Below are 55680 nucleotides of genomic sequence, written 5' to 3' on the forward strand. Positions count from 1 at the left end.
GGTGATCATAGAGTGATTTTACTAATTCGAGGGTCTTTATTTGTGATTTCCCCTAATAATAATCAACGAGGCCTGCGGTTAAAATGATTAGCGGTTTCATCCTGTACCGGCCTCAAGCCAAAAGTAATCTTGAATGATGTTTTTTTAAGCAACCGTAGTTGTTTGACTTTAATATAAACTTTTGTTCAACTGTTATTTTAATTTTAAATATAAGATCTTAATTTATTTTGTCTCTTATATTTATTTATTTTTTTATGGTAGTCCTTCTAAAAATGTTAGTTCTAACTAATACACTTGATTAACAAAAATATTTTAGAAAAGACAATATCTATTTATTACAATAACTAATTTAACTTTTTTTTTAATTTACTCAAATTAGCTAACTAATTCTTATATTTAAGACAAGAGGTTGTATAGTAATATTTGAGAATATTTTATTAACATTCAAATTCTCAATATCATCATTTTTTAATTATTTTAGACTTAAAAGACTAGAAATGTACTTTTTAAAATTTAGAGACTAAATTAAAATATTGTATAAAGTTAAAAGACTAAAAAATGCTTTAGTAAAATCAAATGTTTAGTACGGGTGATTTTTATATTTTTTTATTCAACATCAAATTTTCATTATATAAATATGAAATAAAAATTTCTGTTTGAATATTTTTATTTTTATTTTTCTAACAAACTTTAGCTGGATTTGCTTATATTCATTATGTACATTTTTCCCAATCAAATCTTGCCACGTGTCATTTTTAGCATCAATGATAGTTTAACATAATTTTAAAATGTTATTCATGTGAATTTTTATTATTAAAAGAATTCATATACTGGAGTTTAATTGAAAGAATATATTGTACGTAAGTAAATAGACCAAAGTTTTTTTTTATCTAAACCTTATCCTTATCATCAGTGTTAGACTAGTCCAATTTTTTGAAATATTAATATTTAATAATATTTAATCATAAATTCACATAAAACAAAAAAAAAATATATGATCATTCGTGATTGAAAAACTTAATATAATAGATAAAATAACTTGAGTTACGTTTTTTTAAAATAATTTAATTTTTTTATCATTTCGTTGATCAATACTAGGTTAAATAATTTAATTTTTTTTGTCATTTCGTTGATCAATACTAAGTTACTAACTATTGGTGGAAAAATAATACTCTTTTATCCTATTTATAAGACACTTCTAACATATTTTGTACAGACTAAGAAAAATCTTAAAATATATTAACTCTTCATTAAAATATAACAATTTTCTAACTTTACCCATATTTAATATATGCACATTTCAAAAGAATAACCACCTACACTATAATAAATGAAGGACAAATAATACATTCACATTGAAAATTTAATGAAGTGACTTATAAATAGGACCAAAAAAACTTCTCTCTCTGCCCCATAAATAAGACCTGAGGAGTAATTATTATTGGGACAAATTAATTTTTCTTTTAAACTCGGGAGAAAAAGAGAAGATGAGAGCCGTTATCCATTATACCGTCTTCCCAATTCAGGAGTGATTCAGCGTTTACAATTCATCGTTATCACCCCCTTGAAGTCCTGGGAATGTCCAGAACGCAACTTTGACATAGAAGTCGACAAAGACCATGTCCTAATCACTCATTTGAACAATCGTATAGTATTTTTTTTTTGGGGACTTCAAGAGGATTTATTAAAGAATATGTCGATTAAATCCACTCCAAGTGTTCATTTTTTTTAATTAAGTTTTGTCTTTTAATCCATATATTGTTTTGTGCTCCTTTTAAATATGAAAGGAATTAAATTTTGTCTCTTTCTCATTTAATTTTCTTTTCATTTGTTTCCTTTTAGTAATTTATAATTCTTTTTTTCTCTTCTCATTAACGAAGAGCAATGTAATTTCCATACATAGCAAATTTTTTTTTAATATTATATTTTTTTGTGGTAGTGCCATCATGTCAAACTTTACAAAACTTGAGTTTGTGGCTCTTGACATTTCTGGGAAGAACTACTTATCTTGGGTACTAGATGCGGAAATTCACCTAAATGCCAATGGTCTGGGAGACACAATTAAGGCAGAAAATAAGGCATCTAATCAAAAAAATGCTAAAGCTATAATCTTTTTACGCCATCATTTACATGAAGGACTAAAAATGAAATATTTGACCATTAAAGACCCACTCATTCTTTGGAACAATTTGAAAGAAAGGTATGACCACCATAAAATGTCATTCTCCCAAAAGCTCATTATGAATGGATGCACTTGCGCTTACAAGATTTTAAATCCGTTAGTGAGTATAATTCTGCGATATTTAGAATCAATTCTCAACTGAAATTATGTGGAGAAAAAGTCACTGATGAAGACATGTTAGAGAAAACATTCTCCACATTTCATGCATCCAATGTGCTCCTGCAGCAGCAATATCGTGAAAAAGGCTTCAAAAAGTATTCTGAACTAATTTCTTGCCTTCTTGTAGCCGAGCAAAATAATGAGTTTTTAATGAAAAATCATGAATCTCGTCCAACCGGCTCCACTCCATTCCCAGAAGCGAATGTAGCAGTAAATGGACCAACACGTGGTCGTGGACAAGGACATGGACGTGCACGAGGCCGTCACATTGACCGTGGACGTGGTCGTGGTCATAACCGAAGTGGCTCAAATTCCTACTCAGAGGGTAAAGAATGATGAAAATCGCAAAGAAAAACTAGTGGAAGTAATAACCACTCTGAAGACTCGTGTTATCATTGTGGTGGGAATGGTCATTGGTCACGTACCTGTTGTACACCGAAACATTTGGTTGACCTTTATCAAGAATCACTTAAAAATAAAAGTAAAGGCAACGGCACAATGCCAAAGGCAAAAACCAATTTTGTTGATGAAGAGGGCGATTCTAATTATGGCAACATGGATGTCACTCATTTGGATATTGCTGATTTCTTTGCTGATCCTAATAGAAGATCGATCACCTGATTGGTTATGGGAATGTTCAACAATAAATTGCTTTAGTGAAGTTAAATTTCTATGATTTTTTTTCATCTTCTTTTATAAAGTTTCTCTTTCAATGTTGTTATCTTTCCAAATTAATAAAATTATGAGTATTTTCCTTTTATTAATTTTGTTTCTTCCCCCCTTTCTTGACTATGTTCCTTGTAACGAAGAATGGCTCCTATTGACGTCAATCATGAAGATTTATGTTTTGTTGACAGTGCAACAACTCATACAATACTTAGAAATAAAAAGTATTTCTCTTCTTTGGTAATGCAAGAAGCCAACGTTCAGATTATATCTGGAATTGCAAAACTGATTGAAGGCTCCGGAAGAGCCAATATATTGTTACCTGAAGGAAAATATTATACATTGATAGTGCATTTTACTCAACTAAGTCTAAAAGAAATTTGTTGAGTTTTAAGGATATCCGCAAGAATGGATACCATATTGAAACAACAATTGAGGAAAATCAAGAATATCTTGCTATTACAAAGTCAACCTCAGGTAAAAAATACACATTAGAAAGATTGCCAACATTTTCTTCTGGCTTGTACTACACAATTATTAGTACAATTGAAGTACACATCATTATAAACCAGCAGTTTATAAATGATAACAAATTTAATGTTTGGCATGACTGGTTAGGCCATCCCGAGACAATTATGATACGAAAAATAATTGAGAATTCATGTGGACATTCATTGAAAAGTCAACAAATACCATAATCCAATGTTTTCTCATGTAATGCATGTTCCAAGAGAAAGTTAATTGTTCGGCCATCACCAGGAAAACTAAAAAGTGAGCCTCTCACTTTTTTAGAACGCATACAGGGAGATATTTGTGGACCGATACAACCACCATGCGGACCATTTCGATATTTTATGGTTCTAATTGATGCATCAACAAGATGGTCGCATGTCTGTTTATTATCTTCGCGTAACCTGGCATTCGCAAGATTATTGGCTCAATTAATTAAATTAAGAGCACATTTCCCTGATTTTCCTATCAAGAAAATACATCTTGATAATGCTGGTGAATTTACTTCACAAGCTTTCAGTGATTATTTATGTCTCTTGGGATTGATGTTGAACATCCTGTGGCTCATGTGCACACACAAAATGGACTTGCAGAATCATCGATCAAACGTTTACAATTAATTGTGAGACCATTACTTATGAGATCAAATCTCCCAATTTCTGCTTGGGGACATGCAATTTTGCATGCAGCAATGTTAATTCACATCAGGCCAACAAGTTATCTCAAGTCCTCCCCTTTACAAGTGGTTTTTGGTCAGGAACCCAATATTTCCTATCTAAGAACCTTTGGATGTGCTATATATGTTCCAATTGCTACCCACAACGTACCAAGATGGGGCCTCAAAGAAGGATGGGAATATATATTGGATATGAATCTCCGCTATAATAAAATATATAGAACCTTCAACAGGAGATTTGTTCACAGCTCGATTTGCTGATTTCATTTTGATGAGTTAGTTTTTCCAACAATGAGAGGAGAAAATAATAAGTTGGAAAAGGACATTAGCTGGAAAGAATTATCACTGTCTCATCTTGATCCTCACCCAAAAGAATATGAATTGGAAGTTCAAAAGATAGTCAATTTACAAAGTTTAGCAAATCAATTACCAGATGCATTTACTGACCCGAAGAGAGTAACAAAATCACATATTCTAACTGTTAATGCTCCTATTAAAATTGATGTCCCTGATGGACAACCAATTGTGAATGATTCTAAAGCATGCATGAAGCGTGGCAGGCCCATCGGCTCCAAAGATAAAAATCCTCCTAAGAAAAAAGGAGCTAAAAGTATAGATGGCCTAGTCGAGAATAATTTAGAAAAGTTAGCAACTCCAGAAGAGTCATTAGACAACGCTAACGTCCCAATTCTCAGTGAAAGTCAGGTACCTGAAATATGTGAAAATGATGAGATCTCAATTAATTATGTTATGAATGGGATACGATGGGACTGAAGTGAAGTCGACGTCGATGATATTTTCTCTTATAATGTAGCGCTCGATGTGATGAATATAATGAGGATCATGAGCCAAAGTCAATTAGTGAATGTAAACAAAGAAAGGATTGGCCAAAATGAAAGATGCAATTGAGACAGAATTAAAATCGCTAGAACAGCGAAAAGTTTTTGGACCAGTAGTCCTTACACCTGAAGATGTAAAACCGGTTGGATATAAATGGGTTTTTGTGTGAAAGAGAAATGAAAAGGGTGAAATCATAAGATACAAGGCATGACTTGTTGCCCAAGGATTTACACAAAGACCTGGTATCGATTTTGAAGAAACTTATTCACCAGCAACTACTTTTCGATACTTGATTAGCCTCGCAGTAAATAAAGGGCTCAATTTACATCTAATGGATGTTGTTACAGCCTTCTGTATGGCTCACTTGACAATGACATTTATATGAGACTCCCTGAAGGGCTGAAATTGCCAAAAGCATATAATTCAAACTCTCAAGAACAATACTCAATTAAGTTAAACAATTCCCTATATGGATTAAAGCAATCAGGCGAATGTGGTATAACAGGCTTAGTGAGTATCTATTGAGGGAAGGATATAAAAATGATGCAATATGCCCATGCATTTTTATGAAAAGATCAGGAAATGAGTTCATTATAATCGCTGTGTATGTTGATGATATATAATATTATTGGAACTCTTGAAGAGCTTAAAAAGGCAGTGAATTGCCTAAAGAAAGAATTTGAAATGAAAGATCAAGGAAGAACAAAATTTTGCCTTGGATTAAAAATTGAGTATTTGAAAAATGGAATTTTTGTATATTAAGAAACTTATAAAACAAAGATCCTAGAATGTTTTTATATGGATAAATCACATCTATTATGTACTCCAATGGTTGTAAGATTTTTGGAGGTGGATAAGGACCCTTTTAGACCTCGAGAAATCAGGAAAAAAGGTGATGAAGTGCTACTTGGTCCAAAAGCACCATATCTTAGTGCAATTGGAGCACTAATGTATCTTGCTAATCATACGCGACCTGATATATCATTTGCAGTCAACTTACTAGCAAGATATAATTCTTCACCAACACGAAGGCATTGGAATAAAGTTAAACACATCTTTCGTTATCTTAAGGGTACAATGGACATGGGATTATTTTATTCGAATGCATCCAACCGATCTTGTTGGCTATGCAGATGCTGGATTTCAGTCTGACCCACATGTCGGTAAATCACAAACTGGCTATCTATTCACATGTGTTGGTACAGCCATTTCATGACGATCTATAAAACAAACTATATCAGCCACATCATCTAACCATGCGGAGATTCTAGCAATGCATGAAGCAAGTCGGGAATGTGTATGGTTAAGATCCTTAATACATCACATACGAACTACTTGTGGCTTGTCTTCTGGTAAAATTATCCCAACAATACTATACGAAGATAATACTGCATGTATTACCCAACTAAAAGAAGGGTACATCAAAGGAGATAGAATAAAGCATATCTCTCCAAAATTCTTCTTCACTCGTGACCTTCAAAAGGATGGTGAAGTCAATATCCAACAAATTCGTTCCAGTGAAAATTTAGCAGACTTATTCACCAAATCACTTCCAGCCACCACGTTCGAGAGACTTGTTCATGACATTGGGCTTCGCCGACTCAGAGATATCAACTGACATTGTCAAGAGGGGGAGTAGATGTATGATGTACTCTTTTTTCCTTGTCTATGGTTTTTCCCATTGGGTTTTCCTAGCAAGGTTTTTAACGAAGCAGCACTATGAAATTTATATCAATAAATGTTGCACTCTTTTTCTTCTACTAGGTTTTGTTCCATAGGGTTTTCTTAGTAGAAGTTTTTTAATGAGGCACATATTTAGTTATGGACATCCAAGGGGAGTGTTATGAATATAATATCTTTATGGATGTCCAGGTATCTATCATTATCTCCTTTATCTCCCAGTATCTTTAATATCTTCCATTATCCCCATTATCTGAAATTACCTTTTATTATTATATCTGTAGATTCTATCAAAGATATAAAGCCATGCCTATAAATAGAGGCCGTGTATACTGTATTAAGCACCCCCTTGAATAGAAAGAGAAATACTCTCTCTTGTTGATCCCCTCTTCCTCTGTATGATTCTTCTCTATATTTCCTTTTTATTTATAATACTTTTTATAATTTAAAATAATATTATTTTGAAAAAAATTTAAACCATGAAAACTTGACATTATATAGTATTTATTTATACAAAATGTTTTACATAAACAAATTTGAAAATACTAAGAGCCAAAAATTGACAATGCATAATATAATATTGCATACTAATTCTTATATATTGATAAGAAATTTATGGGAACAGGGACTCTTTTTTGGGTAATAGGAATAGGACCTTTTAATTATTTGATTCCAACACCATTAAATTAATAATTTTTTAAAGGAAAGTTTTTTTCCTTATAGTTGAAAAATTAGAATCTTAATGTATTAGTATATTTCAGCATCAAATTTGTCATTTTCTTAAGTACTTTGTTATATCTGCCATATAGATATTCTTATCATGTTATATCTTGTAATCTTATTGCTAAAATTCTTACTAATAATTAATATGAGTTTGTATTAGAAATCTAAATAATTTTTCTAACATTTCATGGGATGGATAGAGTAATATGAACTTCTTAATATAAATGCATACCAAAAAAAAAACCTATACATTTTACTCTTTTAATAACATATGGAATAAGATTTTTATTATTTAATAAAAGTCATATTCATTTTTGTAATTTGACAAACTAAAATTACTTATTCAATCATAATCCAAACAACTTACTTTCACAAACTAACTTATTTATAAAAATCATTCCAAACATAAATCACATTACACAATCTAATTTTTACCCAATCTCACTTTTCTAAAAATCACATTGCAAATAAGTTATTTTTTCTACTACTAATCTAAACGAGCCTTAGACTTGTTGTACAGCCATGTTTGATGAAAAAAAAAACAGCACAAAGATTATGGAAATCAAGTTTAACAACTTGATATTAAAATAAGAAAATACGGGATTAATTTTATAAAGTAAAGCCGATTTTGATTCTTCAAAAGAAAGCTTGAAATCAATTTTTTCAGGGTGAAATATATTTTCATGGAGTATAATTCGAATATCAACTTCTAGTCAACATAACATTCACAATTTAAATTTAAATTGGGCAAACAACATATTACTACATTCGGTCCTAATTATAAGATCCAGTTTATAATCTATAAACAAGGTCTTATAATTAAAACCGAAGGTAGTATTATAAAAACTTTTTGTTTTGATCATATATTTTAAAATACAAAAAAATTTTGACTGAGTTTAATAAACAAGACTTTGCTCATGATAAATAATTTATCCAATTTAAAGTTAATTAAATCGAGAAAGCTATTTCCTCCGCTAGTTGAAATTTAAATTGTCTTCTATGGAAAACGATTTTGTCCCGCCAAATAGATTTAAGGAGAATTACAATCAAATCTCCAAAAAAAATTACTAAAAAGTTCCAATAATAATTTAAGCAGCCTGTAACGACAAGCTCTAGAATGAAAAATAAAAACTTTGGGATTTATTTTGTAATTTTTTTTCTTTTCTTAGGCCTCTTCGTAATTCTCCCATATATTTATGATAAATCAAAATCGATTTTGTACAATCTCATGTCATAATCCAGCTATTCAAAATTGATTTTCGCAGTATGTTTTGCTCATTTTTTTTCCCCAATCAAACATGATTGCACAGCCACATGTCCTCATACATTCACCAGGAAAAGATCAAATCAAAGAAACACTTTAATGATAAATTATTAATTTAACTGATTTTTCTAATATTCTCAAATTAGTTATATAACTCTTATATTAAATATTAAAAGTAGAATTAATTTCTATTTATTATTAATATTACTGTTGTTTTATTTTTTATACAAGATTTTGTTACTTTACTTAACATTGAGAAAATCGGTGCATAATTTTAAAACTTACACAAATATATCCACACATACATATATATTTTGAAAATTAATATCCGTGCATCCTTCTATTTATACTCTTTAATGAAAAGGGATTTGCAATGTACTACCTCCAGTTCCTAATATAAGATTTTATTTAACTTTTATTTTGGTTCTAAATATAAGACTTCAATCCACTTTATCTCTTATATTTATACATTTTTCTCAATATAGTCTTTTTAATAATGGTAGTTCTGACTATATACTTGATTAGCAAGGATATTTTAGGAAAGACAATACTTATTTATTACAAATAACTAACTTAACTTCTTTGTTTAATCTCCTCAAATTAGTCAACTAGCTCTTATAATTAGAATTGGAGGTAGTATAAAATATGATTTATAGATCTACTCTAACCCTATGCTTGATATAAGAGAATTGGAAGGGAGAAAGAGGAAAAAAATTTTAATGAACTCGATTTAAAAAGTTTTTAAAAATGAGATTATAAAATTTTGATGAAAGGAATATGTAAAGTAAAGGAGTAAACAAAATTAGTTAAAAAAAATTTAACCTTATTTTTTCAATTTTTTAAATGAGACTCGTTAAAATTTTTTCTCTCATCTTCCTTTCCCTCGTATCAATCGAATCGTACGATATGATCCATGTGAGTACTCCTGGAAGCTTTTGCTTTATAAGAATAGTTAGGTTTCTTGTACTACTTCTAAAAGGTTTTGCTTCATAACAATGTTAAGAAAATTAATTAAATTATTTATTTATAATAAATATTTTTCTGATACTTAATATAAGACCTAATTAACTAATTTGAGTAAATTAAGAATGTTAGCTAAATTAGTTAATATGATTTTTTTTTTAAACATCCTAAGCAACTTCTTTAATTCTCTCCCTTCCTCTCTTACTTGATTATTGTTAAGAAAATATCAATATGATTAATTTTAAAAAAATCAATAAACATGTGAAATAAGTTAAATATAAGACCAACATCAATTCCCTATTTCGATCGCATATTAAATACCAGAGGAGTAGAAGTTATCTAGTCTAAAAATATGAGAGAATTACAATCAAGTCCCATAGAAAAAAAAATTACCAAACAAATCACAAAAGTTGTCACTCTCCACTATAAAACTTATCATTACAAACTGCTTAGATTGTCATTATATCTTTTTAGTAAGTATTTCTCTTCTGTGAAAGTTAATTGTAATTCTCCCTAAAAATATCCTTATTAATGTATGCATTTAAATTACCTCTCAATAGTACCTTCTTAACATGTGCAAATACCATAAAAATTACTTGAAAATAAAATATACAAATACTAAAAATAAAATAGATTAAAATCTTATATTTAAAATAAAATTAAATTTTCAACGGATGAGAGGTAGCATACAATATTATAGTGTGCTGCCCAAGTTCCATTTTTCTTCAGTCGCCCGTTCCATATTAGTAACATGACCTTGCGCTAGAATTTACAAAGGACAAATACATAGATTGAACCAGAGTGGCAATTCTATTGATTCAAAAAGCGGGGCCGCACTGTACCCAGGGTAACAAATGGAACCGCTTCTACAGAAATTGGACCTGAACTGGCATAAAAGGTTCAACAAGATGCTGGAAGTGATGCTCAACAATGTTCTTCAATACGCGGACATTCCAAGGCTCTAGTTTCCGCTACGTTGTGATACTATAGATTCAATACCAACTGCGATTGCAGCACAAAGAATTTCCATGATTATAAAAAATGATTTTTAAAAGGGGAGAGGTCTTTTGGTTTGAATGGTAAATACAAAATAAAATTTGTCCGAACTAATTAGTTTTTACAATCCATGACCACCAGTGTAGGAAGAAATAAGCTCCACAATAAAAAACCAAAGGTTCAATGGGAATGTGAAATCCTACCCCTTATTGCCCTCAACCATAAAATGTGAAGCCTTTCATTCAATCAACAATCAGCCATATTTATGGCTTCAGTGCCAGCGCTATACCAACTTTAGCACTCTTGTCGATTGCCCTAGTGTCCACTTCACCAGATAAGGTAAAGCGGGTTTTAGGAGTCCAGTCATGCTGTATCAGAGCACTGGCCAGGCCATAGTTGTTCACCCGCGCTTTCACTGAGGTTAACGGGTCAAGAGCGTGCTGTGTGCCAATTGTAAAAGTGTTTTCGTTGTTTGAAAATACGTGAGAAAGCTCCGCACCAACAGCAGTGTTAGTCAATGGACTTACGGTGTGGTAGTAGGAGGCCTTAAGAGTGTCTCCTTTGTTGTTCCTACAAATTATCAACGAAGTCAGAATGATTTATGTACAAAAATGGTGTCTTAAAGATTGGTAGACTTACTGCAATTTAGTCCTTAGATACTTACAGAGTGAGAGATGCAATCAAATCAGAATGAACAAAGTTCAACCCTGCATCATATTTGGTGAAGTTGCCAGAGGCAGTATCATAGGCTAAATCTGTTCCAATAGAGAGAGCATCATTTCCAACTACACCAGAGAAGTTCACAATTGGACTAGTAGTCATTCCGATGCTCGTGCTGATACCAGCGTACTCATGTTGGTACTGGAGCTCCACCTTTTAAACAACACAAAATAAAGTACATCAACTTACAGGTTGACTTGAGGCATCAAATCAAATTTACATGAAGGGACTAAAAGAATGAATTCAGTACCTTGCCAGATCTCTGATCTGGAACAATAAACCTCACAATTGCCTTGAGTCCAGGTGCGGGCTCATCCACAGTAATAGTTGTATGGACCTAAAAATATGAAATTGTACGTCACAAGTGACTGTCAATTATGTTAAATGAAGCTTGTATGTGCAATAGTCAATTCAATTACAACAGAATGAGATCCTAATATTAAATTGGTGAGGCATAAAATCTAACACAAAATTAATTTGCCTCGTTCAGTATATTTGTCACATAACTTGAAAATGCAATAGTCAAGTCAGCGAAAAGACAGCAGGATTCAAAACCCCAACTATGCAAGGGGATAATCTACCAGAAATATTTATGGCTTCACAATGAGACCTGTGAATTCAATACTCAAGTTAATTCCAACGGATTCTAAGATTCCTAACACCAAATATAGATTATAGAAAAGAATATTTAACAGAACTACACAAGATCAACTCACAACATGTCTGTGTTTCTAAGGACTTTCTCAACTTAGGAAAATTCAATCATACATAGCACGAGAGGTGCCTTGCTAAAACCTAAATGCTTCCACCAGAAATCAAATGATTGAATTTTTTTACCGAGATTAAACAATGCACAATAATAGTAATCATTAAAATACAGAGGATAACATTAGATCAGAATATAAACAGCCCCTAATGACCAAAAAACCATTTCCTAAAATTATAAAACAAAAAACATGAAATACAGCATCAAGCATTAAGGGCCTATACTATTCCAGCCTAAAATGGACTCACATTTGAGCTAGTGTCCACTTTCACATCGGTTGTGATGTTCTTGCTCTTCAGCTGAGTGTTAACATCTGCCAGAAATACCTCACCCTTTCTCGTTCCAGTTGAAGTAATTGCCTGGAAGTAGAAATCAAACCATCAGCACACTCGAAATCCATCTTGGGTTAAATAATGAACCCTGAACTCAGGTTAACTACATAGCAATTATTAGAGAAATGATCATATTCGAAGAGCTTCAGGAATCATTAAGAAATGCATGAGAAATATTGCAAACGCGTACTCAATCAGCGCCTCTTCATACTCCGACATCGAAAAATGCAAACAAAGGCACTATCGATTTCGCGAAATATATCTTAATCCAATAACTAATATCAAAGAAAAGCAGTCAGCAAGTTGCCAAGCGCGACAGATACAATGCCTCACAGAGATAAAGAAAGAAATTACACTCCAAACCTCAATACTGTGCTATTTAATTTTCTCCCTTTTCTTGCGATAAAAACTGACAGCGATGATAGTAAGAGACAAATGTATATCTATTACAAAACAATAAAATATAGATTTTCTTCTCACGATTCCAGAAGCAGTGTAAGTTGTGAGAGTGAACTTGTGGTCGCTCTGGTAATCCTTGTACAGAAGATCTGAATTAAAAAAAAAAATTCCAATATCAACGAGGGCAATAAATGTCGATAATATTGGAAAATAAATCTAAAAAGCTAAACGATGAAACTAAAATAGATGAAGGTAGAGAATCGGAGACCTCGAGCTTTCTTGCCGATATCCGAGTAGAAACCTGGACCTTTCACCATGTTTTTTCCGAGAGAGAAAGAAACGAGAAGGTTCGAGAGATTTGAGAAAAGGCGAAGATGAAAGAAAATCAGCGAAATGGTTCGCGGAGGAGCGCTGGAGACATCCTGGTATTTGGGGGTTCAGCGAGACTGAGAGAATGAACATGAGCCGTTAGATGTTTGCTTGGACGGAAAGGTGGAATAGGAGCCGTTGATTTGCGACATGAGAAATTTGGGGTGGATAGTAGAGCCAGTGTGGCCTTGGGAATCGGGACAACAATATTGTGGCGTTGGCATATTCGCTCCTTGCGATTTGGTTTCAAAATTTTATTTATTTTTTTAGCATAAAATTAAGTGGAGAAGGACAGTTAAAGACCCCTAAAATGGAGAACCCAAATAAGACCCTAAATTTACAAAATGCTGGACAAGCTTAGGAGTGTTTCGATCAAACCGAATTATGGTTTAAAGAATTGTTTTTGATAAAAAAAATTTGAAAAAATAGATTTTGTAAGAAAAATGATTTTGACAATATGAGAATATTGGATAATTGTTATTAAAAGTACCTTTTCATGTACAAATTACTAAAAAAAGATATAAGTTAATATAATAATTATATAATAAATAGATTTTAATTTATATTTTTATTCAATTATTATGTGTATATATATTTATAAAATATAAGATTAAATATGCTTTTAGAAAAATGATTATTTTACTTTAAAGATTTTAAGTATGAAGTCCCATGATATTTTTCCAAAAATTTAATAAACATGTGTAAGAACAATTTATTAGTTATATAATTAATCAAACCCGAAGGATATTTTGTCTACATACAGTTGCCCTCCTTTTAACATCCCAAAAGAAAACAATTTTCACTTTTTTGAAAACCTTGGTTTTTAGCCTCAAACCATGGTTTGAAACGAAAAATTGATTTCCTAAAAATATAGGATTTGTTAAGATTAACGGTAGTAAAACTAGGTTTTATTCCATCTGATTTTTACAAACATAAGTTAAGATAAAAGTCAATTGGTGTAATGTGATTTATATTTGGATTGACTTTTATAAAAGTCAGTTTGATAAATTAAAACTTAGATAAATAATAAAAAAGTAAGTTCAGATATAAAATGATTGAAAAGGGTATTGTTTTATCCAAACTAATTTACCCGACTTATAAATTTATTTATAATCTAGTGATTTTATATAAATATTTTAGAAAGATCATGTAACATATTATATAATCAAGTCATTTATTTAGCTTCCATAATCTTTTCAAATTAATCCACTAGGTTTTATATTAAAAACCTATTATAGTACATCACATGTATATAATTTGATATTAAGAGAATAACAAATGAAAAATAATTAAATTATTACCCAAAAAAAATCATATTATTCGATTAAGCTATGACTCACTTAAATGCTCTGATCATTCTTTTTATCTTCATTGTTTCTCTCTTCATGTTAGAAACAGAGAAAGCTAAAATTTCCAGCGTGTCCCTCACTGAACTTTTCCTCCAAAAGCTGGTTGAAATGTCAATCTGGACATAAGCCTCAAACTTGCGTTTCACATAGTCCCAGGCACATTTTTTCATTGAAACGGTGATCCAACACACTGATAGGTGTTTGGATAATTTTGAGGTAAAACCATACTTTGGAGCCTAAAAGTGATTTTTCTTAGTTTTTTTAACAGTCCCTTAGAAGCACTTATTTATTTAGGATTTCAAAATTTGGTAAATTGACTCTAATATCCCTCACGTGGCAAAGAAAAACTCCCATCTCTAAAAAATTTCTGGCAAAAGGTGGTCAAAGTGAAATTTGGCTCCATTATTTTTCAGTTTAAAAAAAATAATTATTGTGCAAACTAATACTACTTACAGTCTTTAATATAAAACTTTGTTTAACTTTTATTTTAGTTCTAAATATAAGATCTCAATCCACTTTATCTCTCATGTTTATTCATTTTTTCCAAAGTTATCTTTTTAATAATGATAGTTCTAACTAATATATTTGATTAACAAGGACAACACCTATTTATGACAAATAATCAATTTAACTTATTTTCTTAATCTACATAAATTAGTCAACTAACTCTTATATTTAGGACTAGAAGTAGTATATAAGATAACTATCATATTTTAGATATATAAATGGTTAAACAACAAAGAGAATAGCAACTTTCATTTAAATGATTAAGTTTAGCTTAGTGATTTATATTATGCATTGACAAGTTCCAGCAATGACTTGCATATAAAAGACTACATAACAATTAAAAATGTATTTGGAATCACGATAGAGTAAAGAAAAGTCACATCATTCCCATCCGGAAAGCTGCTTTTGGCCTTTTTTTTTTTTTTTCTTTTAATGTTTGGATAGAAACCGATTCATAATTTTAAAATAATTTTACATCGTATAAAATATGTGAGAGAAAACATTTTTAAAAGTGCTTTTGACTCAACCAAGCACTTTTTCAGCCAAGCACTTTTTTCATCATATTTGGATTGGCTTAAATTTTTTTGAAAAAGAAAATACCTGGGAGCCAATCTGACTTTGAAGCGTTAAGCAAAAAAGGAGGTGTTCCTGCGGTTTGTACTTCTACTAAATTTGCGGTTGTTGGCTTTTTAAATTTTTACCAATCCTTCTGTCCTGACTTCCTTCTTTCTCTTGTGCCTCACAAGACTAATCTCAAGTGTTCTCCCTTCTAGTCGAGTTTTGTTTATTGCGTTCACTGGCTTTATTTAAAATAAATTAAGTGAAAGTATAATGAAGGTGGTAAATTTTCATTTTATTAGTTGAGTTAATTTTTTTGTTTGGTCAACTACAAGTTGTCTTTCGTTTTTTTTTTTATTGGGTGATAGAACGTGCAAGTTTCTTGTAAGTTTACCTTCATAGATTGTTTTTTAATAAGACCATTACATTATGGACGAGGACAAAGGCAAAGCAACTACACCATCTTAATACACACACATATATAATTATTTAATAAAAGTCATGTTTTTTATAAATGATTTTACACCTAAACTTGCTTTTTCATTAATCATTCAAATAAATTTTAGTATGACAACTGAATTTTACTCTATTTTAAGTTTGCCAAAAGTGGAATAAAATAAAAACCACAATTTTCATCGCTAATCCAAAACAAGCTAAGTGAATGACAACTTGTACTTAATAGATGACAAAAACAAGTCGATAACAAGTTCAAGCAAAGATATGACATGAATAACAAAATACCTAAGTGAATACAATTTTCGCTTAACAAATCATAAAAATAACTTAGCGAATGACAAGTTTAAACAAGAACCTGCATATAAATTATAAGATTATAATAATAGCTAATACAATAACAATGTCCACTTAAAAAATGACAATAACAATTCAGTGATGAGTATTAGGGGTGTTCAAGGCCAGCCCGTTCCAGTCGATCCGTTCCGGTCTCGGTTTTATTGGGATAGGACTAACCCGTCCCGAAAACCCGTCTCAAAATTTTTTGGGACAAGACACGGGACGGGATCGTCCCGTCTTGGTTCCCTTTTTTTTTAATTTTTTAATTGTTTTATCCTATTTATATAATATCATTTTTTCTATATTTTTTAAGATTTGAGACTATTGTATGGAATTATAAATATATTTTTTTAGAATTTTATATTTGTTAATCATTTGATATTTTGATTAGGGGTGTTCAAGGCCGGCCCTCCCGGTCGGCCCGTTCCGGTCCTGGTCTTATTGGGACGGGACGGATCCGTCCCGAAATTTTTCGAGACGGGGACAAACCGGGACGGGACAAAAAAGGACCGGGACGGGACGGGGTCGTCCCGTCCCGGTTCCTTTTTTTAAAAAAAAATTAATTTTTTATATAATATCATTTTTTTTCATTTTTTTTTTAAGATTTGAGACTATTGTATGGAACTATGGATATATTTATTTAAAGTTTTTATATTTGTTAATGATTTGAGATTATTGATGATTAGAATTTTTAGCAAGTTTTTATTGTGTTAAAAGCTTTTGTTTAGAGTTTTTAATAACTATTATATGTAATATTTTGAGCTTTTATTTAAGAGTGCCCAAACAAATAAAAAAATGTTTTTATAAGATTTAAGCTAAAAAAAATATAATTAAAAAAATCAGATTTTTTAAAAAAATTAAAAAAATTAAAAAAAATTAAAAATAATAATTTCGGGACGTCTCGGTCCCGTCCCGGATCCGTCCCGTCCCGACCGGGACCGGGACAACCCCGGGACGGGCCGGGACACGGGACAGAAATCTGTCCCGTTACTGTTTACCGGGACGGGCCTATCCCGGTCTCGATCCGTCCCGTGAACACCCCTATTATTGATGATTAGAATTTTTAGCAAGTTTTTATTGTGTTAAAAGCTTTTGTTTAGAGTTTTTAATGACTATTATATGTAATATTTTGGGCTTTTGTTTAAGAGTTCCCAAACAAATAAAAAAGAAAATAAAAAGATGTTTTTATAAGGTTTAAGCCCAAAAAATATAATTAAAAAAATCATATTTTATTAAAAAAATTTTAAAAAATTAAAAAAAACTTTGGGACGTCCTGGATCCGTCCCGTCCTGGCTAGGACCGGGACAACCCCGGGACGGGTTGGAACATGAGACAGATTTTCTGTCTCGTACTGCTCATCGGGACGGAACCAGAACGAGCCTATCCGATCCCGATCCATCTCGTGAATAGCCCTAATGAGTACAGAGAATGAGTTCAAGTAAGTCCCCACTTGAACTTATCAATGTACAGCACAAATTACTTGCCATTAGTTAGTCTTGCTCTAGTAGCTTGTTTTGTGAAAATCGATGTACATGGAGTTGTTTAAATTATTATTATATATATCTCGAAATTTTGATACTTATATATTATTTTGCGTTATATTATTAAGGAGCGCTTTTTTTTTTGGTGAAATTATTATTAAGAAGCTTTAATAACTCAATGGTTGTGTAATTTTTGGAACCAAAAGGTAGTAGGACCACATTTTGCATTTTATTTAACATGAGGCCTAATAAAGGGCCTGTTTGCATTCACGTTTGGACACCAAAACGTGCGATTCAAATGGCAAACGGTGCTTTTTCAGAAAATGTAGTGTTTGGCACAACGTTTATATAATCTGACTTTTAGATCTCAAATGGACTTATGGAAGAAGCTCTTCAATCCTGCTTTTACCGGTGGAAAGTAACAGTGCCGTGGAAAGGTAGCATTTTTTAATTTCTTTCTAATAATAAATTAATTTTTTATTTTAAATGATTTTATTTTGATTTTTTTTTACAATTGTCACATTATATACATTTAATAGTAAATATGTACTACCTCCAATTCTTAATATAAGAGCTAGTTAATTAATTTGGAGAGACTAGAAAAGTTAGTTAAATTAGTTATTTATAATAAATAGTTATTGTTTTATATTTAGAATCAAATTTAAAATCAAAACTAACTCTTATACTAAGGACTGGAAGTAGTATTACTTAATAAAATTCATATCCTTTTTGTTCATTTTACATATAAACTAACTTTTTTATTAGTCATCCAAACAAGTTTACATTTCTCAAACTGACTTTTTTACAAAATCCAATCCAAACATAAATAACATTATCCTATCTGACTTTTACCCAATCTGACTTTTGTAAAAGTCAGATTGAAAAAAAGTTACTTCTCCCACCGCTAATCCAAACACACCCAAAGTCAATTCACCGAATTCTAAAAGTCTCAAATAAGTGCCTTTGGATTTGTCCTGTATTTTGTAAATTTAGTACTCTTTTAAGTATTCAATATTTTAGGGGTATTTAACTGTTTTTGCCCGAATTAATCGTCTACTGCTTATAATTTATAGCAATTTTTAATTCACTGCCTAATCAAAGGATTTTTAATTCCCTAAGTTGTATGATTGGAGTTGGGAAAAACAAAGAAAGAAAGAAAGATACCGTGATATCGGAACCGAGTTTTCTTCAGGAGAAGGGAGAAGGAAATATTTCAAGGCAAGGTAAAATTGGTTGACTTTGCGTTCATAAACTGTTGTAGAGCAACACATTCATTTTATACATAGATCTACATGGATTGTCCATAAAATGACAATTATAGAGCTGCTTGGTTTAGTTCTTTTGACTTCCCTCGATACGTTCTAAAGATTGACCCTAATTTTTGCACAATGAGACATTGAACTCAACAAATATTGCATGCATGCATCATATTAAACATTAAGAGCATTAAACACTAATCAAACCATTTCAGATTTTCAGTATGGCAAAGGAGACAGCTAAACATTATTGCCAAGCGCAACTCCATTTAAAAGTCCTGGAAAGGACATATGCGTTTAACATCCAATTTTTGTTGTCCTTAGATTCCAAAAGCACTGCACTTTATCAGTTTGAAATAATCATCAAACCAGGCAAGCACCACAATCTTACTACCACCAAGAATATGTAAACACATTGCAAGATGGCGCCCGCGTATCTGACAAGTACCAATCCTTTGCCAAAAGTCTCATCATGAACTTTTCATTCAATCTGTTATCCTCCATAACAGAAACTCCATGAACGATTTAACTGTTTCCAATGTCACTCTCCCGGTGACATCAAACACAAATTTTCGGTTCGCTGGTAGCAACAGCATTGTTGAGATCTGTTCAAGCCAAGTATTATCCTGAACTCCGCTAATAAAGTTTCCAAGTCTAATTAGCCGAAAATATGGTTCTGGCTTCAAACATCCATCTTATGTTCCAGTTGGATATTCACTCTTATGAACAATTGAAGACAAGGACGAATGTGGTTTTGAATTTACACTTGGATATGTCAATATTTCGTGCGATGTTCCGACAAATGTTTCTACATCATTATATAGTGAAACCAGAATGTCCCTGACCTTGTCTTGGTGCCCAAGACACCACTGCCAGCTTTTTAACCCCCGACACCAGGGACACTGCAGTGTTCTCACTTCCACAACAGACATGTATTTTGCATTGAAATTTCATATTGTCTTTGGATCTGTTTTGGATTTAACATGTTTTATGCCATAATCATCATCTTCGAGATCACTGAAAGATATGTCTTCATTAACCATTGGGATGATGGTTCCCTCCAATTCAGAATCTTCCTCAGGCCATTCATCCTCACCATCTTCATGGTTTGAAACGGCAATTTTTGAAGATCTATCACTTGTTAATCCCTTGTCATCAGTTTTAACAATTGGTTTTTCCTCAATGACAGACTTATCAGTAAAAACTGTTTCAGAACTTTCAATGGTGTGCTTCTCAGACTCATAATCCACTACTGTGGGACAACTGATTGGTTCGTATCCATGTGTCCCATGAGACATGGTATAATCAGATATGCTAGGACGAAGATCCTCATCTGAAGCAATGTCTCTTACACAGGATGTGCTTCTACCATACCATTCAGATTCAGGCTTGGTTTGCTTCTGCAACTCCTGCATCCACATTGCTCTGGCTGTCATAACCTGCAGACATTAGAACAAACAATGTTGCAACAATCTCTCCACTAACTAAAGCCTCAAACTTTTGAGAAGTGACTTTTTAAGGCATTTATTACATGATGATCACTGAATGGAACTAACCATTAGGCACAAGACACTGCATTAAACTTCTAGAAAAAAGCAAACCTTCATAGCTTAACTATAATGAAGCTAACTCTTTCCGGGCTGAAGTTAAAATAATTGTCTTTGCAAATAATCTCCTCTCATATAAACCTGCTCTTCTATATTTTCATACTTATTAATTTAGTCATTAACATCTAATCCTAAAACACAATTATCATTTGATGCCTGCTTTGAGTTAACCAACTCTAAAATAATAATAATAATAATAATAATAATAAAGACAAACTAAAGCCAGAACCATCATAGGTACTTTTGACTGAAACAACTATGACAGCCAGAGAACATGCAAGGAAAAATTATTAAATTAAATGAAGTGTTCCAATGAGCATTCACATTTCCTTTTGAAAGATGAGTTGCGGTCAAACCGAGAACAATACCACAGAAGAGGTAAAGGTCTACAAAACTGGAGCAAACACAACAAAATGTTCAAATTGAAGGAAACTCATCATATAAGCAGAAGCACGGGGGAAAAAAAAGGAAGAAGAAGAAGATGATTGGGTGAAGCATTGCATAGAAACCTCCATTAATCTTCTGCCTGACATGGCTGTGTATTTATTTTATTTTAATTTTTTCAATAACAATGGACAAACAAGACACCCATCAAGAATCCCAAAATTCAAGAAAGATGTAATGCTACACCAAGGACAAGAACTTCGAATTGCATTCAAAGGTTAAGTCTGACAAAGGTGAGCACTAAGTACATCAACCAAAGGAACTGTTTCTTGAAACAGTACTCTAAATTTCTAATTCCATTAACTCTTCCGTTTCATTATCTAAATGAATTATTAGCACTTTGTAAGACTGTTCCCGGGCTTAGCAATTACTGGTCCTCCTATCTTATATTGCAAAATTAAAATAACAAAATTTAACATTAAAATCCTACAGATAGATAAGATCATATTTGAAGTGACAAAATTTAAGACTAAAATCCTACAGACAGATAGTGAGCATATTCCATCTAAGAAATACACCACAACATTCATTCCGGCTCAAAAGGCCCAAGTAACTAAATGGGAACAAAATACCTAACCAATGCATCTTAAATTGACTTCACTAATGGAATCTTCCAATAGGTTGTCACATATGGCGTCAAAAAGGTCAACATAAATGGAGCAGAAAACACCCATAGTAATTTACCTGGGGAGTAGACAAGACTCCAGCATCTTGTTTATTAAGTCTAGAATGCAAAAGTACAAAATAGACTTTCCAAAAGTAACCTTCACTCATATGGCAAGGACACAGTTCAATTCTGAGTGCAGCTAACCGTGGAGCAAGTCTCTCTATGACAAAAGCATGCTCCTGCTGAGCATCAGACATGTCAAAATCTGCAAGTCATTCGGTAGCATGAGTTGTGGCAGACAGCCAAAATGATCATGCAATTGATATGCATAACGGATGACAAAAGAGTAAATGATGTGATTTCACAACTCCACAGATTTTTCAACATTTGTTTACAGTATCTCAAATTTGTCAATTACTGTCAACTGGATTATTTTTTTGGGATTCAAGTTCATCCCAGCAAAACATTATGTGTAATCAAATCAGCTCACATACACTTCCATGCAGAACTCAGAACCCCGTGAGAGGCAGATAATTGCCATAATAGAAAACCACATCTCGGGGACAAAATAAGTTTGCGAGGCATTTCCAGAGACAGCAATAAAACTGAGCTAATGTCGAAAAAGGAATAGTTAACAACTCAAAAGGCACCAAGAATTTCAATGGAAGCTCCTAAAATTAACAATTAATAACTCAAATAGCACCAGGAATTTCAATGGAAAAAACTCGTTCTCACAAAAAAGGGAGAGAGAGAGATTTTGATAGTGAAGCACACTCACCAGCAGTGTCTTCTTCCTCGTCAATAGGGAAATCCAACCACGTCTCAGGATGCATCGCTATATTTCTCGCGAAGGTCAACGCCTCCTCTGTAATTCCAATTGCTTGTTTAAGATCAGGCTCATCCATTTCAAATTCCCCATTCTCAACATACTCCGGGCCATGCGAACTCAAATCCGAAGCCGTAAACGAAACTCCTGGAACTTCATTACGGAATCGACCTTCAATTTCTTCACGCCCAATCCAGGAAATTCCAAGGCCATCGTGCACATCAATTCCTTCACCACTTCCAGAAGCACATTGATCAGATGGCTCCGATTGATTACCGGTTAATGCCGCGGGATCAGAAAACGTCTGTTTAGAAGGAGGGTGGGAGTTTGTTGGGGTCGGAGCTAGGAAAGAAGCCACTCCCCAAAATTGGCGAGTTAGGGCTTGCTTCAATTCGTCAAGGTCCTCTTTGACTCCTCGAAGTTGCGCATCATTGTCTGATTCAAATTCATCGTCTTGCGTTTGGTGCGGTTGCCGCTGATGATAACGTTGATCGTTTCCGGGCGAATGAGTTGGCGAGACGTGAGAACGATGAGGTTCGACGTTGTTTTCTTCATCATCGTATTCATCGGCTCCGTCGCCGTCGTCGTCGCCGTCGAGTTCGAGTCGGAGAGAGTTTGCCAAAGAGTGAGCCAACCATGACATTTTTTTAATTCAATTTTGTTCTCTTCTGGGGGTACGAGACCACCGGGCAAGAGCTGAGGCCAAGAAAACTGATCGGTGGAAATTGAAATTGAAACTGAAACGTTTCTCGGTGATGTGATGTGGGCTGAGTTCAAGTTTAAACTGGGGTGGAGTGATTAGATGCTTTAGGCACTATTGTAGTCATCTCAAGACCCCACTTGCAAGCAGCCAGCGCCACTTTAAGTTGTTGCCACGTAACAAAAGATTGAGATTTACCAGAATACAGCAACGAGGAGATGGTGCAGGAGATCTCAGCCCAGTAGATGGGGCACATGCCATGAGCGCCTCATTAAATGAATCAGTCTCTTTGATGCATTTTTGTTTTGAGTTTCAAACCGAAGAAACAGACTAAACTATATAAAACCCTTCTAAATTATATGCCAGTTACATAAAATTTTCTTAATATTTGAAAGTTCAAATTCAACCCCCATCTCTCATTTCTCAGTAAAATATGTTGACTATCCTCTGTTCTACCTAAATTACAGAAATATCTCTTTTATTTTAAAAATGTATATAAATTTTTCTTAAAATTAAAATGTATATTACACAAACTTTCCTTGTATTTTCAAAATTTCATTTCCATCCATCCAACAATTAGTTAATTATTAAGTTTAACTTTCAAATTTTTATTTTGATCAAAATATCTCTCTTTAACATAAACATTATTTAAACATGTACATATATAAAAAATAATAATTTTTGATACAACAAAAAATCATTATAATGTTACATCTAGTCCTTAATATAAGACTTCGTTTGACTTTTATATTGGTCTTAAATATAAGACCCCAATCCCACTTGTCCCTCATATTTATCTATTTTTTTCTCAAGATAATCTTTCGAATAATAGTAGTTCTAATCAATACACTTGATTAACAAGAATATTTTAGGAAATATAACACATATTTATTACAAATAACTAACTTAACTTATTTCTTTAATCTATTCAAATTAGTCAACTAAATTTTATATTTAAGATCAGAAGTAGTACATGTATTTTCAAAATTTTTAATTTTGATTATATTATAGAATTATATAATTTAAATTCTTCTTGAAACATTGAAATTTAAGGTTTCATTTAAATGGTTAGAAAATATTTTGAATGTTTATCTTTTATCATATATAAATTATGTGAGTTTGAAAAACTATATAAATCATTTCAATTTATAATTTATTTTTTTAAAAAAATTGTTGCAAATATTTATAACTTATTCAATTTGATTGATTATATATTTATTTAAAAAATTGATCAAATTTCTATTCAATATTTTCTATGTTTACATTAACTAAATTACTTAATTTTCTAGCCCATAAACAAACAACAATTTGTAAAAATAAAAAATAAAATTGAGTTAAACAAGAAAATCTTAAAATCTTCAAAATAGTTTTAGCCAAAATTTAGAAATTTAGTATTATAAAGGGTAAATTAGTGAATAGAAAGTATTTCAACATAAATTTTAATTAAAAAAACATCTTTTTAGAATATTCTTAACGAAGTTAACAATTTAGACTTAAGAGTATGTTTTTAAAATAGAGGGAAGATCTGTGTAATTAAGACAAAATATAAGGGAGGTTATAATATTTTTACTCTTCAATTTTTTTTTAATATGGACATCTTCTTGTCAACTCACTGTTATCTTTTTCATAAAATTTGCTACATTAGATCAACACAAGACACCTCGTATCCTGTTTGGCATCCCATCTAATATAATCATTTTATAATAATTATATCATTTTTATAGAAGGATTAAAATGTCATTTTATATTTAAAAAAACCTTTTGCTCATTCAAGAGATGTTTATATAAAAACCAAACCAAACCATAATTTTAAAGGTAATTTTACGGTATATGAAGTAAATATGTAAATAAATTTGTCTCAATTTATCAAAAAGTACTTTTAAAAAGTATAGATTTTGTGAATAGATTTTAAAAGAATAGATTCTGTGAAAAAAAAAAAGATTTTGATAAAGTAAAAATGTATGAGTGGTTGTTATCATAATTATTTTTTTATTTGTAAATTACTAAAAAAGACCTAAGTTAATATGATAATTATAGAAAAATAGATTTCAATTTATATTTTTACTTGAAATAATAAATTTTATATAAAAAAGTTATAATTAATTAATATTACTTCTCGTCCTTAATATAAGAGCCAATTGGATATTTAATTTGATTTTGAATATAAGATCCCAATATATTTTATCTTTCTTATTTATCTATTTTTATATTACAAACCATGTTTTATACCTTCAAAAGCAAAAAAACTCCACTTTATGAAAAACCATGGTTTTATACCTCAAACCATGGTTTTCAATTTAAAAGTGATTTTGTAGTATTTCTTTGCCGAAACTCGCTTTTTACCTTTCAATTCTGATGAAATCCTCATGCTGTCAAATTAAACTTCCAATCTTGTTTAGTATTTCATGACCAAAGCTAGTAAGCTAAGAGTGGAGATCGAGTCGACAATTAGCCAAAAAAGAAGAAGAAGAAGAAGAAGAAGTATCAATCTATCACTATTTTTTTTTCCTTTGTCATTCATTGTCAAGGTGAACATCATATTTGTGAGGCCATGATTTTTTCTTTTGGCTTTCATAATTCTATGGACAAATAGATTTTATCCCCATTTTTCTAGATTCTCTACTACTAGTTGCATCAAGTTAAACTATTATCTCAATTCTTACATCTTCAAGCTGCCAATAACCATTTTCACAACATACTCATAGGGTGGGTGCATCAAGATACTTCATAATCTAGTCGAACATTGTAATTTTAGGCTCTTTTCAATTTTTATTTTTGGTTAGTTTTCTTGTATTGCTTTGTATATCTTCAACAAGAAAATTTAAAATCAAGAAATTACTAAATGGAAAATATGAAAAAATTTCATTGAAAATTAGGAGTAATCTTCTTCACATAGCAGCAAAACTAAAGAATATATTCTTTTTTCATAATAGCAAAACTTTTTCATCTTTATTTGATAGCGGCAAAACTAAAGGATAACTTTATGCAAGCAAAATTGAAAAAGAATTTTTTTCAAAGTATAAAGAATTAATTAATCGAAAATTATCTTTTTAATCATATCAACTTAACTTTTTCATCCTTATCTCACATGAAATTTTCTTTCAATGTTTATATTTTATTTATGTTAGGTTATTGTGACAACAATGAAAAAGAATATGGCTAATAGAGAAGAGAATTTAATATATGAGGAGGAACAAAGAGTTGAAGAGGAATTAAACATCTAAATTGATTTGAATGGGTGAGAATTTTTTGATAGTGATACCGAGCAACTAGATTTATCATTTGAAAATCTTGATGAAGGAGATAGAAGTAGAAGTTAATCAATGATTGTGTGATAACCCACTTGAAGGATCCAAGAGTAGAGATATGAGGAATGAAGAGGCACAAAGTGGATATGATTGGTATGGACAAGTGCAATCTAATTATATGATGATAGTGAAGAGTTGCCAAGTCTAATTGGATCAGATAATGAATCAAATAATGAAGGCCAGCAAATAGAAAGAGAATCATCTAATGAGTTTGATGAAAAGACAGATTGTAAAAGACCTATCAATTTTCAAGTTGCTATGAAGTTTGGAAACTTCAAAGTTTATAGGCAAGCATTAAAGCAATATGCCATTGAAAACGACATTGAGTTTGAGTATATAAAAAAAAATAAAGCATCACAAATCGACGTGAAGTGCAAGCAAAATTGTGAATGGGTTATATGCATAAAGAACTCATGCTAGGGATGCATTTCAAATTAAGTCATTTCACCAGAAGAAGCACAATTGTGGATGGGAAAAAGAAAACAAATGGGTGACTATAGGTTGGTTGTCAAATAGTTACATTGAACACATTAGAGACCAACTAAACTAGAGTGCAATAGCATTCGCAAATCAAGTGCCAAGGGATTATAATGATGAAATTTCAAAATTTTTGCATGTGGAGCAAAATGAATGGCATTAGAATTGTAAGAAGGTTGTGATGTGGAGCAATTCGCCAAAATATATGCATGCTATGGAGTAATAATGAAATCTAACCCCAAAAGTGCAATAATGGTTAAGGCACAAGGGTCACGATTTAAGTGACTATATGTGTCTCAGTGCATCTTTTCAAGAAACAACCATCTACACATATGATTAGCCTACATGAGGCCACCTTCTTTCTATAGTTGGAAAAGATGCAAATGAGAATATGTATCCTATAGCATATGCTATTGTAGAATTTGAGTGCAAGGATAGTTGGAATTGGTCCTTGAATTTGCTATTTGAGGACGTTGGCTCATGTAAAGATAAAGGTTGGATTGTGAGATATACAAAAAGTATTTTGCTTATAATATATTTATTGTATGTTTATCTTTTTACTAGTGATAACTGATTATTCAATTTTTATAGATATATTTGATTAAATTTCAGTGGTTGCAAGAGGTGCTCAAGGCAATGAAATGTGAGCATAGGTTCCGGGTTAGGCATTTCTATGCTAATTTCAAGCTCAAATATAAAGAAAAGAGTTTGAAAAATGAGCTACAAAATGCATTCAAGACAATAACTAAACAAGAGTTCAATCACCATATGAAACGACTAAAAAAGCTTGCCCAGCGCTGCTAACTAATTAGATGAATATGACCCTAAACTTTGGAGTAAGCATGCATTCTCAACAAATGCCAAGTGTGATATTGTGCAAAACAACATTATAGAGACATTCAACTCTTTTATATTGGTTGCAAGGAACAAGCCAATCATCGTAATGTGTGAAATAATTAGAAGGATACTAATGAAGAAAATGGTTGCAAAGAGAGCAGGTATGGAGAGATCTCAAAATGCAATATGTCATCGAATTATTAGAAAGCTTCAAAGAGCAAAGGATGGCTTCAAGGATTATATATGTTATATGACAGGTGATGGAAGGATTGAGTTGCGGAGACCATAAAAGAGGGAGGTGGCAGATCTTAAGATGATAGCTTGTACATGTAAGGCTTGGGATTTGACTAGTATCCCTTGTGGACAAGATGTGGCTACAATTTATCAAATGAGAGGAGTACCTAAAGATTATATCTCTACATATTATAGCAAAGATTTATGCATGAGAGCTTATGCTTTAGTAATAGGTGCAGTGCCTAGTGAAGAACATTGGCCACAATCTACAATAGTTCCCTTACAACCACCAGAGTATAATAGGCCACCTGGTATACTTGGGAAAAAAAAGAAGAAAGAAAGCTCCAAATGAGCAACAAGACCCATCAAACATAAGTAAAAAAAGAACCACCACAAAGTGTGGTAATTGTGGAAAAATTTGTCATGATGCATGGGGTTGTAAGACTCCTCCTAATCCCAATAAAAAAGTGTATAAGAAAAAGAAAAAGAAAAACGTTGTATCAAGTCAAACAGAACAAACACTTGTAATTTTATTTAATTATAAAATTTGATTTGCTTTACATTCATACATTTATATTAAATAGAATAATAACTTTTCTTTTATTATTTATTGCAAGATAGCTCGCCTCTTAATGCTCAAGGCTCTAGTTCATCTTTGCCATAAAGAAGAATGAAGTCCCTACTAAACACTAATAAATGTTTTCTATTAAAAAAATATTGTAGAACTATTTTTATTAATTTTTCTTGAAATAACTAAGCATTGATGATATACAAATATTATTATCAATGCAAATATTTAAATATTAATTTATCCTTTATTAGCATTTTTTTCCTTCGATATGTTGAACTTTTATTCTTATATTTTTTGTCAACCTAAATTTTTAAATAATATTTTTATTTTATTTTTATCACACAAAATTGCTATTTCAATTAATAAATGATTGTCAAAATCTTAATAAATTTATTAAGATCATAAAATAAGACCATAACATTGTAAAAATGTTGCAATGAGAGTAATGAGATGGTTTTGATGAACATTAAATAGGACAAAAAAGTAATGAAAAAGGGTTTAGTATTAAAATGTAAGGGGTTATGTGCAATTAGTTTAAAGTTTAAGGGTATTTTACAAAATTAACTTAGATCAAATGCCATGTAAGATGTCACTTAGGATGCAAGGTGCCTTGTGTTGATTTGACGTGGCAAATTCCATTAAAAAGATAACGGTAAGTTAATGGTAAGATATCCATAATAAAAAAAAAATTGAAAGATCGGGGTGGTTGAATTTAAACTCTCAAACATCAAGAAGGTTATATGCAACTGACTCCTAATTCAAGAGGTTTTTATATAATTTAGCCCGAAAAATAGATAGAAAAAAAATCACATAAAAATTTTGAAATTACTAAAAGGGATAAAGACAAAAAAAGAACCTGAAAATTGTGAAATCCCAATTCAGGCATCTAGCACTTCAAAATTTCAAGGGTGGAAGTAGTGCCTGGTTTGGTATTTTGCAAATATAGTTAAATGACTAAAATATCCTTGTTTCAAATTTATCATTGCTAGTCAATTTCTTGTCATTTGCTATTTAACACTTGTTATTACCAATTCACAATTTGTTAATAAATTTTTTGAAATAAGAATATTTTAGTCAATTAGTTACATTTACAAAATATTAGATCAAGCATCACTTCCTCTCCTAAGTGTTAGGTGCTTGAATTAAAATTTTACAATTTTCATATTCTTTTTTGTTATTTTCCCAATTATAAATCAGATTTGATTCTCACATTTTAATTGGTCTTAATGATACTTGGTTTGCAAATAACAACACATTTTGGAAGAAATTCCTTATTTGGGGTTTAAAAAGGGTTTGGATTAGCTTAGGAAGTGATTTTACAACATTTGATATAAGTATGTGAGAAAAATTTTATCTTAATTTGCATGAAAACATTTTTGTTTAGGTGCTTTGAAGGTTCCTAAACTCTCATTTAATAATTTTAAGCTTTTTTTTTTGGGGGTGAAATCAATCATCATCAATCATCAATCAATTATATTCTTAAAAACTTGTAATACCCGATTCGCTTAAAACGGGTCGGGTATGATATTATAAGATCCGAATATATTCAATTAATAATAAGATTTTAATAATATTTTGATTGGGATTTTGGTATATTGAATTAAATGAGGAGTATCATTATTAAATGAGATTTTAATGGAGGCTTAAATGAAGAAATTAATAATTAATTTTAAATTTTAATAATATCTTAATTAGGATTTAAATATATTAAATTAAATGAGAAGTATCATAAAATAATATGTCAATTGGGGTTTAAATGAAGAGATAAATAATTAATTTTAAATTTTCATATGTTTCCCCTAAATTCCACATCTTTAATTCAAATACAATCTGAAGGAAAAAAAAACACACTTCTATAAAAAATAAATCTTCAGCTATCTTAAACAATACAATTTATTAGAATTTAAAATTTAATCAAATATTTTAGTCTGTGCATCATACGGGAGAGAAATTTCTAGTTCTCCCAAAAACACGTACGGTCCAAGTAGGGTAGGACTGTTTCTTTTGCCAAGAATAGGAAAACTTATCTTTCGTAAGAGGGATTATTTGTTTGTTGAAGGTTAAAAAATTGATTTTGATAAATTACACGTTAAGCAACCATCCCTCGCTATGGGTGTTTTCTTTCCCAAAAGGGATCATTTATCTTTTTTCTTAACAAAAATGAAGATCCTGCTGAATAATTTTGTAAATTTAAAGTAATTTCAATTAACTTGCTAATTAAGTTAGTCTTTAATGGAAATGCCCCCAATTATATAGTGATTTACGTACTATGTATGGGTATTGCCATATCAGTAAAAACTGTCAGGCAATCACCACTGGAAGTGTGGCTATGACCACATTGATGACTATGTTTGGCTATTTGCTATTTAAAATGACATGAGAAAAACTTAATTTAACAAAAAGTTTTACAAAAACAATCTTCTGCTTGAGATGGTGTTTGGCAGCACTTTAAAAAAATGTCCACATGCAAGTTAAAGTAAAATTCTTCTCACATACTTATTTTGAAACCTGTAAAATCGTTTCTAAAACTGTGATATGATTTTTATCCAGATACCCCTTGTATCTGGAAAAAAAAGGGATTTAAGCATTTAGTAGATATTAGACTTGTAAAACCAGATCTAGACCTCCAAATTAATATCCAAACAGAGATTCTCCAAAGTGGCTGATGAGGATTCGACAAAATTAAAATAATAAAATGGAAAACAAAGCTAATGAGATCAATATATTGAAGCACAATCAATGGGGAAGCTGCGTAAGAGTAATCTAAATCGTATAGATGCTTTCTGTGTAAACACTTAACATATTTTACCAGATATAATGGCAGCAGGGAAAGCAGCATCACAAAACAGCATAAAAATTTGAATATATTTTAACTGAGAGTTGGAATAGAAGATCTAGTTAACGAAGGGGAAATAAAAGGAAAAGAATTTGTATATTTAGATGATGATACATAATTATTGAGGAACACAATGTACACGCAAATTGAGAAAGGAGTTCTCAAATCTAAATTCAAGCCCAAGCAACAAAAAGTGGAAACACCTGAGGATGGGCAATAAGAAGAACTCAAACTCAACCTGAATTCAAAGGAAATGAGGCGGAATTTGTAGAAAAGTTTATAAGATTGCATCTCTGATATAAACTGCTCAAAGTCCAGAAAATGCAGTAGGAATTTGCAGCAATTTCAATGGATGACAGACATGAAAGGTGCCTTTGTCACTTCATTTTTGCCTCTGTGAATAGAACATGACGATTAGCTCTAGCGTCAAACTTTTAAAGCTCAAGCTTCTCTGTAAACGTCCTAGGTTTCCTCTTGACATCGAATCCAGTCCCAGTAGCAGAAACAAGCCGAACAAACATTTGAGCCTTCTTCTTCTTGTCTCCCATTTTCTATTGGCTTATTCTGTCCAAAAGCAAAAACAAAAACAAAAACCTCTCTTTATGATCATCCAAGGTTTCATTTCTTTTGGGGTTACTTTGTTTGTCCATGAAGTTTCATTCAATTCTCAATAGAAGCCCTAGTAAAACTCAAGTTAATAATTAATAGCTTTAAAAAATTTTAATTTAGTCTCTATCAGTAAATCTTTGTTAGTGTATCATTACATTTTGTGGATGAAACCAACCCCATGCCATTTTTTACAGTATTAAGAGAGTTAAGCAAACTAATAGCAGAATTGAGATGTAATTCTTCTCAACTATAGTTTGAGTAGAATTGAGACTTACATACTTCACATAATGGGTCTGACTCTACTTGTAGCCTAAAAATCTTCTTCACGCTTTGAATACGCATTAATTCGTTCCAACCAAAAGGATAAAAGTAAATGCAGTGAAATGCCCTAGTGCGTGAGTGAGAAGCTTGGCATGGAATATATTTAGAACCTCAAGATAGTTTCACAAAGAGCGGCTTGAATGGCAGGCAAGCTTGAGTGCGACAATTGAGTGCATGTTTGAAATAGCATTAGGAAGTCAGTTGGGCCAAAAAAAGCTAGTCGGATGTAAAAAATAATGTTTTGCAAGGTTTTGGGAGCAACTGACTTTTTGTCCAAAGGCCATTTTAGAGTTAGAACAGCTTTTTTGCGCTTCTAACTTTTGGTTTTTCTTCATATTTAAACCTTTTTAAACTAACTTTTCAATATATCATCCGAATTAATTTTTGTCAAACTAACTTTTTTATGAAAAAAATCTAAACATAAATCACGTTATATTAATTTAAATCTTCTTATACAAAAGTTAGTTGAGTAGTTGAGATAAAAGCCATTCTTTCCAATGGTAGTCCAAACAAGCCTTGAGAGGTCTTTGCAATGCAATGATGGGAGTTAGAGCCCACATAAAAAACAATTGTATGGAGGGGCACCCTCAATACCCTGAACGAGATTACACCCAAAGGAAACAAAGATACTTGAGAAAAACCAAAAGAGAATACCAAGATACTTACAATTTAGGTCTAGAGGCCAAGTTTAAAAATTCAATAAAATTTCGGGAACCAACGCCGATAAAATTAAGGATTCAATTACAAACATTGTAACTTGTAAGTGCTAAAATAGCTTCGGGATAAATTTTAATTCACACAAATCAAAGCCGTGACACATCATCTGAATAATGTCTTCAAAGAGAACAGCCCCATTTCATGCAAAGCCAACAAGATATCAGGAATTACAAGCGGTTATCTCTAAAAATCATGAATTTAGCTATCATAAAAAAAAAAAAATTTCAAACATTGAACGCCATGGATGATGACAGATAGAGTTGAGCATTTTCCAGAGATTAAAGGTGTAAAGATATGAAATATCATTGTAATTAGTATAGGAAATCGGATATGATAGCATAGGATCAGATTAGATATGATACGATATTATCTCCTAATAATGAGCCATTAATGCCTAGGCTCCTCCCTTGTGTATATATTTTCTCATTCTCAATGTGAATAATACAAGAAACATATTTCCCTTCTCAATATGGTATCAGAGCAGTCTGTATAAGAGTAATTTCCCTCTGTTTAAACATTGCTGCGCCATACACACACTGTTCCTGCCGTCCAGATTCGTGCCCATCATTAGGGCTTCTTTATTTGGCCTCTGAACGGAGCACGCGCCGGCCAGGGAGGATCGCGAGGTTCCGACCGGCCGAATCCCGAAGTATCGCCGCCGTCCGAGCAACGCGTAAGCCTCACGTGCCGCCATAGTCTTCACGCGCTGTCACTGTTCGTCCACATGCCGCCCTGTTTTCCAACGTCTGAGCGGTTTTTTAACTTCGTCTCCCATTTTCTGGCGCATCCCTGGTGAGTCTCAGATCTGGGTCGCTCTCTTTGTCTTGATCCAGAGTGTTTGGGTCTTGTGAGGCAACGTTGTTGCATTCTGTTTGAGATTCAGATCTGTTTTCTTGCCTCTGGTCATTGATCTGTTTCAAGGCTACATTTGGAGATTGTTAGTTGGTCCCTGGTGTGACTATTTGTGGTTTCTCATTTCCTTTTTGTCACTATTTGAACCTTTCTTTTTGTTCACCCTCTCTGTTGATTCCTCATGGGTGATACCAAGTCTACAGTTACTTCTGAAGTGGTTCCAGTAGTCGTTAAGATTACTGAACACAAATTGAATTGGACAAATTATCTGGATTGGAGTAAGACTATTCGTATCTACTTGCGAAGCATTGAGAAAGAGGGTCACTTAACTGACGACCCCCCGAAAAATGACTCTCGTCAATCATGGTTGCGGGATGATGCACGACTGTTCTTACAAATCCGCAACTCTATCGACAGTGAGATTATTCCCTCTGTTACTCACTGTGAATTTGTTAAAGAACTGATGAATTATTTAGAATTTTTATACTCAGGGAAGGGCAACATCTCTCGTGTTTATGAGGTTTGCAAGGCTTTCTATCGTGCAGAAAAGCAGGATCATCCTCTCAAGGCCTACTTCATGGACTTCAAACGAATGTATGAAGAACTGAATGTCCTAATGCCTTTAACTACTGATCTGAAGGCTCAACAAGCTCAACGAGAACACATGGCCATCATGAGTTTCCTTACTGGTCTCCCGCCTGAGTATGAGGCTGTTCGCTCTCAAATTCTGTCTGGATATGAGATTCCTACCCTTCAGGAGGTGTTCTCCCGTCTAATGAGGACCGAGAATCTTTCATCACTGCCTACCACTGCTCCTGTTAGTGCACTAATCAGTCGAGGCCCAAATGATAGTCGTGGGACGACTAACCGTGGCAATTCAAGGCAAGGGGGAGCGACTCCAGAGTCGAGTGGAGTGATATGCTACTACTGCAAAGAACCGGGCCATACGAAGCGTACGTGTCGTAAGCTGCAAAATAAGCAGCAACGTAATAATTCTGCACATGTGGCAACGCTAGCTAAGGACACGGTCACGATCTCTGCTGATGAGTATGCCCAATTAAAATCCTCCACATCATCCGTGAGTGCTCCTGCTGCTACAGGTAATAAGGCTACTGCTCTTGTCTCTTCTTCCTCCAAATGGATCATAGATTCTGGTGCTACTGACCACATGACAGGTAACCGCCATCTCTTCTCCACTTATAATTCTTACGCCAATCCTTCAACTATCACTATTGCTAATGGCTCCCATTCCCGAGTAGTTGGATCTGGCACTATTAAACCTACCCTTCCATTCCCTTGTCATCTGTGCTAGATGTCCCTGACCTTGCATTTAACCTGCTTTCCCCTAGTAAACTTACTCGCCAATTAAACTGTTGGGTCTCACTCTTTCCTGATCATTGCTTGATACAGGATCTTTTGACGAAGAAGATTATTGGTAGGGGCTATGAATCTGGTGGACACTATTTCCTTGACGAGCAGGGTTCGCATGCAGTAGCTTGTACCGGTGGTGTCACTCCCTTTGAAGCACATTGTCGTTTGGGTCACTTATCTTTGTCTTCTTTAAAAAGGATTTATCCTCATTTTCAATATTTGTCATCTTTAGATTGTGAGTCGTGTCAGTTTGCTAAACATCATCGTCTTCCGTTAGTCTCTCGAGTCAATAAACGGGTTTCATCCCCTTTTGAGTTAGTTCATTCTGATGTTTGGGGTTCGTGTCCTACTGTGTCAACTGCTGGTTTCAAATACTTTGTTACGTTTGTTGATGATTATTCCCGAACAACTTGGTTATATTTAATGAAAAATCGTTCCGAATTATTTTCTCATTTTTGTGCCTTCTCTGCTGAGATTAAGAATCAATTTAATTCTTCCATTGGTACCCTACGAAGTGATAACGCCAAAGAATACTTCTCTGCTTCATTCCAGTCCTACATGCTTCAAAATGGCATCCTCCATCAATCCTCTTGTGTTGATACACCAGCTCAAAATGGTGTTGCCGAACGTAAAAATCGTCACCTCCTCGAGGTGGCACGAGCACTTTTGTTTCACATGAAGGTTCCAAAACCTTTCTGGGCTGATGCTGTCTCCACCGCTTGCTTCCTCATTAATCGCATGCCTTCTTCCGTTCTTGATGGTGCCATTCCCTACACTACTCTTTTTCCTTCCAAACCTTTGTTTCCCATTGATCCTAGGATTTTCGGGTGCGTTTGCTTTGTCCGAGATGTGCGACCCTCTGTCTCTAAATTAGATCCAAAGTCTCTTAAGTGTGTCTTCCTTGGTTACTCTCGGGTTCAAAAGGGCTACCGATGTTTCTCTCCTCCTCTTAATCGTTATCTTGTTTCTGCAGATGTCACCTTTCAGGAATCCGTTCCATATTTTTCTCCTTCCACTTCTCCTGTACCTCCTCCCTCTGCGGAAGAGGATGACCTTCTAGTATATCCTGTTGTCCCACTGTCAACTCCACCACCTCCGGTTCCGGCTCCTGCTCAGCCTCCTGCACAACCACCTGTGTCTCATGTTTACACAAGACGTTCAAAGGAAACCCTTGTTACTGCACCAGGTTCTGCTCCTCCATTATCTACTTCGTCATCAGATCTTGAGTTGAGTATCTTGCATCCTGAGCCGACACCTGAGACACCTCCGGTTCCTGAACCAGACCCTTCCCTTGACTTGCCCATTGCTCTTCGCAAAGGTACACGTACTTGCACCCATCCTATTTCTTCATTTGTTTCATATAACCACCTCTCCCCTGTTTCTCGTGCCTTTGTTTCTTCCTTAGATTTTGTCTCCGTGCCTAAGACCCTTCATGAAGCCTTGGCCCACCCGGATTGGCGTGCAGCTATGGAGGAGGAGATGGCGGCCCTTGACCAGGCTGGCACTTGGACTTTAGTTGATTTACCAGCTGGGAAGAAGGCTATTGGGTGTAAATGGGTCTTCACCCCAAAAACCCGTGCTGATGGTTCTCTTGATCGCCTTAAAGCTCGCTTGGTTGCTAAAGGCTATGCTCAGACCTATGGTGTAGATTATTCAGAGACTTTCTCCCCTGTCGCAAAACTTTCCTCTATTCGTCTCTTCATTTCTATGGCAGCCACTTATGGCTGGGATCTCCATCAGTTGGATATCAAAAATGCCTTCTTGCATGGTGATCTTCTTGAGGAAGTTTACATGGAGCAACCGCCAGGCTTTGTTGCTCAGGGGGAGCGTGGGAAAGTATGTCATCTCAAGAGATCCTTATATGGCCTGAAACAGAGTCCCCGAGCATGGTTCGACAGGTTTAGTACTGTTGTGCAGAAATTTGGCATGTGTCAAAGCAAGTGTGATCACTCTGTGTTCTATCAGAGAACAGACATCGGCATGATTCTATTAGTTGTGTATGTAGACGATATTGTGATTACAGGGAGCAATTCCTCAGGAATCTCATCACTCAAATCCTTTCTTAATTCTCACTTTCAAACAAAAGATCTGGGTCCATTGAAGTACTTCCTCGGAATTGAGGTCTTGAGAAGTAAGAAAGGCATACTATTGACACAGAGGAAGTATGTCCTCGACCTGTTAAAGGAAACGGGGAAGCTGGGGGCTGCACCAAACAGTTTTCCTATGGTTTATAATCCATTGCTTGATGCTGATGGGAGCATACCAGTTGAGGATCCCATTGATGCTGCTAAGAGCAAACCGTTTGAGAATCCGGAAAGGTATCGCAGATTGATTGGAAAATTGAATTATCTGACTGTGACCCGTCCTGATATCACCTATCCAGTCAGTGTACTTAGCCAGTTTATGGTCTCACCTACTGTCAGACAATGGGAAGCCTTAGAACATGTACTTCATTACTTGAAAGGGTCCCCAGGCCGCGGGATATTATACAGAAATCATGGTCACACAGATATTGAGTGTTTTTGTGATGCTGATCATGGTGGTTCAAAAGCCACTAGAAGATCCACTACAGGATATTGCGTTTTTGTGGGAGGAAACTTGGTATCCTGGAGGAGCAAGAAGCAAAATGTGGTGTCACGGTCAAGTGCAGAGGCAGAATATAGAGCTATGGCACAATCTGTGTGTGAGATAGTCTGGATATATCAATTATTGAAGGAGGTTGGTCTTAAAACCTCATTACCAGCAAAACTATGGTGTGACAATAAAGCAGCTTTACACATAGCATCTAATTCGGTGTTCCATGAACACACAAAACACATCGAGATTGACTGTCATTTTGTTCGGGATAAGCTCAAGGAAAACTTCATTTCAACAGGACATGTGAGATCCAGTGATCAACTGGGTGACCTCCTCACTAAAGCTTTAAATGGGGTTCGGGTTAACTATCTTTGTAACAAGTTGGGCATGATTGACATCTATGCTCCAACTTGAGGGGGAGTGTAAAGATATAAAATATCATTGTAATTAGTATAGGAAATCAGATATGATAGCATAGGATCAGATTAGATATGATACGATATTATCTCCTAATAATGAGCCATTAATGCCTAGGCTCCTCCCTTGTGTATATATTTTCTCATTCTCAATGTGAATAATACAAGAAACATATTTCCCTTCTCAATAAAAGGTTTATATAGGAGGTGTTTGGGTAAGAATAAAACTATGATTTCATAAGTGCTTTTACGGTATACGAAGTAAATATGTAGAGGAGTTTGTCTCGATTTACGAAAAAGTATTCCTGAGAAACACTTCTGAGGTTAGCCAAACACCTTCTATAATGAATTTGGGCGCACAATAAAAAACACCTACATTAAACAGTCAATTTGGCAAAGCAACAAGTTAGAAATTAATTTAATTTGAACAACCAATCTATCATAAATATATTCACATTCAAAAAGCGGCATACTTGAGTTCTGAGATAAATTTACTAATAAGGATAAAACATACCGTACCAACCTTAAATCATGGGTTTTTGTGGACGAACACAGTTAAAACAATTACAACGTGAAATCCTTCTCTTCCTTGTTCACTAGTCGGCAAAAGGAAATTTTATCTATTTTCATGGTGGGGCATATACTGGACATTACAATTTATTAATACATATAAAACCAGTCAGTCATGTTGTAAAAGCTAAGCTTTTGAAAATTAGGATAAGAATTTCAAATGGTCAGCGGGTCACTTTTTCCAAAGCCTTTGTCCTAAACAATTATGGGTTCAAACTCCATCTGCATTGCATTCAGAACACCACAGAAAGAGAGAAAATTACCCATTATTGTTGATTTTTTGGTGCTAACTGCTAAAATTAAGTAAATATATAAATTGAGATTTAATAAATGGTTTTACTAGTTATCAACCTTATATATTGGCCGCCAAATGTGCAAACACACATCCATACATGATTTTATGATGTTAATGGCATAGCAATCTCATGCAGGGTTAGCTAGCTGCTGAAAATGCCACATATAGTGCTAACATTGGGCCAGATTCACAGTTGAGCGTACCACTGAAGTTTGATATTGATTTACAATTAACATGGACAGAGGAAAGATCACAAAACTTATTTTAATTTAAGGACGAGAGAAGATGGCTCTTGCGCTCTCTGGACGAAGAAACACTGTCATGCTTATGTCGAATGAAGAAGACGATGACCTATTGGCGAGAAGCTCGAAAAAGATCAAAAATGGAAATGGAGATAACAGTTGAAGTGTATTGCAAGGCCATTGGCCAAAGCTAGGAGAAAACTTGAAAGACAGCACCTCTAGGAAACATTCATTTGCTAATAAACTGAAAGGCGTCAACAGGGGAGATGAGGACTCGGCTGATGAGGAAGAATATTACGATAATGATAGTGTGGATGGCAACAGTTCAGATTCTCTTAAAGAGCAAAATATAGATGCTGATGAACCCCTATGCAAAACATCAGAGGATCCTAATCGAAACTTCCCTACATTTACGTTCTCTAATCGTATGAAGAAGAAACTGTACAGGGCGTGGAGGAAGTCTCTGATTGTGAAGCTCTTGGATAGATATATAGGCTACAAAGCACTCGAAACCCGTCTACAATCGATGTGGGTAAAGAGAGGAGTTATTAGATTGATTAATAATGGACATGGTTATTATGTGGTGAAATTTACAAACAAAGAAGACTATTATGAAGCTCTCACTGGGGGTCCATGGATGATCTACGACCACGATCTAACTGTGCAGCCATGGGAGCCAAATTTCAGATCAGATAGAGCAACCATAGACAAAGTAGCTGTTTGGGTGAGATTGCCGAAGATCTTCATGGAATATTATGATGAAGAAGCACTTACCATCATTGGTAATAGGATCGGAAAAACAATTAGAATTGATATGAATACCTCTTGTCAATTAAGGGGTCATTACGCAAGAATTTGTGTCTTGGTGGAGCTAGGAAAGCAACTTATGTCAGGATTTTATTTAGATGGGGAAGCTTATTATTTAGAGTATAAAGGTCTCCATATGCTTTGCACAAGCTATGGAGTTTACGGCCATAGGTCAGAGACGTGTTCTTCAAAAAAGATAAACATAGAGGAGAATGTAGATGCTGCGAATGGCAAGACTATGGTGAATAGCGATCAAAGAATGGAGGACAGCCACAAAATACATGATCACTGGACAGTAGTGCAGAAACAGAGACGACAAAGAAAGATGAAGGAGAAACAGGAAGAGGGGTCTAAGCACGAGAAATTAGGATCCAGATTTAATGTTTTAGTTGATGAAGAGGAGATTAATGAGATTAATAATCAAACCACTACCACCACAACAGTTATGCCAGCAGCAGACGACACAATGCAACGGAAGGCGCACTACCAAAAGAAACGTACTGCTCTTGTATGAGTAGAGAAGGGGAAAAAAGGTGGAGAGACACAAACGAATGCCAACAATATGGAGAGAGCAATTGTTTTGGCCCAGAGTGCACAACAAATGATGAGATGATGATTAGTGAAGAAAACGAGGGCATTTCGGAGAAAGAAAGAAAAGAACAAAATAGTGAGGAGAAGAATTGTCTAATTTCTTCTAATCGGTCAACAAAGGTAGCCTTTTCAAGCCTCCTGATTGACCCAGAAGAAGCCATGCTTGAAGATAAAGATCCTGGAGCCTCTAATATTGGGCCGTATGAGATAAGCCCAGTGGACCAGAGAAGTGCTCCAAGCGAACTTGGTGATGAGTCAATGGTGCCCGAGACTCAATTTTAAGTGAGTCCATTATCCTCTTTTCTTATCTGTCTTATGGATAAAGTTTTCTATTGGAACACAAGAGGATCCAGTGGACCGGGCCTCTACAGAAACCTTAAAACTGTGATAAGTGGACCAAAGCCTACTGTTATTATTCTTGCTGAAACGCACTGTACAGAAGAAAATCATTTTCGCTTTTTACATTCACTGGGTTATGACAGTCTGAAGCTTATTCTTAGCGTTGGAAGATCTGGAGGAATTGTGGCTGCCTAGAGGAGTGACTCTCCTCAAATCAGTATTTTAGAAGAAGGTCGACAATTCTTGCATCTTGATTGCTCTCTTGATGGAAGTACATCGTTTCTGCTTACTGCCATTCATGCTCTTCCCCACTCCAATTTTCGTCAGCTTCTCTGGGAAAAATTAAAACTTTTCTCTTATCAAATCTCAAAGCCTTGGGCAATTTTGGGTGATTTTAATGATATCCTTCATCTTTATGAGAGAATTGGAGGAGTCTGAATTAACATGACTAGAATCCGCTGGTTCCAAGATCAAGTTCACTGTTACGGATTGGCCGACCTGGGTTCTATTGGTCCAAAGTTTACGTGGAAAGGTCCCAAAATTAATGGGTACTTGCGGCTGTATGAAAGGCTAGACAGGGCCTTAGCTAATGCGAATTTTATATCCGTCTTCACAAGTTGCGCTGTCAAGATACTACCTAGAACTTAATTTTCTGACCATAATCCTCTCATTTTATCTTTGGGTTTCTCATCCCCTGCTCCTTTTGTAAATCATCCTTTTCGGTTTGAAGCTATGTGGTTATCTCATGAATCTTTTTCTGAGCTCTTAAATGAAAACTAGATGCTTTCTGGTAATATAAATGATAATTTGAAACATTTTAGTGAAGTGGTGAGCTGTTGGAATAAGGAGGTTTTTGGTTTGGTTGAGAAGAGAAAGAAGATGATTATGGCAAGGCTAAACGGAATACAAAACTCGCCCTCATATCCTTATTCTAATTTTTTGAGCCATTTAGAAGCTAAACTGCAGCAAGAATTAGATGAAGTTATGAAGTTGGAGGAGATAAAATGGTTCCAAAAATCAAGAATAGAGTGGGTTGCTAAGGGTGATAGAAATACAAGATATTATCATCTTAAAACAACTATGAGAAGAAGGAGAAATAAGGTTCTAACTCTGCATAATGACTCAAATATCTGGATAGAAGAAGAACAAGAGTTGAAGGCTTTAGTGGTTAATTATTTCAGGAAGCTCTTTCAATCAGAGGTGCAGGATTCTGTCCTCCTACAGACTGAGACAAGATTCCCGTAGCTTGATATAGGTGCTCATAATTTAGGCGTTATACCCACGAAGCAAGAAATACATGATGCACTCTTTTTTATGGGTCCTTATAAGGCACCAGGAGTTGATGGGTTTTCACCAATTTTCTTTCAAGCAAACTAGTCGGTTGTGGGACCGTCTCTTTGTCATTTTGTTCAACAGGTTTTTGCAGGAAATCAGATAGTGGAGGAAGCTAATAAAACCTTGATTTCTCTTATTCCTAAAAGAGAACAGCCTCAGAGGGTTGAGCATTTTAGACCAATTTCCTTATGCTCAGTCCATTACAAATGCATCTCTAAGGTGATCATCCTTAGATTAAAAAGTATCATGGACAAACTTGTTTCTCCTTTCCAAGCTGGGTTCATTCCAGGTCGGCATATACAAGATAATATTATAGTGGGGCAGGAAATACTTCACACTATGCGAAAGGCTAAAGGAAGAAAAGGATTAATGGCTTTAAAAATTGATTTAGAAAAAGCCTATGACAGAATCAGTTGGAAGTTCCTGAAGCAAGTTCTTGAAGACACTGGAATGGATGATAAGTTTGTTAATCTTATTATGCACTGTGTCACTAGCACCTCTTATAATGTGTTGTGGAATGGCTCTAAGACTGAATTTTTTGTTCCTCAACGTGGTCTCCGCCAAGGAGATCCTATTTCACCATTTTTGTTTGTGCTGTGTTTGGACAGGTTATCCCATTTAATAAATGATGCTGTTGATAAAGGTAAATGGCGACCAATTCGTGTTACCAAATCAGGGCCTAACATCTCTCACTTAATGTTTGCCAACGACTTGCTACTGTTTAGAGAGGCTACGAAAGAGCAAGCACTTTGTATGATGGATTGCTTAGATCATTTCTGTGCTGCTTCAGGTGAAAAAGTAAGCAAGCCAAAGTCTTCCTTATTCTTCTCCCCCAAGGTAACTGCGGCTGTAAGAGGAACTCTACGAGATATCACTAGAATTAAAATTTCTTCTGAGATTGGAAGGTATCTTGGCTTTCCACTTGTTGAAAGTAGCAGAACCAAGGAAAAATTCCAGTATATTGTGGACAGAGTTAGATCTAAATTGACTTCTTGGAAAGCTGAATGTTTATCAACAGCAGGGAGGATCACCTTGGCAAAATCAGTGTTGAACACTATTCCCTTATACCCAATGCAAGTTGCGAAAATTCCAGCTAGCGTTTGCAATGAAATTGAAACCATTCAACGCAACTTCATTTGGGGAAACACACAAGAATTCAGAAAATTTCATCCACTTAGTTGGGAGCGTATTGTACAACCAAAGAACTATGGGGGTCTTGGTTTGAAAAGGCTTTCCTCTATGAATAAAGCCTTCAGGGCAAAATTAGCCTAGCGTTTGGTGGCTGGTTCGGATAAATTGTTGGCTCAAGTTCTTGAACAAAAATATATGATTAGGAGTGATGACAATCTCCTGAATGTAGAGCGAGGTGATTCTAGTCTTTGGAAGTTCATTTGTCAACAAAAAGACATCATTGACCAAGGTACAAGATGGCAAATTCGCAATGGTTAGTTTGTAAGCTTCTTCAATCATTGCTGGCTATTTAAAGATTCAAAAATTAAAGATCATTGTCTTAGAGTGCTTACTCCAGAAGAGGAAGAAAGTACAGTTGCTGATTGGGTAGCACATGGCGCTTGGGATTTCACTAGACTTGGCTCTATTGTTGATAGAGAGGTTTTAAAGCAACTAATGGTGATCCTTCCCCCTATGACAGAAGCTGGTAATGACATCATGCTTTGGAAGGCCCATAGTCATGGTAACTTTACTATTAAAAGCACTTACTATATGATTGAACCGCCACCCAATAGTCTATATAGCTCAACTTACAAGGATATTTAGAAATGGAGAGGAGCTGAAAGAATTAGTCTTTTTATGGACTTCTTTTCATAACAAACTTCCTACTAATGAATGGAGAAGTAAATGGTCGCAAACTTCACCTTTGTGCTCCTTTTGCAATGCTGCAGTAGAAAATGTGATGCATATTCTCAGAGATTGCACTTATGCTAGACAGTTGTGGACATGCTTCTTGAACCCGCTTCATTATACTCAATTCTTTGCTACTTCTACTAGAGATTGGTTTGCCATGAATCTCAAAAAAGACTTAGGAATTAACTCATCTATTCCTTGGAGTCTTTTATGGGGTGTTACCGTTTGGATGCTATGGAGATGGAGGAATAGTTTTATCTTTGAGGTTGACTTTATAAAACTAGACAACCCAGCTGCTATTATCATGAATTGTTGGAGGAAATTTGTGCAAGATACTGATATTTCCTCAACGCGTGTATCTTCTCCACAAAGAGCTTCATCAAAATGGATACCCCCTCAACCTAGTTGGTTAAAGCTGAATGTAGATGGTGCTGTTTCAACAACTAGGAGCAAAGCTGGATATGGTGGAATTATTAGAAACCATGATGGGTCATGGATTGTGGGGTTTACTCAAACTCTTGGAAATTGTACTATCCTTGCTGCGGAAGAGTGGGCCATGTTAAGAGGTTTGAGATTGGCTTGGGAATGTGGATTTAGGAAAATAATTCTGGAATCAGACTCAAAAATTCTAGTAGAGATGATTCAAACCAAGGATAACTTTCATAGCAGTAGTCTTACTCTTTTCCTGATATGGAACATGCTTGACTACTCATGGGAGGTGCAAGTGACTTATGTTCTTCGGGAACAAAACCAGATGGCTGATGCTTTAGCCAAACAAGGACTTTTATTTAACTCCGTTTTACATTCATGTCCTAGTCATTTAGAAACTTTGCTATCAAGTGATTGTATGGGACCCGTTCCCTTCTGAGTTTATTAATTTATCCTCGGGCTCAGCCCTCATTCATTACCAAAAAAAAAAAAAAACATGGACAGAGGAAGTTCTTCTACCCATGGGTTCATTATACCTCCTTATCAACTATCTCCTTGATTATATTAATTATTTTCCTTTAAAAAGAAACCAAAGACGATTTTGTCGAAAGTGATGCAGACATCAGTTTTCAAACTTCACAGTAATACATGTCATGTTTTTCACACCACACAGCATTATGGGAACACATTTGATAATGTTAATGAAAGAGAGGGAGTGGAGAGGGAGGGTTAAGAGATTTTCCCCGGGAACATGGGTTAGAATGAGGTCAGGACCAATCTTAACGGATGAATATTCTACACTGACCTCCTGGCGGGAGAGATGATGGCAGCGATCGACTACGACAGAGCAGGTGGCTCCTGCGGCGACGTGTGAACAAAAGCAGCTGAATATAATGGAAAGAAGAAAAAGGTGGGTTTTTTTTTGGGTTACAATTTTACAGAAAGGATTGGATTCACCTATGATCTAAAGGCAGGGCAACTAATCTTTGACTTTAGTCCTACCTAGCACCATATGGGGGAGTATCGCATGTTACGAGTTGAGCCTTGACTTTGAAGATGCCATCGCGACGTGCTTCAATAAGCTTGTCCAACTTTTTTACTCGCTGAACCCATAGATAGGGGGTAGAATTTTTTTTTGGGGTATAATTTAGAGTATATTTTAAATTTGAGATTAATCTTTGTTGGATCAGAAACATAAAGATTAAAGCCCTCCTAATAATTGCACTTTCTAGGATTTAAACTTTTGTTCTTCTCTTTACAGAAGCGAAGCCGCTTACCATCTCAACCAATAACTTATTGGTAGAAGAAAAACGTTCTAGTACAAGTGGAATATTAAAAAAAAAATGTTATTTCCTTTTCCTTTTAGTGGAAAACAGATTATTTTTTGAAAAAACTTCAGAAAAAGAACTCAAAATTAGTATTCTTCAATTTAGGCACTTTACACTTCAAAATGATAGAGAAAAGTTAACTCAAATTGGTATTTTGAAATTCAAGAAAAATAACAAAAATACCTTTTTATTTATTCTTTTTAAAATAGATTTCCACCTCTCACCGAAAGTTGCCAGCGGTCGTCATCCGCCAGCCTGGTGGCTAGTAGGAAGGGAAATTTTTTTCTTTTTCGGCCAAAGGGAAAAATTTTAGGAGGAAAGTTGTGCCCACTGACAAATGATTATTTGGGCTAACAAAAGAAATGATGACTATTAGACCACCAATGAATTCTTAACATAATAATGCAATATATAGTTAGCTCATTTATTTTGGTTTCAACTCGTGATAATAATTTATTTAAAAATAACAAATTCAGATTATAAAACGACAAGTTTGAATTTTGGATTAACAACACGTGTTTTCATGATAATTAATATGTAAATTAATTAAAAAAAGACAATAATTCATTTGAGAATAATATGTCCTGATTGTGAAATGATAAACTTAGATTTGGAGTTAAAAACACTTTTTTTTTGTTATATATAACATATGAATCAATTAAAAATAAAATAACTAGTTTAATTAAATTAAATAATTGAAAAATTATATTATAAATTAAAATACTTTTTATAAATTACAAATAATATAACTAGTACAACAAAAAATTATATTATAAATTTAATCTTGCAAAGTGTGCTGATTATGTTATCTTGGATTACTTTATAAAAAGTACTTTGGTTTATAATATAATTTTTAATTATTTAATTTAATTAATTTAACTATTTAATTTATAATTATTTAATTTAATCATACTAGTTATATTATTTATAAAAATATTTTGATTTATAATATAATTTTTTAATTATTTAATTTAATTATTCTAGTTATATATTTTTAATTGATTCATATGTTATATATTAGGAAAATCGTGTTGTTAATCTCAAATTCAAACCTATCATTTCACAATCAGAACTTATTATTCTTAGATGAATTGTTGTCATTTTAATTGATTCACAAGTTATTTTACATATTATATATTATAAAAAAAATGTGTTATTAATATCAAATTTAAACTTATCATTTTATAATTTAAACTTGTTATTTCTAAATAAGTTGTTGTTATGAGTTGAAGTTGAAATAAAAGGTTAACTTATTATTATTATTATTTTTTTCGCATTACTGTGTTAAAAGCCTACTGGTGGCCTGATCGTGATAATTCCTTTTGCCGACAGCTACCACCCCCTGGTTGCCGCTGCTACAGTCTGAAGTGCGAGCGACCACTGTAGTCTCCTGCAAGGGAAAGAAATCTTTCGAAAAAATAATAATAAAGGACATATTTACTATTTCTCTTAAATTTCAAAATACCAATTTAAGTTTACTTCGTTTTTTATCATTTTGAGGAAAAAAAACTAATTTCATGATTTTTTAAAGAATTTTTTCTTATTTCTTTCCTCTCAAAATAACACTCATGTTGGAGAGGAGGGGTATTGGGAGGAAGGAAAAAGGCAAAAAACTTTATTTGGAAGAATCCAAAGATAAAAAAAGTTTGAAATTACTAAATCTCAAATAAAATCTTTTTACAAAAATATATGGTTATTTTTAAATTCAGTACTGTCAAAACCTATTAAAATGTTGTTGAGATTTAATAATTTCAAACTTTTTTTAATGTTCCCTTTCCATTTTCTTTCTACAAGTCTCATTTTCCTCCTCTGCTCCTTTTTAAGAAGCCCTAACTAAATGTTACCTCCGCCGCCCCCTTTTTAAAAAATACTACCTCCAGTTTTTAATATAAGATATACTTAACTAATTTAGATAGATTAAAAAAATAATTAAATTATTTATTTATTAAAAATATATGTTACTTTTTCTAAAATACCCTTTTAAATCATTTGGATTGAAATAACTCTTTGATGCAAACTTTCTTTAACAAATTTAATCAATAGGGTTAGTTTGGTTAAATAAGAGGGACAAATTAAATGGGGACTTTATATTTGTGACCAAAGTCAAATAGGAGGGAAGGAAATATTAGATATAAAATAAAAGGTAACTAAATATGTTAGGATGCCTCAAAGATGATCTCAAGTCTCATTCCGCTTCGAATTTTCTTAGTTTGAGCTTGTTTTATTTCAAAATCATTAGCATTGAGATAAAATGATTGGGATAAGTATAGAATGAAAGCCAAATATCAAGTATGAAAGCAATTTACCTCCTCACTCCTTTCTTGAGGAATATTGAGTATGAAAACCAAATAAAAGGGAAAGAAATACTACTTCCAGTCCTTAATATAAGACCCTATTTGATTTTTATTTTGATCCTAAATATAAGACCTCAATCTACTTTGTTTCTTATATTTATACTTTTTTTTCAAAGTAACCTTTCTAATAATGATAGTTCTAGTCAATACACTTGATTAGTAAGGATATTTTAGGAAAGACAACACTTATGTAGAACAAATAACTAACTCAACTTACTTTTTTAATCTTTTCAAATTAGTCAACTGACTCTTATAATTAAGACTAAAAGTAGTATTAGGTATATAACAAAAGGTAACTAAATATGTTAGGATTCCTCAAAGGTGATCCCAAGTCTCATTTTGTTTCGAATTTTTTCAGGTTGAGCCTGCCTTGTTTTAAAATGTGTTGAGATGAAATAATTGGGATGAGTATAGGATAAACACTTTTAAAATGATGTCACTGTAAAGCCTAGTCCTTAAAATGATTGTCTTATTTTGGGCTTTTCTTATTATAAATATGTTTTGTTAGTAAAATTTATTTTTCAAGTCCATCACCGCGCCAAACGTGTATAGTTCTTCTTCCACTTCCAATTCAACAAAGGGCCCGTATGGATTGACGGTAAAAAATGTGGCTTATTTTTCACTGAGCTTTTAAAAATTTAAAATTAGGTAAAAGTTAGATTGAGTAATTTGACGTATATTTGGATTGGCTTTTATAAATAAGTAAGGTTATAAAAGTTGAAGTTGTTTGGATCATCATTGGAAAAGCAAGATTAGTTGTAAAATGAATGAAAATGGCATAAATTTATTAAATAATACTACTTCTAATCCTTAATACAAGACCTAGTTGTATGTTTAATTTTGTTTTAAATATAAGATCCCGATCCATATCTCCTATATTTATCCATTTTAACCTAGGTAATCCCTATGATGATTGCACATGTTAAAGGGTTTCTATTAATGAATAGTGCAATCCATATTATTAACAATAATATTTTTAGGAAGAAAATACTAATTTATTATAAATAATTAACTTGATTAATTTTTTTAATATCTGTAAATTAGTTATCTAGTTCTTATATTAGGGATTAGATTATCCATTTATAATGTGAAAAGACCTAGATGCCCTTGGCTGGAAAAATCCATCACCAACTCAAATAGCTAGCCACCACAGAAACATCTATAATCCTTCATTTTTGCACAAATAACAAGCATCATTGTTCGATAATTACCCAAATAAAAAGAAAAGGAACAAATTGAGAAGCAAATGTAGCACATCGACAAAGAAGGGAAATAAAGAGATATTATTCTGAAATGAAATGAATCAATCAGATCTGAAGCAAAGTTAATAGATCAGAAAAAAAAAAGAAGTAGAGTTGTGATGTCGTTACAAGAATTGACAACTATGTCATAAGTGTTGGAAAAAAATTAATTTAAAAACTTGATAAACACGTGATAAATGATGTTAATGGAATTGTAAGTCTCATTAAAAAAAAAAAGAGTTGTCAATCATGTTATAAATGTTGAAAAAATTATATAAGATTAGGCACTCACTAATTTCTTTAAGTTCAAAAGCTTATCATATAAAATTGTTAATTACATTAATAAAGTTGCAAATATTGTTACAAGAGTTAAAAATCATGTTATAAGTACTAAAAAGATCTCTTTAAAACTTGAAAAATACATGGTAAGCGAGGTTAATGAAGTAGTGATTATCATTGTCAAAATTGTCAATTACGTCATGAATGTTGAGAAACTAAAAAGAAAAAAAATTGCCATTTTTAAAAATAAAAAGCAACATTATTTTCAATTTAGTGTCCATTTGGATTAGCAGTAAATAACTTTGATTTTAGATTATTGTGAACTTTATAAGTAATACTGATTATAAGTGATATTGATTAATCATGATTTCTATTTAGATTTTTTTTATAAATAACTTTAAGAATTGTGACTATATTTAGTTTTTATTTATTAAAATCACTTATAAGGTGTATAATTACCAAAAAAACATGAATTTAATAAATATTACTCCTCCGGTCCTTAATATAGGACCCAATTGTTAAATTAGTTTTGGTCCTAAATATAAGATCCATTTCTCATATTTATCAATTTTCTTTAAATTACCCCTATAGATACTCCCTCAACTATAATCAAGTAGAAGAAGGAGATGGGGTATTAAAAAAATGATTATGGTGTTTTAGGAAAAATGTGTCACATTTTTTATAATTAACTAAGTTACCTAACATTGTTAATTTAATCAAATTAGTTAAATGGGTCTTATATTAAGGACCGGAGGAGTATTAAATATAATCATCTGGGGAGAGATTTTCAAAAGAGTATGGAAAGATGGATTGGAGAAAATTCAGTTAATAAAAATTGATCGAGATTTTTTAAATGCATAAACTACTCCTTGATGCTTATCCTAAAAGTGTGGAGGAAGAGTGAAATTATGATCATCAGTATTTTATAAAAATTATCCAAACAAGATAAACAAGTTTCTTAATCACTTATTTAAATTCAAACAGATTTATTTGAGCTCTCACCGCTTAACCGGCATTACACTTAGTTATCATGACAGATTCAGAATTTCTCAAATTCAAGATGTTTTTATGGGGTCTTTGAAGTTCAACTATCGTTTTTTACTGGGAATTTTTCCAATAAACACACTACTTTAATACTTTTTCGGTTTTTAATATAAGATTTGTTTAACTAATTTGATTAGATTAAAGAAGTTAGGTAAGCTAGTTAATGTTAGCTTAAAAAAATATTTAGATTATATAATGAGTTTCATGGATTAGCGTTTGTGATTATATTAAAAAGTTAATCCAAGTAGCTTGATTTCTTTGAAATTAATTTGAGTGTTGACTATTTCATGTCCAGCTTATCAAAATATTTTTTAAATTATGTTAAACAACCCAACTTCAAATATACTTAAATTGTTTTCATATAATTAAAGAGACGAACAAAGGTTTTAAACAATTTAAATTATTTGAATTTATTGTTTTCAATTAGGATAATCTAAACTCTTGACGCTTAGGTGTTATCTAACAAATCATTATCGTGGGGCATCCCATAAGTTTGGAACTAGACACAACCACCAACCCATTTAAAACTTTTTATGCTCATGTGGTCAACACAACAACCCATTCTTTGGCGCGACCCAACATTTGAGTCAGTCCTTTTGCTCTGCAGCTTCTGTGGCCCTAACCCCATAACAAACATTTGTCAGGGGTGAGTGTTTGTTCTTGCTTTGAGAAGCACAGCTTTTTTTTTTTCCATACTTAGTAAAATTACATATCCACGCATCATTATGGTTATTAATATAAGTAAATTATAACATATTCTTATATACCAAGAAATGTATTAAATAGACAAATTTTCTCAATTTCATTCTTCTTAAAGATTTCTCCCTTTTTACATACAAATCATTCTCATATCTCTTTATTTTTTCTTTTACCCAAGTAACATTAAATAAAGGTAACATTGAAAAATAAGTACTCCTTTTTTACAATTGATGTTGGCACTATGTATAATACATATTTTACATGTTTATTAGTTTTTTTAAATTAATCTTATTAATATTTTCTCAACAATAATTAAGTAGGAGATGGAGGGAGGAAATTAAAAAAATGATTAATGTGTTTTTTAAAAAGATTCATATTAACTAATTTGACTAACATAACTTATTCAAATTAATTAATTATATCTTATATTAAAGATCAGAAGATTATTAAGTACTACCTGCAGTCCTAATTATAAGAGTCAGTTGACTAATTTGAGGAGAATAAGAAAGTAAGTTGAGTTAGTTATTTATCCTAAATAGGTGTTGTCTTTCTTAAAATATCCTTATCAATCAAGTGTATTAACTAGAACTATCATTGTTAAAAGGGTTACTTTGAAAAAAATATATAAATATAAGAGACAAAGTGGATTGGAGTCTTATATTTAGGATCAAAATAAAAGTCAAATAAGATCTTATATTAAGGACCGGAGGTAGTATTTTGCAAGTGAATCATAGTTAAGGTGAAAACTTTTCCTTACGAATAATTTATATTTAGAATTGGGGCAGTGTAACTTGGAGCCTGAACCATGTAAGTGAGAATCTGCAAGTTTGTAATTATCCTTTTAACAAAAAGTATTTACCTCATGCCCACAAAAATATGACGTCAATCAAAGATTATGTTTGTTTGGTTTAAAAAAAAAATCAGGGATTATGTTTGACGCATAAAATATAAAAGCTAATGTTTTCTATAAATTAGAAAACTTAACAAAAAACATATTCACAGAGGAGTTAACGACAAGCGTAATTAAAAACCCTACATGCTGGTCAAAAAATAAAAAATAAAAACCCTACATACTTACCACGAAACATCCCTAAACTTTTTTTATTATAATATTTTCTCCGCCTCCCCACACACGTCATTCGTTCGCATGATCACATCCATTCATCATACCCAGCAGGGCTTGAGTCATCAATTAAACGTCCTACGCTTAACTACCTCCTTTCGATAAACTATTGATAATTGACAGCGAAAAGATCAAATGCGTCAACCTGCTCGAGTCGCACGAAGAGCCATCGATTCACGCCGGCCGTTGAAGATTTTAGTTTCGGTAAGTTTCCCAGACATGTTCTCTGGGCTTTGATCATCTTTATCCAACTATATGTTTTCATCCCCTCTGCCTGCCACGTCCCGAGCTTCACACTCGTCAATCCCAAGAAATTTCGGTCCTCATAATTTGCAAAATCTAGGGTTTCTGTTGCGGCATTTCGCCTGCTATGGACCTTCCGTTGCTGAGGAAGGGTTTAAATTTCTCTCGGCGAAACAAAAACTGGCTTATTTTACTTGCTGTTTTTGGGGCCTCCGGCTATGGAGCTTACAGGGTCTATCACTTGCCCTCTGTTTCGAGGAGGAGGAAACGGTTTATGAAGCTCCTGGGAGCCCTCATTTCTCTTGCTGAAATGGTTTCCGATTCTGCTGACACGATTGCCATTGTCTCCAGGGACATGAAGGAATACTTGAGTTCTGATTCCAATGAAATTCCTAATAGTTTGAAGCAAATTTCGAAAATTGCAAGATCGGAGGAGTTCTCTGCATCATTGTCTAGAGTTACAGAGGCATTACTTGCTGGGATTCTGCGTGGATATGAGTCCCACAAGAGAAATGATCCTAACTCGGAGATGGCTCCGGCCGCTTCCACCTTTTCGGATAGGGTATTGGAAAGACTTTTCTCCAAGGCTGGAACTGGTTTTGTCTCTGTTGTCGTAGGTAGCTTTGCGCGGAATCTGGTTTTGGGCTTTTACTCTCATGGCGGATCGATCGATAACTACAATGAAGGGGCTTTGTCGACGTCGTCGGATGTACCTGGATGGGTTAATGTGATTTGCAATGACAAATGTCGCCAGGTGCTAGGAGATTGCGTACAAATCTTTGTAAGCACTGCTGTTACCGTTTTTCTTGACAAGACAATGGATGTCAATACTTATGATGAATTTTTCACTGGACTGACCAATCCGAAGCACCAGGAGAAGGTCAGGGACATTCTGGTTTCTCTATGTAACGGTGCCGTGGAAACATTTGTTAGAACATCTCACGAAGTATTGACAAATCCAAGTGTAAATTCAAATCCATGTTCGCCCTCGTCTTCAGTTGTTCATGTGAATGAATATCCGGCTGCAACAGAAGACGGATGCTTGAAGCGAGAAGCATATTTTCGGCAAATTAGCTTGGAAGCTCTATTAACGGAGTTCAGGATAATACTTGGCTTGAACAGATCTCATCAACGCTATTAGTGCCAGCGAACCGAAAATTTGTGCTTGATGTGACAGGGAGAGTGACATTCGAAACGGTTAGATCGTTCATGGAGTTTCTGTTATGGAGGATAACAGATTGCACGAAAAGAAGTCTGAGTAAAGTTCATGACGAGACCGTTGGCAAAGGATGGCGCGTGTCAGATATGTTGGCGCCAAATCATCCGTTATTCTTACAATGTCTTGCAATGTATTTACATATTCTTGGTGGTAGTAGGATTGCCGTGCCTGCCTAGTTTGATGATTATTTCAAACCCATAAAGCATAGTACTTTTAGAACCTAGGGACAGCAAAAATTTGATGTTAAACGCCTATATTCTTTTCAAGTATTATAAATAGAGTTAATATGGTGTCAAAGATTGGCTATAATGTTTAGCTGTCTTCTTTACCATACTAAAAATCTGAAATGGTTTGGTGCTCCTAATGTTTAACCTGATGCATGTATGCAACAATTATTGTTGAATTCAATGTCTATTTGTACAAAAGTGCCAATCTCTGTAAAGTGTTCAGGGAAGACAAAAGATAACTAAGCAAGCAGCCCTATAGTTGTAAGTTTATTGACAATCCAGTGTTATAGCTTGTGTATAAAAATGGTTGTATTACCCTACAGAAGTTTATGAACGCAAGTCAACCAATTTACCTTGCCTCTTGATATTTCCTTTCTTTGATTTTTTCCCTCCAGTCATACAGCTTAGGGAACGATTGATTATGTGGCTTTTCTTTCTCTTAGTTTTGGATTCCCTAACACTGTTATCGTATGTAAGTGCCAAGTGGGACTCTTCCTATATCTTGCATCTTTGAAGAGTTTGCCTTTCTCTCAGGTTTGAGAATGAATCCATTCTTCTGTTGGCTGTTCGTGGTTTTATACAAATAGACAGAACTCCCATTCCAATAACTTTCACCGAGAATTCCTTCACCTTTGATTCTCTGTATGCACAGATATGTGTGGTTCACTCTGCAAAACATAGTCCTGTGGTTACTGAATACAATGTTAGCGGAAAAAAACATGTGCACCTGAAGGCACAATCTTTGACAACTTGGGAATACAGGGTGATATTTTTTATGATTTTCAGATTATAGTATTCTTGCACGAGCAGAACACCCGCCTAAATTCTCAAAGACATCTCACTAGCTAATTTGAAGGAAAGGGATCAAGGGACCTGAGGCCATCCCTAAAATCTATGCATTGATGATAGTTTGGTACCATTTGGTACGAAGCATTGAAAATGAGGGACTGGGAT

General features: G+C 33.5%; 4 protein-coding genes and 1 pseudogene across 4 annotated transcripts; 2 read left to right on the forward strand and 3 right to left on the reverse strand.

The window, feature by feature from the left end:
• The first annotated feature begins 4484 nt into the window (after positions 1 to 4484).
• Positions 4485 to 4967, forward strand: LOC114740120 (uncharacterized). The gene has a single exon (XM_028928255.1). It carries the CDS (start codon positions 4485 to 4487, stop codon positions 4965 to 4967), a length of 483 nt encoding a protein of 160 aa, XP_028784088.1.
• A 5687-nt stretch (positions 4968 to 10654) lies between these two features.
• LOC114740110 (mitochondrial outer membrane protein porin of 36 kDa-like) lies at positions 10655 to 13280 on the reverse strand. Its single transcript, XM_028928243.1, has 6 exons — positions 13145 to 13280; positions 12958 to 13025; positions 12394 to 12504; positions 11630 to 11716; positions 11324 to 11532; positions 10655 to 11229 (listed from the first exon to the last, which is right to left on the reverse strand). Exons 1-6 carry the CDS (start codon positions 13191 to 13193, stop codon positions 10923 to 10925), a joined length of 831 nt encoding a protein of 276 aa, XP_028784076.1. The 5' UTR covers positions 13194 to 13280; the 3' UTR covers positions 10655 to 10922.
• A 5910-nt stretch (positions 13281 to 19190) lies between these two features.
• Positions 19191 to 23377, reverse strand: LOC114740103 (uncharacterized). The gene is made up of 3 exons (XM_028928232.1): positions 22625 to 23377; positions 21924 to 22111; positions 19191 to 20627 (listed from the first exon to the last, which is right to left on the reverse strand). The coding sequence occupies exons 1-3, from the start codon at positions 23313 to 23315 to the stop codon at positions 20139 to 20141; spliced, it is 1368 nt and encodes a 455-aa protein (XP_028784065.1). The 5' UTR covers positions 23316 to 23377; the 3' UTR covers positions 19191 to 20138.
• An 8635-nt stretch (positions 23378 to 32012) lies between these two features.
• LOC114740130 (50S ribosomal protein L33-like) lies at positions 32013 to 32183 on the reverse strand (annotated as a pseudogene).
• A 20983-nt stretch (positions 32184 to 53166) lies between these two features.
• On the forward strand, positions 53167 to 54790 carry LOC114740140 (protein PHLOEM PROTEIN 2-LIKE A10-like). The gene is given in 4 exon segments (XM_028928273.1): positions 53167 to 54353; positions 54356 to 54574; positions 54577 to 54616; positions 54618 to 54790. Coding segments are annotated over 4 exon segments (1263 nt in total). The 5' UTR covers positions 53167 to 53407; the 3' UTR covers positions 54676 to 54790.
• The last annotated feature ends 890 nt before the right edge of the window (positions 54791 to 55680 follow it).

This window comes from Neltuma alba, unplaced genomic scaffold (assembly GCF_004799145.2).
Source record: "Neltuma alba isolate B1F8T4 unplaced genomic scaffold, ASM479914v2 tig00000520_pilon, whole genome shotgun sequence".
Lineage (NCBI taxonomy): Eukaryota > Viridiplantae > Streptophyta > Magnoliopsida > Fabales > Fabaceae > Neltuma > Neltuma alba.

What these genes read in the sequence shown, in the direction of transcription:
- LOC114740120 (XM_028928255.1), top strand. Translation starts at nt 4,485, where the DNA reads ATGAGAGGAGAAAATAATAAGTTGGAAAAGGACATTAGCTGGAAAGAA.
- LOC114740110 (XM_028928243.1), bottom strand. Translation starts at nt 13,193, where the DNA reads ATGGTGAAAGGTCCAGGTTTCTACTCGGATATCGGCAAGAAAGCTCGA. An exon ending in TATCGGCAAGAAAGCTCGAG is followed by an intron (nt 13,026 to 13,144) that starts GTCTCCGATTCT and finishes TTTTTAATTCAG; the next exon opens with ATCTTCTGTACAAGGATTAC. An exon ending in CTTACACTGCTTCTGGAATC is followed by an intron (nt 12,505 to 12,957) that starts GTGAGAAGAAAA and finishes TTCTACTTCCAG; the next exon opens with GCAATTACTTCAACTGGAAC.
- LOC114740103 (XM_028928232.1), bottom strand. Translation starts at nt 23,315, where the DNA reads ATGTCATGGTTGGCTCACTCTTTGGCAAACTCTCTCCGACTCGAACTC. An exon ending in CGAGGAAGAAGACACTGCTG is followed by an intron (nt 22,112 to 22,624) that starts GTGAGTGTGCTT and finishes AATGACTTGCAG; the next exon opens with ATTTTGACATGTCTGATGCT. An exon ending in GAGTCTTGTCTACTCCCCAG is followed by an intron (nt 20,628 to 21,923) that starts GTAAATTACTAT and finishes TAATGTCTGCAG; the next exon opens with GTTATGACAGCCAGAGCAAT.